A 72,089-nucleotide genomic window follows, 5' to 3' on the forward strand; every position below is an offset into this window, starting at 1 on the left:
TATGTATCTTATAAATACATTGTTTTTCTGGTGAGTAACTATACTCTGTTCCACGAGAGACTGACTCGTTTCGCGCAGCTGACGCCGCCGACAGCGCTGAACCCTAATTACTCCCACTCTTTACCGTCCGGCGGCGCGCAACATCGGTTATACTGTTGTGCCCGTCCGGGTTGTTCCGTTCGAACGTTGTTTTTCGGTAGTATGAGGTTCAGGTTTTTTAGAGAAAGTACAACAAACAGTTATAAGAATTTTTATACTAATATAATTTTAAAATGAGTCGAAACATTTAGTTCAATGTACAATAGTTAATGGTCGTCGAGACGACGTACAGTTTTAAGAGTGCTGGATCGACTGACTCTGCGGCTCCCTCGCGGATGTCGCGTAGCTACAATATTCTCAGAGCCGCTTACACATTAAGCGTTATCGACAGACTACAATAATATACTCTTATATTTAATACAAAAGACTTATACTATATACTAATAGCTAATGCGTACATAACACCCCCTGAGTTAGACGGAAGATCATGGTCCTATGTTTAAAGAACTATTTTGGGTGATGATTTTCCTTCATCTAGAGCTAGTTCGAGTTCTATGTTGGGTAGGTACGTCGAACTCGGTCGGTTTACATGTTTTACTTTACATTTGTATACTATTATTATGCTTAAGATAGATATTATGATTAGCAGTGTACAGATGCAAATTATAAAATTAAAATTTACTAGAATTGACTCATTATTTGTGTAATTCTGCGTGACAATTTCATATCCTTCGTAATTTTCGAAAATAGATTCCGAGGTATTAAATTGTTTATATTAAGAGCTTTGTGAGTGTAGTGAATTATATTTATGTTCGGTACAATATCTGAATCTATGTCAGAATATATGGTTCTGAACGGTATCATATGATAACCTCCAGACGCAGCCGAACATTGTTCGCTAAGTGATATAATTCCTGTACCAAAAATTTGTTTTATAATTGGCTTCTGATTTGAACAAGAAATAATTAAATTTTGTTGATTTACTGTATATACAACCATGAATTTGTTGACATTAATTTATGGAAAATACCGTTTTTTATTGACGTGTATTTAATTTTACAAATATTATCAATGTTGGAAAAATTTGTATTAGTGATTAACTTTATTTCACAGTCTTCAGATGTCATTACTCTTTTTTTGTATAAAAGATTTTTACATATTTTAAACTGTTTTGTGTCATAGCAAATATTAAATTTATTTTGATCTAAGTTCACATAATATTCTTGATCAATTGTTAAAGCTATATACTTAATCCTAGGTTTAATTAACATATAAAAGTTGTTTTCACTAACACTGGTTAGGGAAAATATTATATAAATTATATAAACTACTAGAAAACTATTGGAATAGTGTTAATAAAACATAATTACATCATTATTTCTAACAATATTTGTTTGCATAATTTTAAAAATTCCGACATATCCGATAGGTCTAGTTTTACTGGGATGTCGAGATTAGATGGAAGATTTAATTTAATTATTTCATTTTTCTAATAACTGAGATGAGGATATAACTAATGGGTGAAGTTTTCCCTGTATAGCAAAATGCAAAATTGGTTTACCCTCACCAATTCTAAAGAGTATTGGTTATAAATTGTTTCTAATTTAGAATTTGATTTTTTATAATTATTTCCTATTTTCATCGCTAAAGTTGTCCTTATCCGAAGTAATATAATGACGTATTTTCCTAATATTATTTGACACTTCTGTTGTTACTTCTATTGTTTTTTTATCAAGTATTATCGCATCATTTGTATTAGCAGAAGTGATCATCATTTTATTCTCTACTATGCTTTGAAATTTCCTACCATTTTTTATCATATATTTTATGTTTGAATACCATTTGGCAATATCGTTTAAATTAATTGTTCCAAACAATGTATAAATCATATCCTATGTTTTTAGATAATTGTCTTTTATTTCTTAAATGATTTTGTTCTTCAATCACTTGAAGAAGGTTATTAGTTTCTGATTCAAATTTATTTAAAATTTTATCTGATTCTGAGTTAAAACTTAAACACGTGTCCTTTGTGTGGAATTTTTTGCTAAAACACAAAAAGTTACAATCATTTTCAAAACTTTTAGTAGCTTCATTACAAATCGATAATGTTTCTTCTTGTAAGCTTCTAACTTTTATGTAATGTGTATAATAAATTGTTATATTCAAATATACTGTGATTTCCCAATTAGCTGCAACTGTTCGCATATCGGAAATGAAGTCGAAATAAATTCCAGACGATTCTTTTGTGTGAGAAACATTATATAATGAATCTGCTTTTATAAATGGTCCAGTTGCACATAGTGCTCTGAAACAATTGGTACAAGTTTTATTTTAGATTATTTTAATTTTGTATTTTAGTGAAATTTTGATTCTTGATATATTATGTTATTCGATTTTCATTTATATTATGAGTTAAATATTTTTAGTTGATTTTTGTGTATCACTACTTCTTTGCGTCCACGTTGTATGGATACGTTTTCATTATCATGAAGAGCAGTAACTGAATATGGCCTCATCCATTTGGATTGTAATTTTCCCTTTTGTTTATTATCTTTTACTAAAACTTTATCACCAGCATTAATGATAATTTCATGCTGCTTTCTATCATATGTTTTTTTTTGATTTCTGTTTCATCTCCTTAAGCTTATCGCGTGCTATTTTATGTGACTCTTGAAATCGTTTTCTTATTTCAAAATTATAATCTCGTAGTTATAGTTTTGTTGTGGTGTCCTACTAAGTGAGTGTGGAATATCTAACTGTCTACCATAAACGAGTTCATAGGGTTGAAATCCAGTTGTAGAATGAACTGAGATATTATATACAAACATAGAATATGCTAAGTCCCAGTTTTGTTTTTTATCATTGACGAAATGTCTTAAATATTCCGCTAACGTTCGGTGTGATCTCTCCAACGCGCCTTTTGATTGAGGGTGATACGCCGTGGTTTTGATTTTATCTATTTGAAGCAGTTTACAACACGCAGTAAATATTTTGCTTAAAAAATCTTATCCTTGGTCCGTCACTATTGACTCTGGTATTCCATGTAGACAAACACAATTTTCAACAAACGCTTTCGCTATAGAGTTGGCTGTATGATCTACTAATGGAACCGCTGAAGAAAATTTTGTTAAATCGTCCTGTATTGTGAGGATGTATGCGTTTCCTTCAGTTGATGTTTCGAGTGGCCCAACAATGTCAAGAAAAATTTTCTCAAATAGTTTAGTAGCTGTAGATGTTACTACCATGGGTTGCTGAGTTGTGTGATTGCTACTTTTGTTAAACTGGCAAGAGGTACATTTTTTTATGAATTCTATAACATCTTTCTTCAAGCCTTTCCACGTATTGTGTAATTTAATTCGCTTAATTGTTCTAGAAATCCCTTTATGTCCTCCTAATGGTGATAAATGGAATTCCTCGATAATTTTGTGTTTCTCTTCCTCTGAATAAGAGTCACCACTGTAAACCATTATTTTGATTTCAGACTTCTTAAAAATATATCGTAGCATTGTTCGAATTTGTTCCTAGTTAAGCTGATCGTAGCCACTACCGATTTTGGGTAAGCCACTTGATTTAAATTATTGGATTCACAAAATGTTCGTAAATCTTGTATGGCATAAAACATTGTTTCATAAGTTGGCTTTTGGTAATGTGAATCCTTAGTGATTATGTATAAAATATTACTTTTATCACACTGTATAGCTGCTATTCAGTGACTTGTTTATTTTTCAGAAGTAACTGGTCGATTTGCCCAAATTTTCTTATAAATTCTAAAGCTATCCCTTTAGACATTTTGAAATCTTTGGATACACAGTGACCTAATGCATAATCTTCTGTGGCTTGAAATAAATCTCCTTCTACTTCTACAATATTTGAGTTTGTTATTATTTTTGATCGTATATCATCCATATATCCTTCGTTCGTAATTAAACTATGGTTTGTCAGTTGTGCAAGAGAATTAACTTGGGTAATGCGACTTAACGCATCCGCATTTGAGTTCAATATTCCTGGTTTATATAATATCTCATAATCGTGTTCCTCCAGTTGTAGACGCCACCTCACTAACCTAGCCCCCGGATCCTTGACATTAAATAGCCAAGTCAACGGTCTATGGTCTGTGACGATTGTGAACTGACGCCTAAAAATGTAGGACCTAAACTGCTTTACAGCCCAAACTATCGCTAATAATTCTTTCTCTGATGTATTGTAGTTCTTCTCAGCTTTATTCAAAGTACGGGAGACATATGCAATTGGTAAATCAGAACCTACTTTCCCCTGTGACAAAATTGCGCCAACAGCTACTTTACTGGCATCCGTTGTAACAATAAAAGGACGAGAAAAATCAGGATATTGTAATATTGGTTGTTGTGATAATAATTGTTTTAACTCTAAGAACGCATCTTGACATAAATCTGTCCAAATGGAATCTGCATCTTTTTTTAACAAAGTTGTTAGGGGTTTAGAAATTTGGCTAAAATTCGGAATAAAATGTCTGTAATATCCCGCTAAACCTAGAAAAGATTTGACATCTTTTTCAGTTTTTGGAGTTGGAAAATTTGATACGCAATTTGTGATCTTTGGGTCTGGTTTGACACCTTTATCTGTCATTATATGTCCCAAGTAGCAAACCTCTTTTCTTAAGAATTCGCATTTAGACGGTTTTAATTTCAAATTATATTTTTGGAATCTATAAAAAACTTTTTTTAATTGCTTTAAATGATCTTCTAATGATGTTCCAATTACGATGACATTATCTAAGTAAACAAAAGCATTTATACCGTTGAGACCAGTGAGTACTTGGTTCATAAGTCTTTGGAATGTAGCTGGTGCTCCCTTCAAACCAAAACACATTCTTGGGAATTCAAAATGACCTTGATCCGTGCTAAATCCGGTTTTTTCTTGATCATCTGGATGTAATGATATTTGATGGTATCCACTTGCCATATCTAAGCAAGTAAAATATTTTGCTTTACCTAGTTGATCAAGTATTTCTGTGATATTTGGCATGGGAAAAGCATCTCCAACAGTTATACTGTTAAGTTTGCGGAAGTCAACAACTACTCTATATTTCTTTTCACCTAATACATCTGATTTTTTGGGTACAATAAATAATGGAGCATTCCAAGGGCTATCAATTGGTGTTATTATACCATCTTGTTGCATTTCTTTAACCTGTTTAGATATTTCTTCTTTTTGTGCATAAGGAAGGCCATATGGTTTTTGATGTATTGGTTGAGTGACTCCAGGAGTTTTAATTTCATGGTGCACTGCGTCGGTACACGTCATTCGGTCTCCTTCTAAAAAGAATATATTTGAGAATTCACTACATAAATCTAGAATCGCTTCTTCTTCTTCTTTGTTCATATGGTCACATTTTAATGTATCCTTTAATAGTTTTATACGATTTTGAGGATTTTTGGCGATTTCAGAAGTTTTTATAGTGTTTATTGAGATGGTGTCATACATTTCGTGACTAACTTCGGACAGTTTGGTGTTGTGATTGTTTGGATTTCTTCCGTAGGACTTATTACGCTTATAAGGATTTGTCCTCTTTTTACATTATTTATTGTATTACCACATAATATATTTTTACCGAGTTCTTGTGCATAAATCAGTATAATTTGCTTATCCAATAGGTCTTGGCTATCGGCCTGAATTGGGATGATGACCTCACTACGGGCTGGGATAGTGTTATCTTGGTTCTTCGCAGAGGTTAATTCACCTTTATTGACATCGATGATTATATGGTTTTCCTTTAGGAAAGGTATTCCCAATATTCCATCACCGGTGATTGGAAAAGATGTATCCACTACTTGAAATTCAGTTTCATACGTTTTATCGTTTATCTCTACTGTTAATATTGTACTACCCAGTGTATTAACGAGTTGATCATTGATGCCTTGCATTTTGTAGATTTTCTTTTCTGATACAATAATGTCATCTTGTAATGAGTCTAATTTATTAAATTGAGGTCCGCTCCTGTATCAATCAATAAGTTAGCATTGCCGGAGATGCATTGGGTATGTTGTATTTAGCGTAATTGTCTGTTAATTGAGTTTTGAAAGTAAATATTTTTAATTTTGGGCCATTATTTTTAATTCTCGGACCGGACGAATGCCCGACGAGCCCGGTCCTGTTTCATTTCCCGAAGTAGATGGTTGATTTTGTGTATCAGATTTCGTTTTCCTTCCATCTGCATTCTTTTTCTTATAGCATTCTTTTATTGTGTGCCCAGTTTTCTTGCAATACGCACACTTAAGTTGTTTTCCATCTGTAGTTTTATTATTGTTCTCTTTGTTTTGCTTATTTTGTTGGCCTGTGTCCAATGTGCGATTATTATATCTACATTCATTAATGTTGTAATTATTTTTTTTACAGTTTTTACAATATTTGCTGCTATTGGATTTGTTATATAAAAAACGTTGTGTCCCTTTATTCGATTGAAAAATCTTTTCCTCCTCTAGGCTATCCTTTATGGCTTCTTCTAGCGATGAATTATTTTTTGATTTGACTACACTTCGAATAGTAAATGGTAAACCTTCTATACATGTGGTTAAAGTGGTTTCTTTTATATAGTTATGTATAGCTTTAGCGTCACTCGTTGACTTATCTTTTGTGTTTACGTTACAGAGTTCATGCAATAGTCTTTCTACTCTTGTTGAATACTCTCCTATAGTTTCACCCTGTTGAAACTTAGTAGTAGTGATTTCTAACTGAAGGTATCCGGGTGTGCGTGTAGCACAGAATGTGCTTTCCAAATAATCCCTAAGTATTTCCTACGTAGAAATGTCCCTATGTTGGGTTATTGCAAATGCTTTGCCTGCCAATTTAGTTATTATAACTTGTAAGAGCACCGGTTGTATGGATTCCTCAACATTTTTCACGACAAAATTACATGCATTTATGAATGGATAAACCTCCTGTACATTCTCCCCATTGAAATGTGGAATTAATTTAATAGCTGTCTCCAGAGATAATGTAGTCGAAGTAGGTAGTGCCATTGTGTTATAAGTTTCTAAAATTTGAATATTATTTACTAAATCTCCTGATACTACTGAATTAAAATTGTCTGATTCCCTACAATTTTGTATTAAATTCTCTTTTTGGCGATGACTCAGTAATCTAGTAACAGGTCTAGACGGTCCTAATAGATTTATATCAACCGGTCGTGAAGGGACGTAGTCTTTGTCTAAATCAAAACTATCGGAACTATCGTTACTGCTACTAGACCTATCTGACATGCATTAAATTTAAATAATAATAATAAAAATAAACGTAATAATGTATTAATTATTAAAAAAAATTGTATCGTAATATCACCAATCTTAAAATTTAATATCAACACTATTATCAAAATAAAATAATAATGATTACAATTTATACTCGTATCAGTCGACAATATGTAAAATATATATGATAAATATATGTAATAACTTCGTAGTAAACTTACAATATTAACCATGAATGCATCGCATTCATCTGAATTTTGCTCCAACGATTATGACTCCCACGATGCGTCGGCGTTGTGGCTGCAGCAACACGGCGGCGATAACGGCACGACGGCGACCACGACAACGATGACGGCGAGGCGGTTGAGATGGGGTTGTGAAGAGTGGAACACGAAGTCGAATACAATACGTGTCCACTATAGACGATGCGTGCGGTTGTTAACAACTTGAACGCCCATGAAATTTTTACGAGTGTGATATATAATATTATATCCCTCGTATAGTCCTTATGACGATATACCTACGGCGAACGAGGTAGCTTTAATATTTGCAAAGAGAAATATAAAATTACTTCGAATAGATATATATTAGATTAAGATATATCAGTTATCCTTCTGAAGTTGATTGTTTTCCAAAAAAAAAAATTAAGACCGCGACACCGCTGCCACCAGTTGTTGTGCCCGTCCGGGTTGTTCCGTTCGAACGTTGTTTTTCGGTAGTATGAGGTTCAGGTTTTTTAGAGAAAGTACAACAAACAGTTATAAGAATTTTTATACTAATATAATTTTAAAATGAGTCGAAACATTTAGTTCAATGTACAATAGTTAATGGTCGTCGAGACGACGTACAGTTTTAAGAGTGCTGGATCGACTGACTCTGCGGCTCCCTCGCGGATGTCGCGTAGCTACAATATTCTCAGAGCCGCTTACACATTAAGCGTTATCGACAGACTACAATAATATACTCTTATATTTAATACAAAAGACTTATACTATATACTAATAGCTAATGCGTACATAACAATACACACCGATAATATTAATCACATCGTATATACAGCGTACTGTTGTATTTATCATAACGCAAAAAGTTTAATTTTTTTTTTTTTATAGTGATATAGATATTTTTTTTATATAAATTAATAATAAACAAATGCTATCAAAACGAATTTACATGTGTATTTTAAATACTTAAATAAATGCAATACAATATAATATTTAAAGAAACAATTATTAAATATATTGATTTTAATTCTTAAATATTAATTATTTTTAATTTCAATCTGAGGAAACAGTACTTGTTTCTCCTGTGATGGTCAGAACATGTTGAGATGTTGGAGCTAGTTCATCAAGCATTTCATCGGTAATGGACTCAATATCCCACATCTTATCCTCTTTGCTAATTGTGTGTTTTGTAAAATTGGCCCACATTTCCGGAGTAACTCGTTGAACTCCATCGATCAGCAATTGACGTACATCGTTTAATTTGAATGTAGTATTATTCTGCTTCACATGATTTTTTACCACCGACCATGCTAGTTCAATAGGGTTCAACTCACAATGGTACGGTGGCAAATGCAGAACAATTTTATTACTTTCCATTGCTTTTTCGTAAATGACGTACTTTTCAGTGGTTCGTATCTCTTTGACCTTTTGCATTAATTCTAGTTACACCATTTTCCTGTCAACTACTACACTTTTATCCTCCAACCATTGAATAATTTTATGTTTTTGCCAAGCCATTGTTGGTGCGGGATCCAGCTTGACCGAATGGTACGACGCATTATCTATTACAATTATGGAATTATCGTCTAACAGAGGTAAAATTCCACAAAACCATTCATAAAAGGAATCGCTGTTCATTTCGTCGTGGTAGTCTGCTGTATTTTTTTTTGATTCAAAACACAGTAGACCACCCTCGACGAAACCGTTTGATGAACCTATGTGTACCACAATCAATCGTTTCCCTTTACCTGTTGGATTTTTGGGTCCTGTAGTCAGTCCTTTCAAAAAAGCATCTCGACTCGATGTTACGGTTTTGTCGACCCACACTTTGTTTGCACACTCACTTGCATTGACCCACGTCTCATCGAGATAATAAATTGTTCGACCTTCACTTCTATAGAGCATTATATTTCTAATGAAATTCCTGCGCCACTTTATAAGATCTTCTCTTTCTGTTAGTACACTATTACGCTGTCTTTTAGTGAATTCAAAATTTAAATTTCCCAACAGCCGATACAGACCAGTACGAGACAGAGTTGGAAGACTCGAATCTTCGTTAATGGCAACCAACACTTTATTCAACGTAGGTATTTTATGTCTGTACCAGAATCCATGTATTTTTTGACGAATAGCATTCTTATCGAAATCGTCAATTTTCTCGATGATGGTAGATCTTGCTTTTTTTTTGTTTGGTGAACAAACTACTCCTTTTTATCTGTAATCCCGAATCGTATTTTTTATAGTGGTTAAACCAATCCCTGTATCATTTAACAACGACATCATTATATAAATGTATTTCATTTTTGGCTGTTGAAGAAGATACTTTTTGTACAGATTAATAATGATGGTCTTTTGGCAAGTCACGACAAACTAAAAAAGTAATAAAAATACCCTTATGAGTTATATTTAGTTACGTGTTACGCACTCATAACAATTAAATCATATATTTGGAAATAAAAACATTTATTCATTATTCATATTAAATTACAAATATTTCAAACATGTTTCATGTTTTAGGTAAAACAAGGTATACTTATATTTATATATTATGACTCATAATATTCGCGATAGAAAGCGAAGTGGCTGACATCTGGTGGTGGTGGTATGAAACGTTATAACGGGGCCGATCGCTGACATGAAAACTAAATTGGTCTGGTCTATAAATACAATATAATATTGAGAATTGGTCATTATTTATTAACCAAATGTAATTTTTTAATTTTGTCATTTTGATTATACTCTCGCATTTGGTGACGGTAGCTGCTTACGCTGTACTCATAATAATTATGGATCATTCTTATTATGCCACAGTGCCAAAACCTTGCAAAAAACATAAATATTGTCATGTTCCACAATGTAAAACAATGTAAGATGTTAACTTATTTCTACTAAATTTACAAATTATATTGTCTATGTAAAATTTACCAACTGTAAACATGTACAAAATATTTATTTTATTTTTCATTCAACAGCCAATATCAAGATGATGTGACTTTCCACCCTTTTCCTAAAAATGTTATCCTCAAAAAAAAGTGGGAACATGCTTTAAAAATGAATATAACCAAATTTACAAATAATATTAATGTATGCAATAAACATTTTATTAAAGATGATTTCTTACAATTTAAAACAAGTAATTATTAAAATGTAGTACTAATGCTCCTCAAATTATATAGTGCCTGATACTTATTGTTAAATGAATGTGGAATAACATACTTTAATTTATGGTTGTTATGTAATGGGTATGATTTTAATAATTTCATAGACTATAGTCTATAAATCATATTTAAATGTTTTGTACTATAGCTAATTCGCGATTTCGAAGGGTAAAATTAAAACCGTGCGCAATTCCCTCACAAAACTTACCAAAAAGACTTTTTGAACGACCAACTCCAAGTTCGTTAAAAATGAAACGGGTCCAAAGAGCTGAAAGAGCTACTCGTCGAGATCTCATGTTTAAAGGGTACCTAATATATTTATAATTTTAATCTTAAAATAAGTACAATTTTGTGCAACATACATTTTTAGAGGACAAGAAGATAATTTGGAATTAAAAATTTCACTGGATAGTAATAATATACCATTAACAGCTCGACGAAAAATTAATTTCCCCAGGTAAATTCATCATTTTGAGTTTTGAATAATCAGTACTTATAATTTAAGAACCACCTCATAAGTTACCAATAATATATATAGTGTGATTTTTGACCAGGTTCACCCCACTTTCACCATTAATAAATAATAATACATACAAAATTTGTGTATGTATTATTGTAGTTGTTGTATTGTAAAAATTTAAAGTACTATCAACATACATTTTTTTATCTGAAAAATTTAAGCTGTCTATTAAAACTGAAACTAAATATACTTGTTGAGTGTCATGTTTCTTAATTATTTATATTTTAAACTAGTGAACATAAAGAAGTACCTGAAGAAGAGTGCTTATGTGACATTCTGCCTTTTGATGATACAGCTGTGGTACAAAATGTTGAGTCATCTGTAACTGTAGTTGATACCACTTCCAAAGATATTGGCATTCAAATTGACCCAGCAGAATTGTTGGTTAAGAATATTACTCTTATGGATTTAATGAAGTCAGATTCAGATATTAATTCCTTTACGGGCTTTTCAAAAATAGAGTATTTAAAAGATATTGCTAGTATATCAAATATCTTAATGACTAAACTGCAGTAAAGTATACAATTTTCTTTAGACACGGAAATGCGAATATGTTTAACTTTGTGTAAGTTAAAATTAAATATGTCCTATAAAAGTCTTTCGGTGCTATTTGGAATATCTGATACAACTTGCAAAAATTATTTTATAGAAACGATTAATCTTTTATTTCTGATTTTTAAAACAATGATTGTATGGCCTTCTAGAAGTAAAATAGAAAAGAATTTACCATCCTGCTTTACAAATTATAAAGAAACAAGAGTGATACTTGATTGCTTTGAAACAACAATTGAAAAGCCAAAATGTTTAAATTGTAGAATAAGAACTTATTCACACTATAAAGGCAATCATACTATTAAAATTATGGTTGGAATTGCTCCAGATGGTCTGATTACTTTTTTAAGCTCAGTTTATGGCGGAAGAGCGAGTGATAAATTTATTTTTATCGACAGTGGAATTTTGGACAAATGCACTGAAGGAGATGCTATCATGGTTGATAAAGGTTTCTTAATTGAACAAGAATGTGCTGATAGAGGTGTAAGATTATATAGACCACCATTTTTAGGAAAAAACAAACAGTTAAGTACAAAAGATGGTATTGAAAATGCAGAAATAGCCAGAGCTCGAGTTCATATAGAAAGGGCAATCCAAAGGATTAAAATTTTTAAAATCTTACAACAAAAAGTACCTTGGTCGTATTTGCCTATTGTTGATAAAAATACTACAGTTATCTGCGGGGTGGTCAACATTTCTAGACCAATTATTGGTGAAAGTGGTTTTAATATAGAAAGAAATAATGATTAGTTAGGTAACATTGTTTATTTTATTATACATTAACATTTTGATTAATATAAGGTAATACATTCTTAAAGTACACATCAGTCAAGTGAGTAAACATTGTTTAGAGAATTCAGGATCAAAATGTACATCTATAACTATTATTGAATTGTCAACTGAAGCATATATAACTAAATAGGCCATTTTTAAGTTACATAAAAGAAGTCCTAATTGAATTTGGCCGTAGTATGAATGATTCTTATTCAATGTTAACTTGCATTCATTACTGATTTTAATATATTTAAGTTTTATGATTAAGTCTGATCCACTGAATTTCTTACCAGCAATTGGACATTTAATTTCAATAAGAACATATTCATTTAATTTTTCAATAAAACCATCAGGGCTTATTCCTAACCAAGGGCAATTTATGTTTATAAGAAATCCTAGTTTAATGATAGAAATTTCATATTTTTTTTCAAATGCAGCAATAGCTTTATTTTCATTCAAAATACCATAACGGGTGGCAGCATTCCCAGAAAAATTTGAAAATAAAACAGATTTTATTTTAGAGTCCCAATCTTTTTTTGCTGTTTTACTTTTAGACTTGGTGAAAAACCCGTATGCTGAAGTTCCAGTAATTCTAATTTGTCTCATTTTTTTCCAGTATGGACCATTTTGTTCTTTTGTTTCAAAACAAATTTCTATAGCTTGAGCTTTAGTAACATCAACATTTGAATAATAAAAACTAATATCACTTGGATCACAAATAGGTACAAATATGTGAGGAAAAACATGAGTTTTCCATACAAGAATTATATGAAGTTATAAATGTTTCTATTAGTTTAGCTTCACTAGCTGATAATGTTGGTAAACATTTCAACAACGGTTCTATACGTCCAACATGATTCATAGCAAATGCTGAATTCGGAATTCCTGAATATACAAAAAAAAAATATTTTGTTAACTACTATTATGAATTAAATTACACTTATGTATTTTTGGAGTTATTTAACCAAAACAAAACTTAGAAACACTTCAAGGAGCAAAAAAATTTTTTTTTTTATAATATAATAAATTATAATTTGTGAGATACCTATAAATGTTTTTTTTTTTTTTTTGTAATGGAAAATATCTATATCACCCCCCACACAGTAGTCCTAGTTACGCCACTACATATTACTTATTTTATTACTGATATTACTTTGTAAAAAGTATGAACGTATTTCCTGCTGCAAGTCCTCTGAAATGTCATTAGGCAATGATTTGTCATATACTGATGTTATTGGTAATACATGACAAAACTCTCCAACAGGAACTGGTTTATGTAAATATTTACTAGCTGCTTGACCGAGTTTTCCCCATTGCTGAGGAAGGTCTGTACAACTTCGCTCATCGAGTTCCTCTATTGGTGTTCTAGGAATATAAACTAATTTATTTAAAAATTTGAATAAAAGAGATAGATTATAAACTCTGTGTTGACTTATTGATATGATCAACTCATATTTATGTGTGTAAATGTACAATTTAACAATAGCACATATACTTAATTAAACCTTACTTTTGAAGTTTGAGCATCAGGCCAACTTACTATATGTTTGCATTTTCCACTACCTGCTTTACAAGAGAATTTTCCTGACAATTTAACATTTCTATTAACAGTAGTTTTAATGACTTCTAACTAAATAGAAAGGTACAGTTGTATTTGGTAAATTAGTAATGAGTAATGACCATAGAATACCTACTCAAATTAATATTTAAACTTAACTTAATTTAGGTACCTCATGAGGTTTTCCACTAAGATCACTAGTTTTAAGACACATAGCAACGATTCTTAAAGCATTTTTATTATTTTCCACACATCCAAACTCAACAATGTGGTTACATTTCATTACTTCACTTCAATCAATGGTCGCTTAAAGTCACCAATAAAACTTAAAATGTCAGTTAGCTCAACAACCGACGTAAACATTTTTCTTAGGTATTATATTATTATGAAATCTACTATTGAGTAAAATAAACTCAAATTTTCATAAAAAAACCTAAACAAATGATAAATGTGAAATTGATTATTATCAGTTATCTGCCTACACAGTGGCCCCGTTAGTAAAAGTGACTACAGCGCCCCTATATTTACTTTCTATCGCGAATATGAGTTTAACATTTATAAAAAAATTAAAAAATAAATATTAAAAAATCGATCCATGTGTAACATTTTTATTTTTTAAGGTGACTATCACATTTTAATATAAGCTAATTAAATATTAGAAGATGCTTACCTTTCCTGGTTTATTCTTTTTAACGGGCGATGGTGTTGGTAAAGCTGATGTGCTTGGTTCATCTTCATCGGAAAAGTGCATAATTATCAATAATTAAAAAAAATGGTGCACGGCGGAGTAAAATTGCAGGTGTGTATTACGAGTATATACAGCAAGAGCGTAGTGCGTGGTTGCGATATCACGTGGCACTGTGGCAGTCGTGTCAATCGCTGTAAATGCTAAGCGCTACGTATGTGAGGAATCGTTGCCGACCGCCGGGCCGAAAAGTTGACGATCGTAACCGAACGGGAGAAAATGGAGGGGGATGCGCAGCGACGGACGAAAAAACGAGTACAGTCTCTCGTGGAACAGAGTATACTTAAGTTTATAATTTTAATACCTAGTAGGCACTTACTATATAGGTGCAATGGTATGTTTACGGGAGGTGATCCGAAAGATATATCATGTTTTAGATCCATACTTTGATTTTGAATGAAATTTATTTAATATTATTATTTGTATATTGTCCGGACAACCTTCTTCTGTTTTAATAGTATTATAGCCCATAGTAGTGGAGCATGCTTAATTGTAAATATCACTTTGCGTGGTATTTAAAGCTTGATAATACTACACAAAACTCAAATTATAATTATAATTTGGTCTCCATATTATGTTTTTTTTTAAATCATTTTTTTCATCATAAATCTACTCATGTCCCATATTGATAAATTATTTATAATTATAGTTTTTTACAAATTATCATAAGTTTATGCTTCAATAATTTTCAAATGCTAAACTGAATATTATGCTCAGTAAAACAATTTGTGAATCGATGTTTTTAGAAACGTCACGAGTCATATATTTTTTGAAATTGAGATGTCAGTAAAAACGTATAATATACTATTATAGTCATATCATGTGTTTTTGAGTGAAAAAACCCGTCAAAAAAATAGTTGTAGTATTATTAGTAAGTGTATGATATATTTTAATAAATACTTTTTCTTAAATTAATTTATTTTCAAAAATATTTATATTATACAGTTTTTATCAATTATCCAAAAGTTTTAAATAAGACGCTTTTGCAATCATCGATTCGTGTATATATAATATATTATATTAGTACCTATGTCAAGAATTTCTTCATGTATGAGAATAATTTTTTTCTTTTATCAAGTTGTGTAGTATGTATGTACATTGTACATTTTATGAATACAGCAATCAATAACAATTAATCGCTGAAGAAAAGTCCGTTTTAAAAAAAGTTTGACAAAAAGTCTAAGCACATTATTTAGTTTCTAACAAAAAGTCGGAAAATACAAAATATTCTTTATAACTAATATTTATTTTTAAAATTTAAAAATGTCTGTACATATAGGTACGTATTATATTATAGTCCGGCCAGCGATACTAGAAGCTTGACGCCCACGCTCCCGGTGACGGTTTTTTACTACGAAGAATTCTTCATTTCGAAAAAAAAGATCGCGCAGCTCCACAAGCAACCAAAGTATTTAAAACCCCTGGTTTTTACGAAAACGCCCACCGGTAGCGTGATCGTCAAGCTGCTAGTTTCGCTGGTCGCACTATATCATATTTTTTTCTATTTTCTTATTCTTATTATTTCGTATCACTAAAAAAATATAACAGAAATCTACTATAGTTAATTACTTATATATTATATTATATTGAATATCTCTTAGATCGTATATGATCTAAGATATATCTATCGCTATGATATGTGGCTGTATGACTACATGTTATCTACCATAAAATTATATTATGTACAAGGAATAATCAATATTACCACGATTATTATATAAAAGAACAATCATTATATAGATCTAGATTCTAGATAAATACATGTATCTAGTTACCTATTAAAATTGATTAAAATGAATAATAAATTATACAATTATCTCGATAATTATAAATGAAAATTTAATAGAATAATTTGTATTTTGACACTAAAAATGTGTTCGGACTTTTTTTTCCATAGACCTTATGACCGATTACCAATTAAAAAGTACTCGTATATTATGATTTTGATGTTGAACAATAATAAATACCTATAATAGTTTAATATAAATAAAGCTCTTTAGTTTTAGATACTGAACGTTTTTTGTTTCCATAAAATATTTAGCATTTGTTTATTGAATACTATTGTAATAATTATTTATATTAAACATTTAGATCAGTCAATTTTGCTGGGTAATTGAATGGATAATATTATTGTCATATATATGTGTTTAAATTTGTATATCAATAGGTTAGTGTAATCTTGGTTAAGTCACAAATCTGAAATAGAGGGATTGATAGTTGTCTAACAACTTATATTATATCATAATATGTATTTATATCCATGTGTTTTCTATAAAAATAATTAAATTAAAAATATTTATATATTGTTTAATGAAGTAATAAAATAGATTTGACAATACCTAATGAACTTATATTAATTAAGTGAATTTATAACAATTACTCATAATACTAAAATAGTTTAGTTTTTATGTCTTACTAAGTCATGTTTGAAAAAAATATTAACACATTTTTTGTATAATCAAATAACAATAAATTACAAAATTACATTATTGAATTTATTATTCATTAACTAAAATAACTAAATCAATATTCTAATTACTTTTCCTGGTAGTAAAATAACATAAATTTGTTTAAATAACGATTTATTCATAAGAAATGTAAACAAAACATAATTAATTTTAAAGTTTATTTTTCCATGTTCTTTTTACATATTTTACTTATTAGATACTATGAGTAGGAGATATTATTTAATATTTTAATTTTACCTAATTTTTAAAATATTAGATATATCTGTTATTTATTAAAAAACAACTACTTTGTTTAATAAAGGAGAATGAATAAATTAGGAATTTGGTATAAATTTGTATACCAACATGTAGTCAAAATTTCAAGGTTGTGGCCTTACACTACTATAGGGTGTCTCAAAAAGAACGCCGGATTTAAATCTGCTGTACATTAAATTTATTATTTTTAAAAAAACATTACAAATATATCATTCTCTTCATGATAAATTGAGGTTTAACAGTGAAAAACAACATCGGGCATATGACCCCCCCTACTAGCCCTACAGGCGATTATTCTTTCCATAAAATTTACCATCACTCGATCACACATTGCCCCATCAAGTTCGTTGAGGACACGACGAATTTCTTGCTTAAGTTCCAAGACGTTTCGGACTTTGTTCTGGTAAACTCATGACTTAGTGTATCCCCATAAGAAAAAATCACACGGCGTTAAGTCGCAAGATCGAGGTGGGTAGCTTTGGTCTCCACGCAACGAAATTAGTGTGTCCGGGAACTTCTCACGCAGCAGAGCGATTGTTTCTATTGAAGTGTGACAACTTGCGCCGTCTTGCTGCAACCATGCATTTTCGATGTTCATTTGGTCCAAACGAGGCCATAAAAAATTATTGAGCATAGAACGGTAACGAACCCCATTCACTGTAACAGCATTTCCTTCTTCGTCTTCGAAAATGTAAGGACCGATCAAACCTCCACTCCAAATTCCACACCAAACCGTAACTCTTTCAGGATGCATTTCTTTTTTTGGATCGTTCTTGGGTTCTCAGATCCCCATATTCTGCAATTTTGCTTGTTTACGAACCTGTTTAAATGGAAATGAGCTTCATCGGTGAAAATAATGCGCTTTGCGAAACCCTCGCTCTCTCGCTCTCTCGTCAGGAACCATTCAACGAATTGCCGTCGTTTTTCGTGGTCCGCCGGCTTAAGTTCCTGTGTTAATTGCACTTTGTACGAGTGTAAGTGCAAATCTTTTGTTTAAATTCTTTGCATAGTTGCTGGTGACATGTGCATTTCTTGTGCACAACGGCGACACGATTTTCATGGACTCACCGTAACAGAATCATGGACAACAGTAACATTCGCCTCACTTCGGCCACTTCGAGGGCGTCCAGAGATTTTTTTGTCTTGTGTAGAACCACCTTCTTCAAATTTCTTAATCAACCGACGAACAGTTGATTCGTTTGGTGCATTATGATGTCCAAGAATAGTGCGTAGTTTTCGTACAGTCACTACGTAATGTTCACCATTCTGGTAGTGAGTTTTCACTATTAAAACACGCTGTTCTTTACTGTACCTTTCCATTGCGATACAACATAAAAAATGACTAAGAACCACAAAACCCCTTGTCAACACAAAACCTCAATGATAACAAATAACAACACTATCAAAACCAGTTCAACCAACAAAAAAAAAACAAAAATAGCAGCCTTTTAAAATCCGGCGTTCTTTTTGAGACACCCTGTATAAGTGGTGCTACTAACATTCAAATGTTTTTATTATATATTTCTTTTTGGTAACATTCATAATTTTGTTTTAGATCATTTCCGATTCTGTTTTTATTATATGGATTTCTGTGATTGCGACTTGTGTTAAGATAATTTTCAAAGTAATTCTTTTATGATATTATATACTCTAATTATCAGCTTATTTTGTATTTTTTTTGGTTGACAGAGGTAGCAGATGTTGTTTTTGTGTTTTTTTTTTTTTTAAACTTTTAGTATAAAGGTTTTTTTTTAGCTGTAAGTTTATTTTTAATTATTATTTTTGTCTTATATATATATATTTTTTTTTCATAAAATGGGACGTCGGAGTAAACGTACACAAAATAAAAAAGAAGCGATACAAATATCACGCGAAAACATTGTTCTTTATTTGCAAGAACTTGAAAAGGATAAATTGAGAAAACAATTAAGCCGTGCGTCTGATGATATTGTTGCTACAAATCAAAGAAAATTGTTAAATTTAAAAAGTACACTAAAACGATTGAAAGACCCAGTTTTAAAGAAAGTTAATCTGATCGCCAGTCGTAAGAGCATGTTGAAACGATTGCAAGATCCTGATGTAAAAAAAGCTAACCAGATCGCCAGTCGTAAGAACAGGTCGAAGCGACTGCAAGATCCAGATTTTAAAATAGCCAACCAGATCGCCAGTCGTAAGAGCATGTTGAAACGACTGCAAGATCCGGATGTTAAAAAAGCCAATCTGATCGCCAGTCGTAAGAGCATGTTGAAACGAAAGATTTTCAAAAAAACATATCAAATTCAAAATGTTCGAAACATGAGAAAGCGAAGATTACCATCAGATAGTAGCCTATGTCAAAATGTATCTACTAAAAATAAAACACCAAATTCAATATCTTATAAAAAACGAGAACGGCAAAAATTAAATGAAACCAGGCAGAAGGAAGATGTTTTGATATCTGAATATATTTTGAAAAGGTCTCAAGGTTTATCAGAAAAATGTTATTCGTGTCATAGATTACGTTTCCCATCCAGTGTCAATAAATGCAACTCTGATATCTTCAGTCGATTGGGGATGTCAATTCCAAGTGATGCCAAGAATACTGTGACGATATGTTCCAGTTGTCTTCCGCATATAAAAAAATCCAAAGTTCCTCCGTTGTACATAAGAAATGGTTATGAGTTAAACAGTGTTCCGTCTTCAGTTACGCAATTAAATCAAATAGAAAAACAAATGGTTTCCCTTAAATTACCGTTTATGAAAATATTCAAATGTCTTCGCAGTGATGGACAGCTAAAAATTAAAGGTAACGTTATCAATGTTCCAATAGATCTGACTAAGACTACATCTATTTTGCCAAGGCGTGCTGAAAATTTAGCTGCAGTTAAGATGATGAAGGTAAAATTAAAAAGAAAATCGTGCTTTAAACAGCATTATCTTTATCAAAATGTCAGACCATCATTAGTAGTATCAGCATTGAATGATTTGATTAAAAAACCTCTATATAAAGATGCTGTAATAGACAAAGATTGGCTGGCGCATGTGTCAGAAACAACAAAAAGTTTAGAAAACAGCTCGGATCACGAAAGTGAAGAAACAGATGATGAAGACACAAATATTGAACCAATCAATCCGGGATCAATGGACACGATGATTGAAAACTGTGATTTTGTTTCTTTTGCACCAGGCGAAGGCATGAAACCGTTATCAATTCTTATTGATGACCATGCAGAGGAAAAAGCTTTTCCTGATTTATTTGGTGGGCATCCACGTACAAATAAATCACCTTCAAAAAATTACTCAAAAGTAGTAAGGTCTGATCTGCTGAACGTAGATCGAAGGTTTGCATCGGACTCATCTAACTTGTTTTTTAAATGCAAAGTATTAGTTCAAAAACTCATTGCAAGCAATGTGCAAATTGTTTTACGAAAAAACAAAAAAGGTAACACAACTGCGAATGACGTAGCAAATCCAGTTGTTCTAAACAAAATGATAGATAACGATCAAGGATACCGAATGTTACACAACGTACAAAATTCACCTTCATATCTTGCAGCGATGAGAAAAAATGTTTTTGCCATGGTGCGTCAAGAAGGTCAACCGACATTATTCTTAACATTTAGCCCTAGTGAATCAACTTGGACTGATTTGTTAAAGATTTTGTATAAACAGCGTTACTCCAAAACGTTGTCTGATGATACTGTCCTAACTTATGCACAAAAATCAGATTTAATTCGACAAGACCCAGTTGTTTGTGCTACTTATTTTGATCATAGGTTTAGAGCACTTTTTAAATTGATTAAGTCCAAAAATGTTATTTTCAAAGAACACAGTGTGAAACATTTCTTTTATCGTGTCGAATATCAACATAGGGGCAGTCCACATGTACACATGTTATTGGGGTTAGACAATACACCTATTTTTGACCCAGCTAAACCAGAAACTTTTGGTGCATGTGTAACACTTATCAACAAATACATTACGTGTATGGTAGACGATGGCAGTCCGGCCCATGAGTATTTGCATAAAAATACTCATAGTCATACACACACTTGTTACAGAACTGACAAAGACAAACAAATGAAAAAGTGTCGCTTCAACATACCATATCCGCCAATGAATGAAACCTGTATATTGACTCCGCTAACAGAAGACATAAGTAATCCGATCACAAGAAAAATTCGTATACTACAATATGAAAAACTTCTGCAATACCTCAGGGACTTCAAGGACGGTGATTCATCTTCAGATCCATCATTAGAAGACATTTTACAACAATTGTCAATTAAAGGTGTTAATGAATATAAATCCATTATTCGAACTGTTATCAGACGGCCAACAGTTTTTCTAAAACGTACCATAAAACAACGAATGGTTTCTGGATTCAATGAAAAATTATTTCCGTTATGGCAATCTAACATGGATATACAGTTCATATTGGACGTTTATTCTTGTGTTAGATATGTAATCGAGTATATTGGAAAAAGCCAACGTGGAATATCAAAACTAATGAGAGACATTGTCGAAAATCTTAAGTCTTCTACTGATTTATCGGTTAAAGAACAACTGAAAAAGATAGCGTCAACTTTTTTAGGGAGTCAGGAAATCTCTGCACAGGAAGCAGTGTACACTTGCTTAGGTATGAAGCAATGCAATACTTCAACTGGGTATATATTTATAAACACTAGCCATCCTGATAAAAGAACTCGAATGTTGAAACCAATGGCAGTTAGAGGAGAAATGGATCCAAAATCTAATGACATTTTTTTTTACGGTCTCAATGAATACTATTCATGTAGACCACACAGTCTTGAAGATGTAACTTTAGCAGAATTTGGCTCCAATTATGAAGTCCGCGGTAAAAAAAAAACCGGCTAACAACAGTTCTGATTCTGACACTGATAATGAACCTGATACCACTTATCTGATTGACTCCACTCTAATCGGAAAACCAAACAAGTATATACATAAACGTAAAACCAGAAAAATCATACGGTATGTTAGGTTTAATGTGGATAAAAATGAACAAGATATTTACAGAGAAAATATTATGTTATTTTTACCATGGCGCGATGAAAAAACCGATTTGTTAGATATTAACTGTAAACAAGTGTATGAAACAAACATTGATCAAATAAAAAAGTTGTACCAACAGTTTAATAAAGTAGAAGAAACCCAATTAGACAATAATGAAATCCAAATAGAAGGGGAACAAGGCCGTAACAACAATCAGCTTGTAGACGATGAAGATAGGGTACCAGACGATGTACTAATAAACGATGTTGGAGATTATGTTGAAAATACAAACACATCAGATGTAGATTCACCTAAAGATGGTGGTAAGATAATAGTGCACCTCATAGACAATGAACAGTTTAAAGACTTAATCGGATGTCTAAATGACGGTCAACGCCAACTCTTATATCATACAACTAATGTCATAAGAAGTCAATTATGGGGAAAAGGTCATACTGCGATGAAAGTATTTGTCACTGGACCAGAGGGAGCTGGAAAGTCAATGCTTATACGAGCGTTAGTACAATCTGTAATTAGGATAGCAAATCTTAGACCAGATATAGATGATCTGTCACTTCCTCCCGTATTGCTGACAGCACCAACAGGTAAAGCTGCATATGAAATAAAAGGATTAACACTTCATTCCGCGTTCAAACTACCATTAAATCAATTTGCCGGATTATTACCAAAGTTAAGTTCAGATATTTCAAATACACTACGTTGTCAGTTTGCCAATGTAAAACTTTTGATAATTGATGAAATTTCCATGGTTGGCATAAAAACACTGGGATACATTGATCAACGATTGAGGTCTATATTAAGAATAAATAAACCATTTGGTGACATAAATGTAATAGTGTTTAGCGATTTCTTTCAATTAGCACCGTTATTAGCAACACCATTGTACGATAGTTTTGAAGAAATATTGTCTAAATTTCCAAGTGCTGTAGAAATGTTATCGATTAAATCTATTTGGGAAACATTCAAGTTTTATGAGTTGACTGAAATAATGCGCCAAAAAGATGACAAACAATTTGCAGTGATGTTCACAAAGTTGGCCAGAGGACAGTTAGAGAAAGCTGATGTAAATATTTCCAAAATCTTATAACCCACCTAGATATTACTTTTCAACCACAAGTAATGCATCTTTGGGCTACTAATAACGAAGTCGACGAAATGAACAGGAGAGTGCTTAACTCTATGAATCAAGTTGGTTTCATATCCGAAGCCATTGATACATCTGCAAACCGATCAGATATTGAATCTGCCAAGAAACTGCCATGACAAAAGACTATGGGTTTAGCTTTAAGGTTAGTTTTAAAAGAAACAGCTAAATACATGGTGATAGCAAACATTTCAACCGAAGACGGCATAGTGAACGGTGCAATCGGAGAACTCGTGCAAATAAACAAAGGATAGACTGCAGGAGGTAAAGAAGTTGCAAAAAGAGTTTGGATCAAGTTTGATGAGCCAAATGTGGGGTCATTAATCAGACAGAAGATAAAAAACAAACTAAAACCCGAAGGCGATCACATAGATGATATGTCCAAGTGGACACCAATTGAAATTATAAAATTAGAATTTCAACTTGGTAATGCAGAGCACTATAAAGTAACTAGAATGCAATTGCCCTTAGTGGAAGCTTTGGCATTGACAGTACACAAAAGTCAAGGTGCCACATATCAATCTGTAGCATTTAATATACCTCAAAAACTCTTGAAGTGCAATATGTTATATGTAGGATGTAGTCGAGCAACTTCGGCTCAAGGTTTGCGTATAGACTACTTTCCTGCAAAGCCACCAAAACCTTCTGCAAAAGTTGAACATGAAATGTGCAGACTCGGGACACCAAGTTGTGCTCTTATTCCACGATTTTCTAGAATTATAAAACACAACATGCCACTCTCCTGCTTGTCACACAATATAAGGTCTTTAAAAAAATATGAAGCTCACATTAATGCGGATATCGTTCTTTTACAATCTAAAATAATGTTCTTCCAAGAAACTGGTTCAAAATCAACTGACACATATACTATTAAGAACCATTCGGGAATGCTGTAGAATAGACAGTATACATGCAAATGGTAAAAGTGGTTCAATTTGTTTTGTTGGAGAATCCATTAATCACAAAGAAATAACCTGCAGCACAACATTGCTTCAAGATCAAAAGAAAAACACACAATTAGAAGGAATTGAAGTTATCATTGAAAATATTACTTATATTGGGATATATTCATCGCCAAATTTTCCTGTACAGAAGCTTTATGATTTCATTGAAACGGTAGCTTCCGCCAAAAACAATGTTATCTTTATTGATGATTTCAATATAAACTTCAACAAACCGTCAAAACAACTAGTTCAAATGTTAAAACATTTCAATTGCAAAATATTGGTTGACGGTATTACTACAGATCACGGAACAACCATTGACAATGTCATTACAAATGTTGACATTGCAGCTTTGGTGCACGAGTCCCTCATAAGTGATCACAGACCTATTCTGGTTATGGACATAGATACTTCCCACATAACAATTATTAGTGTTTAAACTTATTTAAATATTGGTTTTGAATTAAATTATTAATACTCAAAAGTAAACGTTTAATTTAACTTGGTTTTACATTATTTTATCTATATTTAAAACAGTTACATATTTTAATATTAAATTAACCTTAATTTATGATTGAAACATTAACGTTTATTGTACAACATTTATTTAAGACTATTGTATAGCTAAAATTTTAATATTTAAATTCAGTTAGTATATTAATATAAATAAAATATCGTTTTGTAAGTATTCCATCAATATTATGCTCTTAATATTTATAATACATTAGTTAATAGTTAAAAAAATAGTATTAAAACCTAAATATTTACTAAACATATTATATTAATGTTTAAAAATTATATTATAATATAATAATTATAGATATGTAAGAATACACATACAAAATGTATGTATTATTATATAACAGTTGGATGGTGGCCCGTGGTTAAATATGCTGAGCAGACTAAAAATTTAAACGTATTATAAAAATAAAATTTTACTAATAATAAAGGACGCAGAGTAACACTGAAAAGTGCGGCGTACAATGCGTGACTATATAAATATATAATAATACCTATATAAATAGTGATGATAATAATGATGCCCGGTGCGACAGCCGACGTCATGCAATCGTCAATTATTGAACCCACCATAATATTATAATAAAGTAAATTTACTTAATCCATATTTAACTCAGTTTCAATTGTCAATACCATCCATAAACGCGAAGTGACATTATATGTAATAATGTTATGACTGAAACAGCCGGCCCGCGGCCGCGGCCGCGGCCGCGGCGTCGTTATCTTTATAAAAACTTCAAAAACCCGTCGAATGACCTATTTATAAATTATCTAGCTTGCTATAATCTTATGAAAAACACAATATTTCAATTCAGTCATTCAGATACATAATATAATATTATCATTATTGTTAAATATTTCTCATTCTAATTATTTAAAACAATATTACTATAGATTTTTTGAATATATGGAAAACTTGATTTTAAAGTCTCCCCAGACAAGCCTCCACTGCATGTATATTAGATAAATATATCTGTAACATAAAATATATAATATATAGCCTAAAATTATTCATTACATTTATAAATTATTTAAATTATATTGTTATTGGCATTTCCCCCCTTCGATATGTAGGTATTATAATATATAACAGTCTATGTTATATTATATAATATATAGTTGCCAGACAAGGACAATTAATAATTATGTTTTATAAATGTATTATAAATTATAATATATACATTAATACGGCTGTAATAACTTGCTTGATTTGAAGCATACTTTGATTAAAGCTTATTTTATATAGATACCTGAAGTTATTGGGTTTCGTTATAGACTCGAAGACTGATGATGCTCTTGTGATTCTAACGGCGTGTAACATATTTTAATTTTGTTTACGGTTATTTATCGAAAACTGTTATGTTTTATTTTCTCCAAAAGATGGTGAAACGTCGACGTTACCGATAGTATTAAAATTTACAAAATATGTCTAGGTACAATGATTTATAACAGATGGCTGGATACGTATTTGTTACGTTAAGTTAAATGTATTTTTATTATATTATTGATCTAGTATAATAATCAGTAATCACATACATAATGGTGATATGCCGATATCTGAAAAGGTAAGTTAATTCAATTATTTATTTTATGTTATTATTTACGTATAGGTATAGAAATATATCCATAGGGTACAATATTAATTATTATCAAAAACTGTTTTAATTAATTTAAAAGAGGTATACCTAATACAAAATACAAATTGCATATTATGGTACATAATAAGGTTGGTATAATATAATATTATAATAATACATAGTCAATATAGTCATACATTATAAAAATTAAAATACGCTATTTAATATTATACAGTTAAAATTGAAAAATATACAATGCATTTACAGTAAGAACAAATTCCAGTTGTTTGGTTATGAATTTATGATATAAGATAAGTAAGTAATCATATTTAATAATACCTACATAATGTAATAATTAATAAATTACAAATAGATATAAATATTAAATAGCCAATAGCTGGTACTACCTAAAATACTACCAAGTAAATTTAAAAGAATAATATTAATAATGCCTTACAATTTTATTGTGTGAATTAGTGAAAATGCTATAGTTTTATTATTTAAATTTAAAACCATACATTTATTTTTAATATTTTCAATTGGCCATTTATTTAAGACACTTGTCAAATCATCAACTAATGAGATACCTAGTTTTATACTGTCTATAGGTTTTTTATAAAAAGGTAATCTATTTAGAAAACTATACCCCAAGATAAATACTTCGTTCTTTGTTTTACATATATTTATTATTTTAACAATATCACCTTCAATTGTCTGTACAAATGAATCACTTTCATGATTTATTTTAATTTCAAAATTATTAAAAATCATTGTTTTGTATTGAATACATGAGCATGGGATGAGTTCTTTATTTATTGGTCCATTGGTATGATTATTTTTTAATATGAACGAATTATTAGAATTAGTGACATCAGGTTTTAATCTATAAGTTGTGGATTCATTGTACCGTTTAACTGCTTGTTGTAACGGTTGGTGGCTTTTCCTTACATATTTTTTGAGAACTTTCATATGGTTCTCGAAAGGGAATGCGCTACAATTATCTAAAGGGCCGAAACGAATATAGTCATCACTAATATGTTGTAATGCGTGAACGTTATGAGAGATCCATTCGTTTCCATAAATAGTTGCAAAATCTTTAACGAAAAAATCCAAAAGCTGTTTACTGAAATCTATAAGACGAGATTTGCAGTTAGGTCTAAGAAGGATGGACATACTAGCATGTAAACACAAAAAATGTAAATAACATTTTTCATTAATTATATTTTTTAGTACTACAGGACCCAAATATAGCAAAAAAGTTCGGAACTCGGTTGCCTTCCACCTACAAACATAATCAATACCTCGTGGTTTTCGTTGAAAGTCACTAGTTACGCAATCTTTAAGTGACACTAAGTAATCAGTGAGTATTTTACTTTTGGCGCTATTTAACCTATTATTTAATGGTCCTTTAAGCCATAAATTGATCATTTTTTTAACAACACCTAAACACACCAAGTGCATATAATCGAGGGAAAAATCGTTTACAATGTTTATACCGGGAATATTAGTGAGTATAGACAAAGTAGTACCCATGTGATATTCTTCTTGTTCTTTGTTTATAAAACTATTGTGTGTCCTATTACGACAATTCATTTCTGGAAAACACACACGTCTATTTAAAAATTCACCTTCTGTAAAACATCGGGAACATGAAAAAAATCCACTGTGCCCCTTTGTTTTCAAAATAAACGATTTGGCCGGCACGTCACAGCAGAATTCATCAAGTGTAACTTTTTTTTTAATTAATACTCCCGATTGTTTTTTTATCTCAATTCCGGTATTTATCAATTCTACAATTTCATCATAAAAATCATTTAAAAAATCGTTACTATCACCCGGCTTTTCATTTCCCCAATAAATCCCAATAGGAAATACAACATTATGATGTGGTCTAATATAACATAATATCGGCCAAAATGTACTTTTAGAGCTCTTCGTTAAAGGTAACCCGTCTATGCCTATAACTAATTTTAACTCACTTTGATCGTCATCTACGTAATGATTTTTAATCCCGTTAGTTATACCGAAATGATAGTATTTACCTGGTGATATATCTTTTAATGAAATAGCAGTTGAATTTGAAATATTAGTTTTTAGTAATGTTCGACCATCAGTAGGAATTGTATGATCGTAACAAGAATGTATAATTTTTAATAAAGCAGAAGTCGCAGTTTGTGTAATGTTATGTTCTATTGCCCACTGCGCCAATTTAGTATGAGGTGAATTATCTATATCATTAGTAAAAATGTCTTCATCTGAACATTCTGAATTGGTCGTAGTTGTACTATTTACATCAAGCTCATAATCTGAATAAGTAATTTTAATATTACTATTATATTGTGATGTAGAAGCACTCAATACTTCTTTAATTTTACATGAAACAAAATAAATAAAAAATAATGAATTTTATAAGTTAGATACTATATAATTTATAAATTTTATTAAATTTTACTTGACTTAAATTTCTTAAAATACATCGGTTATACATACACTATTAATACTTATAAATTTATAACTGTAATAATGTAAATAAAACTAAATTTGTTCATATACGGTATCTACAATATAATTAATAATTATATAACAGATATGTAGGTAATATATTATATTATCTAAGTTAGAAAGAAAAAAAACAATTCTGATTATGTTTTTTTTTGTTTTTTAAATTTCCAATTTAATGTGAACGTGAAGATGGGACCATACGGGAGTTACTAAAATGTATCATTACAAAGTCAATTAAAGGTAAAAAGCAAAAAAGTCCAAAAAGCACTAAAAATTGAAAAATCACAAAATATGCAAAAAAAGCAAAATAAAATTTTTAATTTGAGTTCTCTGTATCATCAAACACATTTTTAGCTTACTCTGCTATTTTTTAAGCATCTTATAAGAAATATGCAAATTTAATGCTATAAAATCCCAACCCTGCTGATTATAATATATAATATAGCAATATTAGCAACATAATATTATAATACATTTATTCATTTAAACTTGTTTTTAAAAATTTCAAAAATATGTCAGCTCCGTGAACACGCCTTTAGACATGGCATGCAATTGAGTATTATCAATTTTTTATTAAAATATCATAGTACCTTCATGTAATGTATCTGATTCTGGAACTGAGATATCATTAATATTTTGAATTTCATGTGGTGGTTCTAAGTTTTCGGATTCATCATGTTGTATGGAATTAACGGCACTAATCTCTGCTAGTTCATCAAGAATACGCCTTCGTTTCGTAGATGAACTTCGTATTTGTGAGTTACTCATTTTTTTTTAATATAAATTATAAATGACAAATATAACTTAGGTGAATACTTAATGAAGTTAATAGGTATTTAGAATTTAGAATTTTAGAAGTTATAAGTATGGATGTCGTGCTCTACACAATTGGCAAAACAATGAGCATTGATACACTGATACTGTCGCTACAATCATATTATATTATTATCGTGTTGTTTTTAAATAGCTTATAGGTATAATAGCTGGAAAATGGACGATACGCCCCCGCCATTTCAACACCGGCAAAAAAAAAAAAAGATGGAACGTTTCGTCTCGGACAGTTCCCCGTCATATTTTAATAATTCATGCAAATACATTATTTTTTAATGAACAATTTAATATTTAAATGACAATATCTTCTACAAAATATACAAATACATAAACAACATACAACATTATATTAAATTAACACAAAATTTCGTAAAAATGAACAAATTAAAATTAAATACCTACTATAATACTAAGTTAAGTTAGGTAGCTATACTTTTATTAGTAGGTCAACTGATTAACTTTTTTTTAAAAGTATAAAATATTATTATCGCCATCACTTATGTCTCATTGTATTTAAGCCGTGTACAATATAATTGTAAATTCTTTTCCTTAAAACTAACCAGACATATTATTTTCCGAGACGAAACGCACTGTCTTAATAATTGCCGGGGACAAACATCCGTGGACTGTTTTTTTGACGGAGTCGAAACGTCCCCGTGATTCAGATTAGCTAATAGCTATTGAAAATTGAAAAATATTTAGATCACGGGCCACTATTTTTAAAATATTTTGCTCTACAACTAGTCCAAATACAAATAGTACGATATAGTAAAACATCTTAGAAATTCATTAGCTAATCTGATTTAAAATTATCTCACATCATCTCTAAATTAATATTGTGCATAATTTATTATACTATACATATTGTTAAATATTAACATAAAAATAATGTTATTATATTAATATTCTTATATATTTTAAAAACTTTCTGTATATCATTTTACAACATTTTATGCAACTTGTAAAATGTTATATAAGTACCAGCAATTATTTTATTTTTTTACATATATTATAAAATAAATGTTTGTTTTGGCCGAAAAGGGAATCTTTTTTAAATTTGGTCGTCAACGATCGCTATCGCGTGACGGGTATTCAGTGGTATTATTACTATTATTATGATCGGACATATTTATATATCTATTATATAATCACAATATAATATACCTATAGACTATAGTATATAATATCTGGCGACCCGCTTAAAATTTGTCGGTTTTCCCCGAGATGGACGGAAGATTGTAGCGACTTATTGTTAAATAGCGATAAGCCGATAACATAATAAGTATTTTCGTATTTATAATAGTTCTTGATATTCACTTCGTCAACGACCACAACCGTTTTTTCTGTACTCACTGTCTGAGTGTCTCATTGCACTAGTCTGCTGTCTCTTGTCTACGTTTACGTTGTGCGTCATTTATATGTACTAGCAAATAACTATAGAATCTATAGTATTTGGTACTAGGTACTTTTTTTTTAGTATCTACCCGCTGTTGTACCTTACATCAGTTACATCTATAATTATAAAATGGTGTGGTGTGTGGTACATTTTACCGCAGACGATACTGTTGAAGTCGTTCCTGAGTTATGGTATCGGAAAGAGGGAAGTTGTGCTTGGCCGAAAACATCCAATATCAAAGATATAAAAAAAGCTGTTATTTTAAAAACACGTCCAAATAAGCACGATTTTTCTTATTATGAAGCACGATGTTTGGCTAGTAATATCGGTAAGCATTATTCTAAAATATTTATATTTTGTACCTATAATAAAATAGTTAGTTCTACCTATACCTACATAATATATGAATATACCTAGGTATTTTAAGTTTTTAGATGTATATTATAATATCATCTCTATCGGTATATTTCAAATTATATAATAAAATAACCTTTTCATTGGGTAATTAAAATTTGTATTTATAGTATTGTGTATATGATCTGAGTGCAGTACAGTAAAAATAAATGATAGGTACCTACATTGTATATTTAATATTTTGGTAGATATTTAGGAGGGCTTATTCACAACCAGAGATAAACTATATAATATATTATATACCTAGGTACTTTTGTGTGATGTATTACCTATATATTTTTGATTTTAAATATTTTTAGACAATTTTCAAAAAGCCCAAAAAAAATGTAATATTGCTAAATGCAAATCTGACCTTTCTTCAATGGAAGATGATAAATTAAAAAAGAAAAGAACCATCATAAGAAAATATAAAACTTATTCAAGCTCGGAATCTGGTATGTTTTAATGATATAATATTTATACTCATATTTATATAACATATAGATTACAGTATAATTTTTCAGATATAAATATTTTAAAAATTTTATTGAATTAGTTTATATACTGATATCTTTATAATACAATGTTTTATTTATGTATTTCATTTTTTTTTTATTATTGATATTAATTTATTTCTTTATGATAGTTTATCAAATATCTATTTTGTTTAGACGGTGAAAAATCTGATACACACATGAACAAAAATGCCATTCCATGTTATCATTCAGGTAAATGATTTATTTGTTTTTATAAATATTTGTATGAATAATTATGATAAATACAAATTTATTTGTTAGACTCGGAACCCCAACATAAAAAGAAAAACCAAATCCAAAACAAAACAATAAGTCAAACTGTTGGAATTGAACGTCGACCTAATGGATGGTCTCCATTAAAGACCTCTATTACTGATATAACAGGTGAAAATTTAATATGAAATACACCTAGGTACCTACTTGATAAAATATTTATTTTTGACTATACCTAGGTACCTTAGGACTAATTAGTTAGATTTTTAAAACTGTTATTTCTTAAATCAGTAAAGATTCCTTTGTCTAATTTTTATTTAGAAAAAGAAGAAACTATTCACATGGGCAATACAAAAACAATTTCTGATTTGAAACTCTCAGCAGATGAAACAACATTATTTTCTGGTAATTTTAGTTTTTTATGAATTAGTTGTGATGTTTTTTATTTAGAAATAATTTAAATACCTATTTTGTTTCATTATAGAAAAAAAATCTCCATATAACCAAAGTTTATCTGATATAAATTTGCCAAGATCCTCTCCATCAAATAGTATGTATATTGTATATCATTAATGTATTTTTACTATTTCATCATATAATATTTAAATTCAATTTTTAAGGAGTAAAAAGATGTTTATTTTCTGATACTGATAAAAATAATTATTTGAATTTTAACTCTGCTGGCGTCAATAATAACTCTCCAAAAGTATCATCTGGTTAGTAAATTGTGTTAACAATTAATCAATAACTATTTTAACAGCTCTATATTTTGTTAACAGTAAAAGGTTCAGGAAAAAGAAGTTTATTTTCTGATTTTTATGAACATCTTCATCCAAATTCCAAGTCTCCTGATTTAATTAATGACTCTACAACAAACATATTATCTGGTTAGTTAATTGTAGTATAAATAATAATTAGTAGTTATTTTAATAACTAGATAAACATATTTTGTTTTAACAGTTAAAAGTTTGGAAAAAATAAGTTTGCATACTGATGTACATAATGGTTCAAATTCTATTACTCCAAATTTTAATGACACTTCAAAAGCATCTGGTTAGTTAATATTATTTATAAATATATAATCTTGATTTTAATATTTATCAGTATTCTATTAACAGTGAAAAAAAATGCAGATAGAAAGTCTTCAACTAATTCAAATTCCACAATTTTAAAAAAAGGTAATTATGATTTAATTGTTTTTTAAATATTTTTATTATACTTGTTATTTCAATTTTGTTTTTATGTCTTAAAACTAAGACACATTATTATTTGAGAGCATTTCAAATGTTTAAGCTTTAAGCTATGATATATATTTTAATAAATATACAGAAAGTTATATATGAATTTAATTAATCAAATAATTTGTTAAACCTTACATACAATAGAATCTCTAGTTAACATAACACTATTATACTATATAGCCATATAGGTAGCAATTTATTATCATTCTTCGTAACAGTATTTCTATGTAACAATTTTTTTTCAAGTAATTGTCAAGTTAACTTATTGAGGTTTCACACTTCCACCGTAGATTCTGTAAATACTGGATAAATAAAGATTTTAGAAATTCATAATTATCATTTTACAAATCAAAAAGTAAAAGTTTAAAAATAAAACTTCTTATACATTTGTAATAAAACTGTTATACCTGCATAATATACAAGAAAATAACTATGCGTACAAAAAATAATAAATATATATATAACTCAGTTTTTAACAGCCATGGGGTTTTTATTGATATCTGGATCAAAAGATAATAGTTATACATTATTATTTATGGTTATATAACCATTGTATATTATATAATTAAAATAATTAATTCTTAACTGGGAAACTAAATACTTTTGAGATATCCTCATAATAAATACATAAAATGTAGTCAAGAAAGGGTAAATAAAAATGCATGTTATTTTATCATATTTATACTTGCTAACCTATTACATTACATATTATTTTCATTAAACTTTTATTGTTTGTTTAGATCTTTTATTAACTACCTTTAATATAGGAACATAATATAATTAATTCACCTTTTACTTTTTTAATATTTTATTTTAATCAAATCACTGTTCATAATCAATAAATAATGTATTTATAATGCATTAGTTATAAATTGTACTTAATCCATGATTAATATAATTAATATTGTGATTATTTCAGATGATCGGTTCAAAGACATGGTTTTACATAGTTTAATTATTTTAAAACACAGTATCAGAAATTTGGATGAAAAAATGGATTTGTTGATTGAAAAAACTTCAAGAAGTTCAGAAAATACAAATATAAATGATGATGATATTATAGACTACACCAACCTAAATTGTCTTTTCCCAATTGGAGACATGAGTACTCTTAATGATATTGAGGAGCAATTGGTGTCAGATAAAAAATATCATAAATCATTGGTGAGTTTTTTTTATACAATTCTTCTTATAGTCGTGTTTTAAATATATTTTTGTTATAGACAAATAAACTTATTAGACTTGGTGGAAAAACAGTACAAATATATATAAAAAGAGTAATGCAGCTTTTGTTCTCTGATGAACTTTTAAAATTATATTCATTTAATGGCCGAGGGAATAAAAAAAATGTTTTTCTAGCCTAGTAATTTCAAAACTAATATTTGGTAAGTTACACTATAATTGTATTTATTGATTATATTTAAATAATTTAATTTGAGCTTTTAAATTTCTGAACTAAACTTGAATATTTTGATATGATTTCTACATCATAAAGTCATTAAATATGTATCTAGTATAATTATTTAGTATAATGTCTTTGAATACATATATACAGTTTCACCAGTCCAATATTCAATTTTTATTTTAAACCTCATGTGTAATCAGATAATAATTTTCCTGTAGTACATTAAGTGAATGAATTTATAATAAACGTTCACAACATTTTATTTTATATTATATTTTTAGACTTACTTTATAATAACCTTCAGCCTTTTTACTTTATATTGACCATTGCTTTTAGTGTACATTTTTTCAAATTATTTCTTCTCTTACAAGTAATTACAAATATTGATAAGAAAATTATTTTGTATAAACTTATTGAAAATGATTTTTTTTTTGAAGTGGCCCATTGAAAATTGTCTAGTATCATTATAGGCTAGTACCTGCTGTAGTTGCTTTAGTTGCTCAAATAATTACATATTTTAGTATTTAAGACCTTAAATAAAATAAATGAAAATACCTAATTAAAAATGAATCAATACTTATTATTTTTATATATTATTATTAAAAAAAATATTAAATAATATCTTGTTTATTCTATTTTGTTCTTAGGTTCTATAAAGCTATTGAACAAGTTCAAGTACGATAACGCCATTGATGACGCAGAAAAGTATATAAAAATGCTCTTATTCAGGCTCCATTCAATATTAAAAAAAAATATCCAATACTACAACTGTGGATTAATTTTTTATTATATTTTTTGAAATGTTCGCAAAAATGTATTTTTTTTTTCATTGCTTAATTGAAAGTTAATAATTAAAACATAAAGTACACAATATACAAATTACATACCTAATAATAATAAAAAAAAACTTGAAGATACCAATGAGTTTATTTATTTGTTATTTATACACACTCGTCTCTTAGTTTTAAGATGTCTGGGAATATATCAAATTTGATGTAACTCAAACTGCAGGTAATTTATTAGATATTGCAAATCTTTTTTTTTTTTTTGTTATGAAATGAATAAGACCAATATTTATGAAGAAAAAAAATGTAAGGATTTGGGGAATATTCTAAAATTTAAAGTAAAACCAATTTCTAGAGGGTACTATAATATATATATATCCTATATTATTCACATCATCCTATTAAATGTACCAAAGTATATATTGGGTTTGTTTAAGATTATATAAAGGTTTGATTTGTGTAGATTAAGATTTATGCAATAATTAAAAATATTAATTATTGTTTAATTAAAGATTTAATAAACATTATATTTTTAACGCTAAATCAGCATTTATGTTTTAACACTTCTTGAATATACGATTCGATTTCATTTCACATTTATAGAGCATTCAGTAAAGACTTATATGCTTCTAATTTCATCTAAAATCAACATTAAATAATGTTCAATATTAAAAAAGGTATCTTTATTAAACTTTTATTCAATGTTGACATGTTATGTGGGTTTCAAGGAAATAGAAAAATATTCTGAGACTGTTGATGACAAAATTGTACAAGAAGAAGTCAAAAACAATTTTATTAAGCCAAACGTTCCTGCAATCGATGGATTTCCTGTGGAAAAATCTAAAAAATCGATTAAATCAACCAATGTCCTGAATAATAATAACTTGGACGATATTGAGTTCATACAGGTCGATAGTGACACTATTTTGGTTCCAGAAACTAAAACTAAATCAACCAAAATAGTTGATTATAATATCATAATTAATGATATTCAATTTATTCAAGTCAATAGTAATACTCTCAAAGTTCCAGAAAATTTCAACATAAGGTCAGATTCATTATTAGAAACAATAAGTGATAATGCAACTGTGTTAAAAAATTCAAAAACAATAAAAATATCAAGTATTAAGAATAAAGTTGAAATAACATCAAGTAGTACATTTTGTGGCTTTACTAACACTGACGGTGTATCATGTTATGCTAATTCTATCATACAGGTTCTTTTTAATTGTCAATCTCTTGTAAATGAAATTCGCAATAATCAACTCGGACCAACACTTCAACATAGCCTACACGAATATACAAGTAATAGTGGATCATGTGATACTCGAACAATCAGAGAATATTTGGACAACGAGACAATATTATATACTCTGCAACAGCAACAAGATTGTATAGAATTTTTAGAAGCACTTATGGACCGTAGTAGATCTACATTTGAATCTTTATTTGGATTTCAAGAATTGTATATTATTCGTTGCAATACTTGTAAACATACAACGGCCAACAATGCACCTACAAGTTTGATTCTACATTTTTAGATTCCACAGCACAGATCACAAACTTTGCAAACATTATTTTCAACAAATCAAAATGTTTGGAATACATTAGATGATTACAAATGCAATAATTGTAATAACATCGGAAGTTCTGAAGATAAACATCAGATAATAGTGGCAAATGAGTATACAGTAATTCAACTAAAACTATTCCAACGTTTGTAAATGGTCAATTTGTTCCCAAAAAGATAACAGATCTAAAACTAAGTGGCGTACCCACCTCTATTTTGAAAATTGCTGGAGCACAATACAAAACTCAAGCTGCAATATTACATATGGGAGAAAACACGAGTTCTGGCATTACATTGCATACCTGAGACAAGGAACTTCCAATTGGGTTTGCGCCAATGACACAATAGTTACAGAAAAAAGATGCCCAAACAACAGCAAAGATGTATATGTTATCATTCTAAAAAGAATGAAAAAATATTACCAATTGGAAAAAAACAAAACATAACACAGCTAAAAATAAATTGTAAACTTAACCTGTAAGTATACAATCTGACTGTTATTGGATTCAAAAAGGAACGTGTAAATCGCCAACTATTCACTTACATAATATTATGTATGAGTTGCCAGTCCCAAGCCTGGATAAAAAGTGTGAGGGTGCTAACCTTATAATAATTGTTATTTTTTAACATAAGCAGAAACCTAGATTTTATTTTTATTTAAATAAATATTGAACTATATATTATTATCCACACTTCTGACCTTAATACCTTATACTATGTATGTTTGTATTCAATCCTCCAAATACAAACTACAATTTTAATTGTGCGGTCTTAAGATTATCAACATTCATTATGTATTCGCCTAGAATCATAACATATTTTAATAACTTATATAATATCAGTTATACAGCAAAGCCTATCTACCAGTGTTAAGTATTTAGATGACTTTAGCCTGTATAATAGATGTTATTTTCCATACATAATTTAAATTGTTTAGGACATTTTATTTTGTAATTTTGTGCCAAGTATATAATTATAATATACAGTGACTAAAAATAAATAATCAGAGTTTATTTAAATTATTTATTCATAATACTTCATATTTTACATTGTACATTTAACTATGATACAACTCGAATACTAACAATTTATTGAATATATTATAATACAATAAAGGTAAAAAGTAAATACTTAAAAAGCCACTTATTATATATGTTTATACTAATTTATTACATTAAATTTGTTATTTTTTACAGATTCAAAATATTTAATCAATTTAAGGGTTGAAAGTATATGAATCTTTCAATTGCCTTCATTGGGTTTAACAGTGCTAACATTTTTATTAGTTGATATCGTTGATGTACTGTGAACTATGAATCTTATAAACAATTTGTCATTACTCAATGTGCTGTGTGATACAAAATTCTTACACAATTCTGTATCTATTGAACTTAGAATTTAAGAAATGTATTAATCCACTGTTATTTTTATAAAATATAAAAAAAAATCTTTTATTTAATGGTTTAATTTGAATTATTAATATTGTAAATAGTCCATAGTAATCAGGTCAAATTTATTTGGAATACCACTGTACTAAAGTCTACCAGTTGAGAAACTAATAATAATTTGTATTATAGTACACTGAGTATAACATCAGCTGAGCTTGGTTACACTATAATATGCATATTTGATGATAAAATTCAGCCATTAGTAATATCTAAACAATAAACAAAAAACATAATTATAAGTAAATATTAAGTAATTTAATGTGATAGGTACTTATTAAACTTACATAATGAAATCTTTAAGAAATGGCTCGTCTTGATGTTAATATGTAATTGTTACACAAGGAATCAACACGACGTAGAATCATATTAATTTAAAACGATTACAATTAATACATGGTTAATTTATAATAGAAATAAAATTTTAAAAACCGTAATCAACCAACAATGTCAACATACGGAATGTAAACAAAACATAAAATATCACAGGTATAGATAAAGTTTATTATCTATATTAGCCTAACCTAGCACCAGACAGTAAAAAAAAACGGTTTATATCACTTGAAACAAAAACGCTTTATATCACTATCATGGAAGAAAAATATCATATCTGTTCGGCTTGGAATAAAATATAACATAAAATATAATAAAATATATACATAATTACTTGCCGCCAAATTTAAATATTTAAAACTTTTTTATTACTTAATACTCATTAATTGATTAATTTATTCAAATTTATAATGTTTAATTATGCATAGTTAATACATAAAATTAAAACTAAAAGCTAGGAGTTTTGTATTCAAGCATATACAGGGTCATCCAAATTTGTAAGACAAAATGGTGGGATTACACTGGTTCTTACGGGACAGATCTGTCTTTTGTCACACAAAATTTGAAAGACCCTGTATAGTACTATAGTAGTATGACAAACTTGACATTTTCCAAAGGAAAGGTCAATCTAATTAATTGTTTGTGGTTTAATGTTACACCTTACACCCCCTTGCAGAACCAATAATTGATATTTTTAATTACCTGTTGTAGTTAATAATAATTAATAAATATCACCTATTACCCACCAGTGCATAAAAAACTCTCAGGTCACCTTTCGATTAATCTCTTTGAAATACACATACAATTACACAGTTGAGTTTAATAGAAAGATATTTAATTGCAATGATATTTGGTACTTTATCATAAATATTACTTAGTTTTATTTATAACATATTAAGTAATACATGGCGGTGGTATTTATATTATGATTATCTTTCATTGAATTAATAGCAGTATAAATCTATATCAGATATATACTAGTAGGTAGTTCAATGTATCTATTGTATACTTTTCATTTTTACTATTATGGCCCTCTTAAGGTATTTTTAATACTAAGAAACTATTCATTTGAATTTTGAATTAGGTAAATGAAATTTTCAAAAAAATTATTCAGTAAATAATTTGCAGTTGAAAAGTGGGATCCTGATTTGGAATGGAAACCAGGAATTTGTATAACCACAGTAAACTCCTTAAGTAGGTAGTACAAAAAAATTCAAAAATTCTAAAATATGGTATTTGAGTAATTTAAAAATGTCTAAAATCAGAATTTGAATAAATTCATTATTAAAGAAAAATTGAGTGTGAGCATGAGCATGCTCACCGTGTATATTTAAACATAATAATTACATTAATAATATGCAGTATTTCAAAAATACACTTCACAGTGTATACTATAAATATTAAATTATATTATCTTGTCCTTCAAAATGATTTAATTATCATCATAATATTCAAATTTAGGTTTATTTAGCTAAAAGAAATCATTTTATGTAAAACGTTAAAAATAAAATACTTAATACTTTTTTGTATTAGATTTAGTTTTATATGTCTGAAGTCTGAACTAGTTATATGTAGGCATGTAGCCACTTTCCAATTCACATTTATAACTAGTTTAAGGAGCATCTTCTGGCTACTCTTCAGCATGGGCTAATTGTATATCTACAATTCTATAGATAATATATTAAGGTTGAAAACATTAAAGAACAATACATTACTTAAGACCAAGAGAGCATCTAATTTTGAATACTAATTGTGTCTTTAAACGCCCTTATACGGACTGAGGACCGTCAATTGGGTTACACTAATAATTTAAATTGCATATGAATAATAATATAGATTATCTGGTTTGAAAGAAACAATTTAACAGACTTACTTAAGACAAGAGAAGATCATAATAATTTTAAATTATACTTTAATATTAAAAAGAAGAAATGTCTTTAGCGTTCTTTTCTTATTTTGAGTCAATGGTGTGGTTAAGATATATTAGAGTTGCAATGTGGAAAGCATGAATTAAATAACTCAAGATGATTTAAGTTAAGACTAAAGATATTAATTAATAATTGTAAAATTATAAAAGATAATTAACTCAAGTGACTTTCGATATAATTAATAATTGATAAATTTAATTTAAGGTACTAATTTAAGTTAATTACAATTAATTTTTTTTTTTTTTTATCAGAAATATTTTTTGCATTTGTTTTTATTTAAACATTTCAACTACTTAGTAATGCCCACTTTTAAGGTATGGCTTAAGTTACTTAGGTACCTAATTTTATTTTAGGTAATAGATTCCATTTTACTGTACCTATGTGTAATTTATAAGTGATCCCTAACTTATATAACCAATCATTCATTACTTACAATATTGTATTAGTTTGTTAATCGTTATTTCATATTACCTAGTTTTTATTTTCTATATACGGTACTTAATTTATATACTCTTTGCATAAGATACATCTGAAGTTTTCATTTTTCAATTCTTTAGTCATAAATTTGTAACCTACACACACATTATGAACTCTTCGCTGACATTTATTGCACTTAATCCAATTAAAATTTATTTTTTCTATTTTGTGCCCACATAATGCATCTTTCACTGATATTATCAGAGTACATTAACATCGATGCTGCAATGTATTTCTTAAATCACTCACATTATTTCCTTTGAAAAGCTCTGAGTAAACATTAGAGATGTATGTACTACAATAATATAACACAAACACTCCACAACTGTTACGATCATTCTGTAAAGGATACTCAATTTTTTTAAGAACAATTTATGCAACAAATCTGTTGCTTTTTCATTATCACACATTGAAAACAACATTTTTTTTAAATGAGGTAAGTACAAGTCACCTGATTCTCGACGCAGAGGATCCAAGTAAAACACACAACCCAAGATGAAGTCCATAATAAATAAAGTCCAATGATTACCCTCAGGATTGATCGGTAGAAATAACACACCGTATTTAGTCCAATCAAATTTGGCTATTTCAACTTTGGTACTTGACCAAATTGTATTGCTTATTTTCACAGGAATATAACCAATTTCATTATTCACATAAGTCAATAGCAGTGCGTCAATCACAGTTCCGTTTAACCAAGAGTTGTTTTGCAATGTACGAAAATCTTCACCATACAGAGTCACACACTTATAGCCTTCTCTCGAATACACACCAACTACATACTATTCAATTAAACTTGGAGAGTAATATTTAATATCAGTGAACAAATAGTTGGAATATCGAGGTAAGTTTAATATTTTATCCTGTCCATTTTGGTCATTATCTCATTGAACAACTTTTTCAGTACTTTTATACTGCCAATCATAACTCAACCGTTGAATATTAATATGACTAAAATGACTTTGAACTCTTTTTGATCGTTTTTGCCATTGTTCTTCAACCAAGATATTCCCTGGGTCACCAGGGCAAAAAGTTTTACTATCATCCCATTCTGAATACTCTTTACATTTTTTATTAGTCTGTGAACTCAATGCAAATATGATCATGAAAAAGACATGTCTAAATGGAATTTGTATTTGGTTTTTTTACGCTTGTACAATACCCTTGGTATTTTATCTTTTATTTCTTTACACACAGCTTCAGTGTAAATTTGAATTTTACTAACAAAACGACCAAGATTCATATTTGTTTCACCTCTCATCAAAGAATTTTTTACGTTATCAAAATGCTTTTCCACATTACCATTTGTAACAGTTTTAACAGAATATTTTGACATAAGTTCTTGTGGCATCATCAATCTTGTCCACATACAAGTGAATGGTAAATACAAATCAAGACATCTTTTGCAAACAATTCACAGTAATATTCATTATTGGGTAATAACTCACAATTGTCGGTTATCTTACATGTATCATAGACAGTTCTATAAATTTTTTCAAAATCAAGATAAAACATACTTTTCTCTTTAAAATTGCTGCTGCTATAGGTAAACATTGCTTCGTCATCAGAAACGCCATCACTGATTGTTGGTTCTTTTGCTCTAACCGAATAACACTGATCACTTAACGCATTCATACTGTGAGCACAGCATAAAGTTTTTTTCTGATTTAGGAGAATATTAAACATTAATCGGATAGTAGTCCTTATTGAATTCAGATTTGTACTTATGATCAATAATGCAGTACAGTCCAAAATAAAGTCATGAATTTTTTTACTCTTTGTGATGGATTTAACACATCTAGATATCATGTGTGTGAAAATGTGAACCACACAGAAGTAAAACAATAAATTGTTGATTTGGTTTTTCAGATTTGCAGTATTTATAACAATTATTAATATAATCAATTAAACTCAATTTGTTCCATGATTCACAAACTGCATTTAACAACGCCATGATAAAATCTAAAACAACCGTCCTGAATATTGGCCACTTTTGTCCAAAACAATGTTTTGAAACGCATCAAATAACAGCTAATAGCTGCAATGTGATGTTCGGATGATACAAATTCAATAAAGGTATTATTTTACCATCTATATTCACAACACCGGCATAATAATATACCCTTTTCCCCTTGCATTTATTTTCTTACAACAGATCCAGTAGCATCTAAATGTAAGACTAATGAGGACTTGTCGATAACACTTTGAATAGAAGTAAAATGCTTTACTGAAAAAAATAGACAACCAATTGGGTCACTGGCTTGGTGCACATATATATCATCAAGAGAACATAGTTCCCGTTCTTTTCTGAATCTTAAAATTAAATCAGCTACATCGTCCCAGCGTAAATCGTTTTCAGCAAGCTTTTCATTTCGTGCCATCTGCAAAGCATTTTTAGAATAAATGTTGCTCAAATTACCTGCAGCTAACATTTCAGGATCAGCCTTCAAAATAGCATTTCTTCTGACCATGGCAGCAGTTTTATGAGATAACTCTTCTTTGATAGCTTGCCTTCGTAACCCCGTTAATGAAAGTGCATGAAATACTCCCGGTTCATGATTACTACCAATTTTTGTAGACAATAACTGTAAAGTGTATACTGTGTTGTCTGGATCCACCAAAGATCTAAATACATAATTATTGCAATCTTCATGCTTACACCGAGCATAGAACACCGATGCGAGGCGTTTTCCTTCATTTGTAATTTTAACCTTTTTATTTTTCCTTGAAGAATAATATTTTAACACACAATAATTTTTAATCTCAATCGTTTGTTGTGAAAACAATTGTTTTACATAGTCATGGTTTTCAAGATAATTTGTCTGCACCACTTCAGATTCTGTCAAAGTCCAAGATCCACACAAATTTGAGAAATGATTAGTATTATTCTTAGCATTATTAAAAATAATATCATCGCACTGTGCATTAGGTCCATTAGGATATTGGTTATTAAGAATATTTTTAACATCAGTTTGTTCTAATTGTTTGTTGATCTTACCAATAGTAGATATCAATGAACTATTGTAGGTTATAAGCTTGCAATGTAAACACCTTAATACATTTCCAACAACTGGATAATACTTGTCGGTTTTAATTAATGAAAAACAAAGAGCAAAATCCTCTTCGCTTAAAGTATTAGATATTTCCAAGTAGGACTTTAAACGATTCAAATACATACTTAAATTTCTATATTGTTCAGTCAAAGTTTTATGCAATAATTACTTTGTGTTCTCAATCTGTAATCAAAACCTCCAGTTCTTAAGACATGAAAATTGTGCAAGTTGTCGTCTAAAAAAATGTTTGAGTGCAATACCTCATGATCGTTTACACGTGTTATAGGCTTATGTGGGCAAGAGCTACCAAAATATTTTGTAATAACTGTTACTCCCAAATCCATGTTCTTTAAATTACTAAACACCACTATACAGAGGAACATAGCGTTGCAATCATCTTCTGAACATTTTGATCCTACAGCATAAACTATTGAAGGATTATTTATTTTTAATGACTTTTTTACCTCAAAATCACATGAAATGTCATGTCTTATATAAAATGAATCATAATTATAGTCAAAGAGGTAACTACACTCATCATTTTTTACTATAGCCAACCACTCAGTATCTAAGAGCGCACTGAAGTAAAACAGGAAATTATTATTAAAATCTATACCATAAATATCCAAAGGTTTAGTAAAAACTGCCGTTTCAGAATCTCCAAAATGTTCACCAACAGAAATATCATTGGAGAAAACTAGCTCTAGGGATTCCCTCACCAATTTTCTCACATTGTCAGGGGAAAATTCCATTTTAGATAGTCCACAAACTGTTTGCATTATATAGTGTACCACATATATACCACAGTTGTAATCATCTTTTTGCACATCTTGCATATTAGAAAATACAATTGTAGATCTCTTGGCTCTATAAATTCTTGACAATACATATTTCTAACTTTTAAAAATGTAGTCCAATTTTTTTATAATGCTCCTGATAAGTTTTTACGTAAAGGATCACAAAAAGTAATTCTTTTATTTGAAAAATCACATATAAAGAATACCCAATGTGTTATCAACATTAAATGGGAAAAATATTATGTTTTCATTAAAACTGTATTCCATCAATGAACAGTCGGCTGTCACATCATTTGGTTTATTCAATAAAGCTGAACTTAAAGAAGCATTGATGTATAAAAACTTTTGTTTCATTCCTTCATCAACCGTCAACATTTTTTGACAATAATACTTTACACAAGCATCAATTGCACCTGCAGTTAACCATTGGCCATCTTCGAGAGATCTCCAGTCAATAACATCAACCAAAGCTACCGAATCAACGATTTCTATTGGTTTTGAAAATAACAACCTTTACTAGTAAACTGTAAAGCTGACACACAGCTTTAATTAATTAAATATGCAAAAAAGTAACTATAACTATAAGCAATAAAGTCTTGAACCTAAATCATCTCGACTTAATGAAGTCTTGAACCTAAATCTCAACTTATAAGCTTATTTACTATATTATAGTTACACCTGTAAAAAAAAAAAAAATACTTACCTTGAAACTAAACTACTACACTTTAAAAAATATGTATATACTTAAATATTTAACTAAAAAATAATAAAATAGTACAACACTGGACAAACAATAACATACACACTGATCAGCGGAAAAACCCATGATCTTATGAATTATGATTAGTCGGTTTCAATCATAGACCTATTATCTAAATAGTTAAATAGTTAATAGGTCTATGGTTTCAATAAAACACCATAAACTTTTCCTCAATAATATAATCGGTATGTTAAGGTTAACGTTAACTGTTTAGTGTTTATTGTTAGATTATTGTTATACTGATGATGGTATGTATTTTTATTGTAAAACAATTAATTTAACAAACTTTAATTTTTTTATGGTTTTAATATTTCTATCAACAGCTAGTGCTGAAAATACAACAGATTCCATATTCGACATTTACTAAGAAATGTGAAAATAAGGAACTATCTAGTGATAATGGTATGTATTTTTAGTAGCTTGTTAGTTAAATTACCTATATATAATTATTAATTATATATTTTTCGGTTTAAAGTTAATATGGTGATTGGTGAATGTATATGATCCAGTTAATACATTTTCAGAAAATCGCTTAGAGTTCCAAAATCGAATTTTGAAAGGACGTCACACAGCATTTTGTTTCCCTTGTCGCTGCTTTTAAGGTAAGGGTACAATACCAGAAGTAATTAATAAAAAAGTGTCTACTCTTATAGGCAAAACGTCAAATTCTCAATTTTTAGTTAAACAAAAAAAATGAACTTGAAATAGGTAACTGTATACAACCAATTGTTAGAAGAACTCATTTCTGGCATTAACTCGAGGTTTAACCAAGAAATTGTGCAATTAGTTCAAGCTTTAGCAAGCATGATTTTCTAGATTACGCCTGTAATCAATATTACACCAATTTCAATATTATCAAAATTTGTAAATGTCCGGTAGATATATTGGAATCTAAGATGAAATTATCAAAATATTTATCAGATACTAATACTAATAATGAATCTATTCATGCATGGCTTGATTATAATATAATATTATTATTCAGTGTAATAACAGTTACAAGTTGTTCCTGTGAAAGGGTATTTTCAAAACTAACAATGGTACAAAATAAATTAAGGAGTTCTATGCAACAAGACCAACTTAACAACTTAATCGTTTATTATTAATGTTTACTGAATCAGAACTAACATCTAGTATTAACATTGCTACTGTGATTGACAAATTCAAAATGATGGGAAATAGTAAAATTCATTTATAATTGTTTTTAAATTTTAGTTAATATATAATTACACATTTATACATTATAACATTATTTGCTTTATGTATAATTTAACAACTAAATAGAATTTTTGTTTATTGAATCAAGCTTTTTTTTAAATGTTGGGCAATGTGTTTTGTTATTAAACATTGTCAATATTCAGTGTTTTATTGTTACAGATTGTTTGATGGAAGGAATGTTAGGTGATAATAACCACTTATATCACAGAAGTAATGAATATTAGAGTTTTTAGAAATCAATGTTGTTGCTATCAAGTTCCTTAACCCTTACTAAATGAAAATGAACACTACCTGGGTAAGTTATTCTAGTTAATTATTTACAATAATTGTTTACATTAGTCATGTAGTTACAGGTAACAAAATATTTAACAATAAATCTGTTACTATGACATTTTTAACACTAGTGGATTTAACCCATTGAGTAATACTCAATAATACTATATTACTTAATGATTTAACCATGCTCTACGTTACCTTTTTTTTTTGTTATATTTCAATTTGTATGTAAACTTAAGCATGGAATATTTAAAAGTATATCCTTAGCCTACTTGAATCTACTTAACCTAATATAATTATAAAAATTATATTCAGCTTATGCAATTTGAGATTGGATACTAAAACGACTAGTTGTTGATGAAAGATGAATAGTGATTCAAAGAAGTCTCTGGAATATTTTACATGTTTCTTTGGTCCAATACATCAAGTCTCATCCATGCATCACACATATCCTTTTTATCGTTGTTTTAAATAATTTACCATCATAACTTAAATTTGCACTTTGCAGAGGCACTAAAGAATATATTTTTTTGAACTGGACAGGTGTAATTTTTTCAATGATAAGCTTATATAATGATGTATACATGTTTTGATTTTGTGATTTATTGAATGTTGAATTATATAATTTTATTGTGGTGTCCAATTCAAACTTGTAATGTTGAAAACATAATATTGTACATATGAATACAATTATACAAAAAAAGTCCCTAGTGATAAGTTTGAAAACAGATTTTTAACAGAACTGGAAGTATGTTACTGATAAATACTTTTTTAAAAAATTGTCCATAGAATTTTTCTATTGCTAGTTTCTACAGAAGTTGTTTTTAATATCCAATATGATGTTAACAGTTTTTTCTTTTTTTTTAAATTAGATACTATTCCTATTATATATAATATAAATATAATATACTCTGGTAATTTCACGGAAGATGAAAAACAATATTTTAGTTATATTATTATTTATCACTTTCATTTCTATTATGTCAAAAACTATTAATATCAAACAAACATATGTCAATAAACACAGTGGTAGATCATGCAATAATTTTAGTCGTTAATTAATATTAGTTTTGGTAATTATAATTATAATCTATAATCTCAATAAGTTAAGGGAAATATTTACTTAATAATATTTATATAATAATATATATATTAATATATATTATTAGTTTTAAATACTTAAGACAAAACGACAAAATCCAAGACAGTGGAGATTCTATCGGTGTTAAAAATGGCTCTTGCAAAAAAAAAATTCCACTATTTGTATTAAAATTAGGTATATTATGGAACAAATCACAATTTCGTGTATACCTACCAAGGTTCTAAATCCATTTTTTTTTTTTAAATAGCTGGGCAGTTAATATTATTATTTAAAATATCATAGACGAACATAATATTATATCTATTAAATCATGCCTGATGAGAGTCAATACCTATAGAGTCTTGAACTAAAAAAGTTATGAATGGTTATATAAGTTATAAATTAAAGGTATTGTAAAATTATATTATTTGACTTAAATTAAAATGTTTAAAAAAAGAAAAAGTTATTTTTTTTTAAAACTATTTAAATTTTTTAATTAACTTCAGAATATAATTATAGTTGAATTTATCATTTATTAGCTATTAACTATAGTGCGTTTCACAACAACTGCGACTCGACGCTAACGCTCCTCGTGGTGTTTTTTCATCAAGGTTTCTAAAGCTAGCGCGTAATAATCCGTGGCAAATTTAAAATTGATAACGAATATTTTACACTTTTTTAAATTATACATTTATTAAATAAGATAATCAACGAATCATATTTTATGTTACACTTAATTATTTTTAAATAACTTAAAACTATAAATATATGTAAAAAAAATTACATGTATCTATATTACATAATATTTACATATGGTTAATTTGGTATAAATATGTATATATATATTTTTATTAATAGTCATCTTCTTCGCTTTCACTGCTATCTTCTGGATTTATTGTCATGATAATTGGTTTCAAAATGTCGTCACGTACCTAAGCCCTCTTTGACGTAATCATCGTCTTGCAGTTTATTGCAATGTGTCACACACCTCTTCCAGTCGTCAACTGTTACGGAATCCAATGCATCATTAGCCAATTTTTCGACGTCCGCGATTTTAAAGCTTGTATTTTCTTCGGCGATTTTTCCTTTTACTTGCGCCCAAATTAGCTCTATAGGATTATATTGGCAGTGATACGGAGGTAGCCGTATCACCTCATGACCCCTTGACAACGCAATCTGATCCAGCTCATATTTTTTTTCTTGTGGTATTAACTTCTTTGACTCGCTCTCGTAACTCCGGTAACGTTTCCAGGGGTGAAAACTGAACTCCCTTTTCTTGTAGCCATTTTTGGACATTGATTTTTTTTTCATTACTCTTTGGATAATTATCAACAAGACCAGAGTGGTATGGTGCATTGTCCATAACTATGACACATGGCTCTTCCAAATTGTTGAGCATTTGTATGAACCAGTCTTTAAATATAACAGAGTTCATATGGGAGTGATAGTCTTCAGTTGGACCCGATTTACAACGAAATACTAATTTTGAATTATTCACAAACCCAAATGAACTCGAACCAGCGTGGCAAATAATAATCCGACCTCCCTTGCCTGTCGGTACTTTAAATCCTTCTTTACCCTCCGAATTTTGCCAAATGTAATTCCGTGTATGATTTTGGTTCACCCATGTCTCGTCTAAATAGACAACTGGTCGAACATCATTGTTTTTACGAAGGTTAACCATTTGTCTCAAAAACCGTACACGCATAGCGACAATATCGTTTCTCTCCATCAGAAATCGACGGCCGTCATTGCATTTTTTGTACCTAAATTTTAATGACTTCAAAATTCTCCACATTGACGTTTTAGAACCTTTGTAGTCAGTTTTTTCTTGAAATTTAGATAAAAATTTTAAGGATGTAGGAAACTCACCTTTATCATAATACTCGTGGACCGTCCGTTGTACAACCTCTTGGTCAAAGTCATCAATATCTGTAGCAAATTTAATTCGTTTGAATGTTTTACGAGGAGAGGTAAATTTCGGTCCTTCAGTTTCTGGATCTAAAGGGGCTTTAGAACCTTCCGATGTTATTATTTTAACACTGCCGATGCTGATACCACATGCTTCAGAAGTCTTTTGTTGCGCTTTTAGAAAAAAATTTGCTACTTCAGGATTCGACGAGTCATTAGATAATTTTTTAAAATACGAATATACACTAAAAACCATTTTTTTAGTTTGAGAGTGAATATCTACTGAATGGTTAGACATTTTTAAATAAATAATTAACTATATAAAAAAATATATATAAATCGCAAAGACGTAATACGTAAGTAATGCGTAAGGAATAGTCAACAACAAACAACAGTACGCACTACACACTGGAGTCTAGATGGCACAATAACTATAGCTGCAACAGGGGTTGTTGTTTGACCACATTCCTACGCATGGGGTGGGTAGGGAGTATCAAACCTACTCATATACAATAGCGGTAAATAAAATAAACATACCCATAACCCAGCTGCTCTTACCATTTGTTTCGAAAAAACGCACGCTATTTCCTACCCTAGATTGAGAACCCCTGGTTTGAGACAAATCCGCCACGAGGCGCGTTAGCGTTGAGTCGCAGTTGTTGTGAAACACACTGTATATTGACTTAGAACAATCTTGTGTTCACCAAACTTATCTTGACTTAAATGTATTCATTGATATGCCCACTTTTGCATATCTTGGCGTTAACTCTACCATTGGCGGTCCTCAGTCCGTATGAAAAAGAAGGAAGGGTGCTTTAACGACATTATTATTTTTTTGTAATTTTCAAGTATTGAAAATTAATCATGCTTCTTTTGGTTTATTATAATTGAAAGTCATGTATTTTTCTTTTAAATTGATTTTTAATCGTAATACTATCTTTAATGTGTTTTTTTATTTTTTATTTTCTAGGTTATATTATCATTGCTGAAGTTGTAGCCAGTGTTTATAATGCACAGGACTAGGACATGTAGTGTGAATTGGAAAGTGGAAACAAATACCTAATTCAGACATTTAAAGTAATTATGGAAATTGGATTGATTAATCTTTTGACATTGAAATACGTTTTATGATAAATATTACCTAGTAAACATTTCAGATTTATAAGATGTCAAGTTTAGGTCTATATATCTACAGAATTCTATGTGGAAGTCTTATGTGTCTATAGATTCTATAGAATCTATTTTAAGGTTTATTAGACTTATTATTTTATAAAAATACTATTTATGCGTTGTTTTTCTATATTTTAAAATGTATTTTATTTTTTACAAAATAGGGTGACAAAGCAAGACAAATTTGCCGAAGTATAAAAGAATAAAAGACCTATGAATGATAGAACCACAGTAAAAGACCAAAAACGTGATAAAAGAAGGAAATGTATTAGTCAATGTTTTAGAGTTTCCTTTATTTGATGATATGTGTAAAATCCTTATTTGTGAGTAAATATCTAACACATATTAATTAAAGTTTAATTAATATGTGTTAGAATCTGTGTTTTAATTATTAAAGTATACCTAATTTATTATTATTATTGGTATTTTTAGCTGATTTATGGCGCTATTTTCATTAAGATGTTCATAAGACTATAAGAATAAAATCAAACCAAATATTGAAGAGCCTGAAAATATCAATCCATTTATGCAATATTCACAATCAGGAAACCATTGGAGTGTTAAAGGAAGGAAATCTACTAGCCACTATTTAAGGGATTCTGAGTTACCTAGTTTTGATGTTCCAAAATCTCACTCTTTCTTAAAATTTTTACCATCTACAGATATTTTTAATTTCTAATTGTTAATAAAAGGTACATTGTATAAAAAACCAGTTAATCAATAAAAATACATATTTAACAATTATCAATTCAAATTGTTTTAAAGCAATTTTTTTTATAGATGATCAGTTTTCACCTCTAATATTTGCCTCATCATCAAATTCCCCATCATATCCAATTCTATCAAACCACCGTGATGAATCAAACAATTTAGAAAGGTAATTAACAAAAATATTTACTATTTATTTTTAAGTATTGATTTACTAAAGATAAATGTATTCATACCATAAAAATCTGAAATAAAATAACTGATGACATTACAGTTTCAAGAACATAGGAAAACCAATGATTTACTCAATAAATTGTTGATAACCAGATCAGAAGATGATGTTTCGATACCACAAAATTTCAACAGAGAACATTTACTATTACTTTTGCTTACTTGCTTACTGTTCCTTTAAATGACATTCAACATTTAGCAAAATCATTAAAACTAGCTGCATCAAGACATTAATTAATTGTATGCAATATTCAAATAATTAATTGTTTTATAAGTTTAAAATTTGATGAATTAACAAAGCATTTATATTTGTTCCACACTTTTATTAGATTGAACTGCTTAAGCATGCGGTGTTCTACAATTGAAGATACTTCTGATTTAATGCTTCAATTATTGTTTACTGACTTATGTGGCTCCTTGTATAATTGTGAGGGAAAAATTAAAATAAATTTATTTTTATGGATCCAACAATTCATGGCATTATTATTGGTAATTATTATCATAATAATAATTATACATAAATATTTGAATAATGTTTTATATTTTATAGATACAGCCTTGTTTACGCATCTAGAAGATACAGAACAAAAAGTAGTAAGAAAAATAAAAAAAATTGTTTGAGGTTAGCACCAATAAGAATTAATAGTAAAATAGGGCAAAAATATCACAAAACAAAACATAATTATATATTATTAGCTATTATTTACTTAAATTAAAGTAAAAAGACAAAATATCAATTAGATTTATATTTTATACTAATATAAATGTGATAGATACTATTTTATAACATTAATTTTGAATACCATAAGTATTAATTTTGTATTTGTGATTTTTCATTGCATATAAATGGTTTTTAAATGCATACTATGCAATATTGTTATGTTAAATTTTATAGTAAAATAGTATTTATAGTTGTGAACCTGTTATAGTATTAATCGCTTAAATTGCTGTGTATTTATTTTTGTTTATATGCATATTTTATTTCTTAAAAAATTGTATGTATTGATTTTAAGATTAAAAACTATGGTTGAAATCAATCTTGTATACTTTATAAATTATGTTAAAAATAATGAAAATAAAATACATTTTTTTTTACATATTTATTATTTTATAGGGTATATTCTACAGAATAAGAACATAATGCATACTTCTAAGGTTTTTTGAACACAAATCCAGTCTCTAGCTATAACTGACAAAAATGGTTTTAAATTAACGTACTTAACTAAAACCTTACTACCACATACTACTATTTTTTCCCTAATAACTTATTTTTTAAAATTACTAAATATTGTAATATAATAACAGTAATATTTTATATCATTTTTATACCAATTATATTTTAATTTCAATGATAATATTTTCTGTTACTGTTTTATTTATTTATCTCCATTAATGTACTTAATTATTAAGTATAATGTATGACTTGAATAGTCTTAAAATATCTAATAATTAACTGTTATTATACTATTATACTAAAATATGCATCTAGATATATAATAATTAGGTATTATAGTAATCTATTAAGTTCAAACTACTATAATTTCTGTTAAAACTATGAACCCAACATGATTAAATTTGATGTTTGATGTCATTATGTTATACTCTATAACACTACTATGTATGTACACATAAATTTTGCTTAATTAAACATTGTTCATTTGTAATTAATCAATGTAATTAATCAATTAATCAACTAATGCAAGAGTAATAAAATATTAAACAAAATAAAAATTTAAATATTATTTAATTTAGCGGCAAGTGATAGTGTAATTTGTTGTTTATTCCAAGCCAAGTGTGTAGGTATCTGGGTTCGGAATATGAAATAAACGACACGTTAGTAACGGCGAAAACACACTTTATTATCACCATGGCTAAATAACTTATTTAGCCATGGTTTTTACTGATATAAACCGTTTTTTTTTTACTGTCTGGTTAACCTAGCAGCTGCTGTGTACAATATATGTGAATATATCTAATTCCGTGTACTATACACATAGATAATAACACAGATATATATATATGATATATAATAATTATGACTAATCGATGACTATACAAACTATATATTATGGTATTTCTTTTTGTCGCGGACCAAGATACTATCATGAAGACTACAGTCTGTATGGATACTATCTTAGTCCGTGTTTTTTGTGTATACCACGATTGTAGATGATATATACGGGATATCTACAATCATGCTTTGGTATATTGTGGTGATACGGTTATCACCACTACACCGCAGACGCAGTGTCGCGGTGTTTATCGTCGCCGCGTTAGCGCACAATTATTATTGTATTATCGTATTATTGTATTATTTTATTATTGTATTATTGTGTATTATATCTATGTATGTGCATTTTAGCGACGCGCGATCTCGCGTTACCCCCCGCTAGCCCGTACGAGCGACCGTCCGCGATTCTCGATTCGTTACGGCCGTTACGCGGAATTCGCGGTTCCCGTTTTGACTCCTTTTTCGACGTCCGAACCGTCAAGTTCGACAAGCTCCGGGCTGTTTCTTTTTGCGGGTTATCGACCGACTCTCCGGTATAACCTCGCGCGCCGACGATCTACGCTAGTTTTTTTGTAACTCGCACGTACGCGTCTCTAATATCTTTTGTTACTTATTGATATTGTGTATTTTTATTAATTGCGTGTTGTTAATAAATCGTTTTTCGTACACTCGAAATTTCTCGGGTACCTTTATTTCACGCTCCCGTCCTTCTTTCAGACAACGCTTTTTTGCTTGACCTACGCGCGGCCAACAGGCGCGTAAGTTGCTGGCTGATAGTGCGTCAATAGTGACCACTATCACCACAATATCTATGATAATGTGGTGATACGGTATTATCACCACTACACCGCGGACGCAGTGTCGCCATAGATATTAAAGAATGGATAGGCCATTTGTGCTTATCATACGGGCATGAATTAGAAATAATTTTGAGGTTATAGAGGTCTTAACAGAATTAGGATTAATTATTTAAAAATTATTTATATTATTATACAATAAACATATTACATTTTATAATAATAATATTTTAATAATTTATAAATTCCAATATCTATTAATTATCTATACATCCATCAATGATAATAATCACAAAATATAATTTATGATAAGACCTCTGCTGGAGTGAGAGGCATTAATAAAATCTGTCTTTCTCTCTTCCCCATTCCGGCACACTTCCCTCTATACGATTAATATAGCGATGGCCTATCCATTCTTTAATATCTATGAGTGTCGCGGTATTTGTCGTCGCCGCGTTAGCGTACAATTATTGTATTATGTGTCTTGTGTGTTATATCTATGTATGTGTATTGTAACGACGTCTCAATCTCGCGCTACCCCCCGCCAGCCTGCGCGAGCGACCGATCCGCTTTTCTCGGTTCGTTACGTCCGTTACGCTCGATTCGCGGTTCCCTTTTTCGCACTTTTTTCTCGACGTCCGAACCGTCAAGTTCACTAAGCTCCGAGCTGTACCTTTTTTGCTGGTTATCGACCGACTCCCCGGTATAACCTCGCGCGCCGACGATCTACGTTAGTTTTTTTGTAACTCTCACGTAAGCGTCTCTTATATCTTTTTTTCTTATTGATATTGTGTATTTTTATTATTTGCGTGTTGTCAATAACTCTTATTTCGTTCACTCGAAATTCTTTCGAGTACTTTATTTCACGCTCCCGTCCTTCTTTCAGGCAACGATGTTTCGACCTACACGCGGCCAGTGATGGTCTGCAATATTCCCGCAAGGAAACACAAAATATCCCGGTTTTACTCGAAATTTCCCTGCAGTGCTGACATCTGGTGGATTATAAATATAATATAAAAATCATAGTATATTACATTATTATACTTACCTATTATTATGTTTAAAATTGTAAAATAAAGTATTGTACCATGAACTATACCTTATTTTTTTATCACAAATTCACAAATATAGGTAACATTTATAATTTTTGTTATGGACTATGGACCATAGTCTATGGTGTTATTGTTAAGGTAGTTATAGACATGAACATAATAATATAATACTGGACTATATTTATAAGGTTTTTGCAGTTACTTTATATTTATTAAAATTCAAAACTGTACTATTTTACTTATAAAATGTCAGCACGGATTACATAGGATGAAATAATAAACAAATAGATTAGGTATTTAACATCTCATTTATTTATGAAAGAAAAAGATCACTATTCACTAATATTAAAAGAAACTTATAAACTTTTAAAAGCACTGCTGAGTGTAAATAAAATATTTATCAAATTAAAAAAAAACTAAGTAATAACAATATAGGTACCTAATGATAATATAAACATAAATAAAAAACATTTTAAGTATTAACATAATTCATAAAATAACAATTAAAATAATAAAACAAGTTAGTATCAGTCGTCAAGTTTTTAGTTAAGGAATAATACATTTTATTCAGTCTATCGTTTACTTTTTAGTTTCTGTTTTGTACATATTATAATTATGTAATTTTAAATGTTCATCAGTTACAACAAATTCGTTAGCTGTTAGGTTTTTATCCTGAAAAGATGAACGAATTATTGCCACTGAATTTAAAGTGTTATCACCTATCCTATTTCTTTTTTTGGTCTTAACATCGGTGACAATAGAAAAAATTCGTTCAGCAGATGCATTACTATGAGGTAATGTTAAAATCATTTTGGCTAAAATGAAGATATTGTTAAATTTGTAATTGTCACTAGTAAAATCTTTGACAGTGCTAATTTCGTGCCACATTTCTGCAATACTCATTTTTTTTAAGTTTTCTATCTGTTCATTATTAAAGAAATAGGGTATTTCACGCAATTCTTCAACTACTTTATATTTATCAATATAACTTCCAAATATTTTTTTTGAATAATCCAACTGATTGGATTTGTTATAGTTTTTGGGATTTAGGCAAATGTTTGGATCTAAAAATTCTAATTCCTGAAAGAGCTGATTATTTATGGGTAATCTTACTGCAATTTCTTGGGCAGCTTTGACATAAAATTTTAGACATGTATTTTTAAAATCAGTAAAAATTGGTTTCGGAAGAGTTTTAATGAATTCTTCACATTCAGATCCCACAAATATTTCTGATTCTGGTAAATAGTTTTTAGGATCTGTAAATGAAAGTTGATCCAATTTATCAGTCATTAAATATTCAGGTTTTATGAAATTTTGTAAAATCATTTTTAAAGCCTAATTGAATTTGAATACATTTTATGAATTATTATATTTTTGGTTTGAAACATGGCGTTAAAAGAATTAAACAAATTTAAAGAGTATTTGAGAAAGTAGAAATAGGCCTTGACAACATTGTTATTTAAAGATTCTAATATAATTTCAGCACTTTTTAAATGGTCCTCTAATACAGCCAAAAGGAAATAGTGTGAAAGACTATTCCAACAGTCTAGCATCCGTACAACACATTGATGTAATGCCAGTCACCTAGTATCTGCCAACTTCAATATTTTTTTTTTCTGTTCTCCAAAATAATCTTGGATTTCTTGTAAAATTGCCGTTCTTTTTGCACTGCCTGATATATAAGTGGCCACCTGATAATAATTATAAAAATAATCATTAATATATTGTTAAATATAGAATAAATTATTATTATAGTTATAAATAACGAATAATTACAGATCTAATTAAATCTTCAGGAGACCTGGGCAACTTTTCCGCAGCCTTGCTTGCAACTAAAGCCGCTGAATGACATATGCATTGCATCAGAACTACATTTTGGCAGTCTTTCTTTAAATGTGAAAAGAAAGAATTGTTTTTTCCCACCATCACGTTCGCACCATCACTAGCTATTCCAATAATATTTTTGATTGGTATATGTTTGGATTGTAAGCAGTTTTTAAATTCCTCGTATATTTTTCTTGCACTGCAATCAGCGGCGTCAATAGCAACCAACTCAAGCAATCGAGTATGTACAGTTCCTGCTTTTGGATGGACAAAATGAACAAGAACGCAAAGAAACTTATGCGAGCTAATGTCGGTGCTTTCATCGACCAAAATAGAAAAGGGACATGTTCTAATAATCTCAATAGTCTCATTAATTTCTACAGGTGCAATAATATTCATAATTATGCTTGTACATTTTTTCCTATGAAGTGTAAGTGATTGAGCAACTTTTGAATCTTTAAAAATATCTTGTAAAACAGGAGTTAGCGTATCTGCAGCCTGAAATGCAATGTTGTGATTTGCAAAATAGGCTGATAGTTTTATTTCTGCTCTCTTAACATCAATTTCTTCATTGTTATCTTTATGCTTTAAATTGTTAGTTAAGACTTTAATATTTTTAGATCCTTTCAAGCCTTTTACGTTTGATAAATGCTTTTTTCCTTCACTGTGTTTAGCCAACTCACTTTTACCACATACAAGAGTTACATTGCACGCTACACATTTACATTTTGTTTTATCATCGTCTATTTCTTGTAACCAAAATTTGTAATCATTTATTTCTAGCCATTCTCGTCTAAATAATTTGACTTGTACTCTTTTTTTCTCTTCTTTTGTAAGTTCATTGCGCCTAGCTCTTTTTTTTTTCGGAGTAGACGATCCGGATAGCAATTCATTTTCAGAGTCCATGGTAACTTTATAGTAAAATATTACTTAACAAAATATAAATAAAATAACAAACTTAACAAATTACAAATTAAAATTTTAAACATTTAAACTATCATTTTTAAATTTTTTGATCTGTTATCATTGAAACAAATATCGTTATTATCAAATATAAAACCTAGAATCACGGTAGATTATATAATTATAATAGATAATTATTATAGATTATATAATCTACCGTGCCTAGAATTACTGCAGTTATTAACTACACTTATAATCGGTGGCAATATTTGAATATTCGATACGACTGATACGAGGCTAGACGGTTGTACAGTTCGGCACCGAGATAACAGGCAGAATATAAATTATTTTCAACGCTATATTACTATGATACATCTAAGTCCATGATAGAATGGTGGTAATCGGGATATTCTGTGATATGAAGAATCGAAGTGACCAAAATCTAATTTTTTAAAATTATAAAAAACATTACAAATTTACAATCACAAAATTTCCCATTGTAACAGTAATTTTTGGTTTAGTTTCCCTGCATTCCCGTTTGGTAAAATTTCAACAAAATTTCCCTGCATTCCGGGAAATTCCCTTCAACTTACCATCACTGCACGCGGCCAACAGGCGCGTAAGTTGCTGGCTGATAGTGCGTCAACCCAACCACTATCACCACAATAATATAAGGTATTATCATTTATTCTGTGGTATTATAGATTATCATAGATAATAGATATTATCTATGTGAATTATGATAACTACATGCAATGTTTTTTTAAAAATTGATTAACCATTCCTTATGCAAACACAGAATAAATTATTATTCTGTGATGCAAATGCGTCCTAATTGAAAAATAAAGTATTTGTTTCAAATTAGAAAATATGGCAATATTTAAATATAATATATCCTAGACTGACAAATCATTTCCGTTCAAAATCGTTTTTCGTATACTATGATACCTATCATTGCATTCAAATGTAACCGATAGTCCGAGGTCCATCCCACCTCCTAATATACAGCAGAGCGGTACCCACTTGCCCGCTTTTTGTTTGTTTTTTTTTTTTTGTGTCTGTGTACAGCATAACTAGTCGAAATAATGCTCCGATTTCAAACTATGGGGGTGGTTTCCAATGTAAAAGTGAATATCCTTGGTGCATTATAGAAGTAAAAATTTAACATTTTCCAACAGTTTTCAAAAATATTGAGAAAAACAAAAAAAAAATGACGGAAAAACGGGAATTTTTACGCAAAACCAGTTTTCGACCGAATCGATTTTTTTATATGGTTGTAATTCAAAAACTAATCACTGTAAATACTTGAAATTTTCACCAAATGTTTATGTTAGTGTTATCTATATACAGTTAAATTTTCAAAAATTTTTGACTTTTTTTGAACTATTAATAGACAATTGAAATTTTCAATTTTTCTAAGTATTTTTTATTTTAAATAACGATAAAACATTTTTGGCTGACCAGAAAATTTTGAAAATGTAATAAAAGTCTTCTTATAAGTTGTTCTTAAAGTGATAAGAAAAAATCCGAAATCGTTGGTCACAATTTTTTTTTATAAGTACTTAAAGTTCGAATTTATACGAAATATATCAAAATTGCGAAAATTTGCAAGTAATATTGTGGTTGGAAAATCGTAAAAATTTTTTCTTTTATAACTAAGTTTTGAAAATTTGGTGCAAGGTTCTCCATAAATTTTTCTTCAAATATCTGTAAAAAAAACTCTATCGGATTCAGACAAAAAATTTTTATGAGTGTTTGAAATTTAAATTGTTCAAAACCGCGTTAAATAACGGTTTAGCCTCAAACGATTTTTAATATTTGTTGTTATTCAAATAGTATAAGTCGTAAATACTTCAAAAATTTTACCAGTAATTTAGATTGGCATTTTCCTTACATGATTTAATTTTCAAAATATTTTGAGTTTTTTTGAGCTATTTATAGACAACTGACATTTTCAATTTTTCTGAAAATTTTTTTTTGAAGTGTCGATAAAATTGTTTTGGCACCATCAAAACCTATCAAAATACTTATACAGAGTTCCTCATATGTTATTCTTATAGTGATTAAAAAATTATAAGAATACATAGGCACAATTTTTTTTTATTAGCATTTGAAGTTCAAATTTTGACGAAAATTCGTCAAAATTATGATTACTTGCAAATTATTTTGTAGGTATAATTCATAAAAATATTTGTATAGGTAGCTAAGAGTTGAAAATTTAATACAAGATTTTTCATAGGTTTAGCTTACAATAATTATAAAAGAACTTAAATTTTGGTGTATCAGGCCATTAAAACATAAACCACCTTTTTCACCAATCACTGGAAATTATATCCTAGGCTGACAAATCATCTTCGTTCAGAATCGTTTTTCGTATACAATGATACCTATCATTGCATTCCAATTTAACCTATCCTAGTCCAAGGTCAACCCCACCCCCTAATGTACAGCAGAACGGTACCCACTTGCCCACTTTTTTTATCTCAAAACTATTCATTTTTTCGATTTTTTTTTTGATTTTTCTTCAATCCAGAACCTTTCTTTTTTCCATTTCTTTATTGTGTCTAATTGTTTCTTCTTCGATTTTTTGCTTATGTTTACTATCTTTATAACTATCGTACAATGCAACTATTGCTGGAGTAGCCACTGCTGCAGCTTCTAGAAAGGATAAAATTAAAGGTAAAAATCCCCCCCTCTTTTTTTTTTAATCTGCTTCGGAGTAGTCTCTAACCGTACTCCAGATTTTTTTTCCTTACTGTTCTTTAATTTATCTATTTATTTTGATCTAAATAAAAAAATATTTTCTCCTTTATATATTTTACCACTAGCAATTTGAATTATTGCATTTGTATTATTTTTACAAGCTTCAGCCAACTTTTTTTTCTGGTTTTCAGTTAATTTAAAATACATTTTATTATACAAAATATTAAAAAAATTTATTCAAATACCAAGTTCATTCCTAAATGTCTTTTTGTTTTCATTGCATATGCAGTTAAAAGAGCTGGAATTTTTTCGTTCATATTCGTATTAGGAGCATTAAATCTTTCCATTGCTTTTTGTTCTAAAATTTTATCGGCTTCATGTCTTGTTTTAGTATCTTTATGATCTTTATAAAAATAATCACGATCTCTTGCAGCTTCGTCTAATTTGTTTATAGGTTTTTTATTTTTTTCTAATTTTGTTCCTGGTTCTAAATAATTATAACCAGGCCAATGTAATTCAGGTAAAAATGAGTAATTCAAAAAATCATTGATAAATCCTGAACCTTTTATAATTTTCTTTGGTAAACATGAAACATATGAATATGAATAATATGCACCATTATTAGGAATATCAATTAAGTTTTCCATTTCTCTAATACAAATATTAAGTATATTAAATTTTTCATCATGATAAATGTTATTTCCTTTTCTTTCATCATTTGATATAAAATATATTTTTTTTATTATGGAATCTTTTGATAATTTTACAACTTCTTTTGGTAAGTTTGTTACATATAGTAATAAATATTCAATACCTTTAAGAGTATCAATAATTTTTTCCATGCTTGTTTTAAATAAATGTAGAATACCAAATTTTTCGTTATGATAATTATTTATTCCTGCTCTTTCTTCTGCAGCAATAAGTTGTAATCTATCTGTTAATTGTTTCATATTATCAATATAACGATATTCAATACGATCATCTGTGTATTGTCTTAAACCCTCTCCTATTGGTTTTGTTGTTGATTTAGTTATTGGTCTTTTCTTTTCATTTATTTCTTTCCAAATATTGCTAATCATTGATACATATTTTGCACCACCACTTGATTTAGCTCTTCCTGTCGATTTATCATTGTTTTGATATATAGAATCAGTTTCAATTAATATTTCTTTATAAATTTTAAAGTCATCTTCTGTATAATATTCAGGTCTGGTAACATCTGAATGAGGTAATAAACTCCACAAACCTACAGTTCCTTTATATTTTTTTCCATTTAAAAGTATGGCATCATTTTCAAATGTTATCATACATTTCCCGATCATATGATCTTCAAAATCTTTAATATAATATATTCCAAAAGAATTGTTGGGTTCTATTATTGGTAGATATTTTGTTGCATTAGGACCTAATTTTATCGTATCTGCAGGCATTGGAGAATTAGCTATTGATTTTTGACGAGATTTTTTTGGAGTTTCAAAAGTCTTCTATACTCATTAATCGTTGTAATTCTGGATTATTTTTAGGTTTATAAGGTGGTATTATCATCTTTTGAATATCATTATCGGTTTTAATAGCAACATCTTTAACATCATTAATAGATGATTCAACATTTGATAAGGCTTTTAATATTGGTTCATAATGTTTTACTTTTTCTTCTGCTGTATATTTATCGTTTAAAACTGTTTTTCTATAGTTATTTTGTAAATTTGTTTTAAGATTAGTTATTTTTTGAATTTTTTTTGGTGTATATTCAACGTGTCCCTGAATAGGGGATGCGTTATTATTGTCACCTTCATCTTCATCTTTTTTTATAACATTTAACTTTTTTTCAGAATGTACTAAATCTGATTTTTTGTAAATTTTGTTGAAGATGAATTAATTGTTTCATTTTTTCTGTTTCGTTTTTTAAATTAGTTCCTTTCTTTAAATTGTTTTGTGTTTCTGCTGTTTCTGATGGCTCTTCAATAAATTTATTTGTTTTTATTTTTTTTTAATTTGTTTAAATATACATTTATAACACAAAAAATAAAAATAAAAAAAAACATTTTTATTATTCATCAATATTTAAAATATCATTATTTTTATTGTCATAGATCAAATTTTTTATTATATCTTTTGTTATGAAACCATATATTTTTATTTTATTTTTTTATCGTATGTTTTACAATAAGTTCTAAAAATTTCTTTAAATTTGTCTAATGGTATAATTTTGCTAATAAAATCGGACCATATTTTTTTAAAATAATGATTTGACTGATTAAAAACAATTAAAATAGTTAAATTATTTCTTATTGTTTTTATATCTACTGAAGTATAACTTAGTGTTAAATAAATAACACTAATATTCTTTGATCTCGATCTTATAACTATTCCATTATCAACTTTTGATTTTCTTAAAGAAAATCATCAATAACCACTACACTATTAGGTTCACAATCATCAACAGATATTATATCATCATCAGAAATATGAATGTTTATAGAAGATATTCCATTAAATATTTTTTTTAATTTTTTATAAACTGGTTGATCAATTTTTTTTGTAAAAATATATAGGTTTTTATATGGAATCAAATAACTTATAATCATATTATACAACAAAGTTGTTTTACCAAAAAATTGCTGCTTTTTTCCACACCACCACAGAGGTATAGCACAAGGCTCGTTTTTTTTTTAAGTGGTATCCCCAAGAGGCCTAATCCATTCGACAGGCGTCCTTGCCAAACGCCAGTAGTCTTTTTTTAAGTGGTGTCCCTGTAGGCCTAGTCCACTATACCAGCTACCAGTTAGAATCAGTGAGATCTACAAACAAAATAATTATAAATTACATTTTAAAAATAACAGTCACAAAAATATAAAATATAAATTTAATGCTAAATGATATTTTATAACCTAACCTATTTTAAATTAACAAATAAATGCTAATTAACAAATGTATACTATAATATTTCACTCACAATCTAATGTCGATCTTTCTTATGCCTATAGAGGGCGTTTGTCGCATGAAATGTCGAATTGCAATTTGCACATGCAAAGAGTTTGAGACCCGAGTGTCTCCTATTGTGGTGATACATCATGTCTTGCTTGGCCTTGAATGTTGACTCACAGTCCGGACACTTATGAAGCGACGTCGACTTGCGGTGACTGTATTTTGGTGTCTTAGGGCATCTTCATTTCTTATTAACTTTTTAGGACAAAATGCGCACTGCACTTTACTTTGCACGGCACCGTGCACTTGCAGGCTATGCCTCTTCAGTGAAGATTTCCTGGAGAAGCATGCACCGCATTTCCCACATGAAAACTTGTCCATGTACAAATGTATAGACAAGTGACCTAGCAACCACGACTTAAACCTGTAATGATAATATATACATTATGATATATCATTATTTAAATTTAAAAATATTAAATAAATATATCATCCGGAATAGTTGCACAAACAATAATTAACGTATGATAATTATTATTAATTAGGTTATTTATAATTTAAGAAAATTCTTAATCTTATTATAACAATAGTACATATTATAATGATATCAAGGTACGACGAATGATTAATGCCGCTATCTGTAAATTCATGTACAAAGGCGGCATATTAACATCTATAAATAGGGCTACAAACGGCAGTCAATACGACGCTCAGTCACTTAACACGTAACACGTTCTCAATAAATATTCAAAATTTCTGTTAATTTTTATAAATGTGATAAATGTAATTTTCTGTAACTTCTCTATCTTTCGATTTATTTATTATAATACTTCAATATACCTTTTTCTTTTCTGACTATTTAATATAATATACTACACCAAGTCGCATAAGATACCCACACAGCAAAGTTATGTTTTTGAAATATTTTTAAAACATTTTCAAATGTATGTAAATATTTGATTAAATGTTCACAAAATATTGTGATATATATTCAAATATTTTCAAAATATTGTCACATCACTTTTTGGCAGATAAAAAAATGTTTTTAAAACGTTTGTTTTCAAATATTGTTAAAAGCGTTTTATTCAAATCTTGTCAAAACGAATTACCAATAATATTACTAGAATAAATTAACACAAATATTTGGATTAGATTCTTATGAGAATATTGTCAAAACAAAATAGAAGCAATATTACTAATAATATAAAATGTGAATTAGGCATTAATATAAATGACAAAAGTGTATGGATAATAAATTATTTGCACACAAATAAAATATACATATTGTAGGCAATAATCAAAATATCATATTATCAAATAACAAAAACAAATATTTGTAATGCTAGTTTATTACATTCATAATAATGAACCCATCAAAGAAAATGAATAATTAATTGAATATAATATAATAATAGTTTGGGTAAAAATATATAATATTACATAACAATGTATGATAATTAAATGATATTATATAACAATATAATACAAATTACAAAATACATTTACTAGAAACAAAATATAAAATACAAACAAAAATTTTTAAAAAAAAGGAATACATAAAATACTGTTTTATATTATTCAAGTCATTATTATATGAATAATAAAAATGTTTAGTTATATAATAACAATTATGTACACATAAAATAAAATTAATACATGTTGAATATAATATTACTTTGTGTAAATGATAATACTAAATAACAATATATGATAGTTAATTCAACTATTTTTTTATCAATATTATACACTGTATAAAATTTTGGAAGGATGTGGGTCAAATAAAATATCCACATATTAAATGCCTTGCTCTTCAACACCTAGCAATACCAGCCACTCAAGTTACCAGTGAGAGATTATTTTCAACGGCTGGCCAAATTGTCTCAGATAGAAGGACATTGCTCTTACCTGAACATGTAGAACAATTGTTATTTTTAAAAGATTACTATAAATTTATATTGGAAATGGAAGAAATAGAAGACAACTCAAAACCAGACGATTAATAATTAATATAATAATATTTAAATATTAAAAATATTTTACTCTAATCATTTTTATATGTATTTACTATTTAATAATTAATATTTTATTATTTTAATATTTTATTATAATATGTAATATATAATATATGTATAACTATTTAGGTTTTTTGTTCATGATAATAAATAATAAATATTAAATAATAATTAATAATAAATAAAGCCAAATCTTATTTAATTAAAAAAATATTGAATTTGTTTCTATATTTATTGGCTACATTACATACTAAATACCAAAATATAAACTATATTATAGTAACTATAGTAACCTAAATATCAATTGCTGCATGTATGAAAGATCGCTGAGAACGGATATACCGACTTGGGTGATTTTTTTTTTAATATTCTGGAATTATCTAATACTCGACTCTTTTTTCGAGTACTCGACTTTTTGTAATACTCGGGTATTGTCTAGTACTCGACTTTTTTTCGAGTACTCGACATTTTTCGAGTACTCGAATTTTGAACTCGACTCGACTCGATGTAATTGAAACTCGATTCGACTCGACTTGACTTCAAAAAACCAATACTCGCTCAACACTATTATACAAATAACAAACATTTAGTGAATACAAAATATAAATTTTAAAAAGGAAATACTAAAGCTAGTATACCATAGAGTATATAGAGGCGCCCTAATTGAAATAATAAGAAGCCCAAATGGAAACAAAACAGTGTAGCCAAACTGCAAAAAATATTTTATTGTATTTAAAGTATAGTACAATATTTATTGTATTTTAATCATTGTAATACATCAACTCTTTAGGTTTGTATTAAAAATAGTTTCAATGTTGAAAGTATTATTATTTATTAAATATTCAAAATATTTAATTAAATATTTAAATTGCTCATAGAGCTATATGGGATTTACGAAAACATGGAAATTAGCACCATCTATCAGTTGCGTTGTTGGTTATTGGAAACAAAATCTAATATGGTTTGCTTCACATCATTCATAATAATTATTATAATAGGGTGTCTCTATATACTCTATGTAGTATATTATGAGACATTTTTTTAAATTATTGAAGTAATTATATGAATACAAATTGTAAATGATATAATAGTTACTTAAATAAAACTACATCTAACACACAGTAGATACACAATACAATAAAATATATCATATATTATTAATGAACACATTGAAAATAATGAACAAATATTGAATATAATATTGGTTTGTTTGAAAATACATAATAAATAGAAAAAATTCAGTAGATACTAAATATAAAATACAAGAAATAAATGATTTAATACTACATGCATAATAAAAAAATTAAGTTATCATATATTAAATAATTAATTGTGTAATACTACATATTATAACACTTATAATTACAGGCCTTCAATATAATAATTTATAATATTTAATATAATAAACACAATATTATATAAATTATACATGGTTAAATAAATAAAAAGAAGAATACAATATTCTTTGTACACACGAAAAAAATATTTAAAATAATGAAAATGTGCCTCTTAATGATAGTAATACACATTAATTATTCCAAGAAAAAATTTTTGATCACATATTAGTCATTTTATTTTGTTTTAAGCGTCATCATTAATAGAACATTTCTCCATAGTCTTTTTTATACGAGCTGATGATTGAGCCGTCCAATTTTTCAATGGTTTTTCTATTTCAATATAACTGATATCTGCTTTATATTGTCTCATTTTTCTTATGGATTCTAGTACAATAAATAAATAATAACACTTATTAGTACATTATTATACTTATTGTAAATTTAAATTACATAATTATGGTAAATATGGTAAATAATTAATACTAAATAATGGAGCAATTAGTAACGTAATAATTCAATATATTTTAATATTTTGAAGTAGAAATTTAAAAATTAAGTAAATAACATAACAGTTTATAATAAAAATAAAATAAAAGTTCGTTTTTCGGTCGGACCGATGTGGGTCTCAGGCACACGGTTGATGTAACCCCCGACGATGTAGGGGTGGCAGGGCGAGGCGACTGCGGTGGATCGTCCACTATATATTTTCGGAAGGAATTTGGAATCTCCAGTGCCTCCGGAAGATCCCAAGATCCCCCGTACACTTTCATCTGTTCCATGATGCAAAGTCTGTAAATTCGAATAATCGATGGTTAATCCATATACTCTCAAACAATAAAGAATGATAATTACCTAAACACGATTCTTCTGTAACTCACGTCGTCCCAATAAGCGCCGACCTGCTGCCGGACGACACTCATCGGTACGAGCGTGATAGATCGTCGGGATTCACTTTCAAAAATTTTCCCGATTGCCGCAAGGGAGGCATTCAGTGGTTTTTGTATTTTGTCTGGGTGTATAATGCCAATGTGGCGCACCATTTTGTTATTGTCAGTATTAAATTGGCAAAACGTGCAGTATTTAGTGAGCTGAAAAATAAAAGATTTATCTTAACGCTATTCGCTTTAGTGTGTAAATATAACAATTACCTGCTGACTAATACTATATACGTCCCGGTCGGAGATATCTCGGCGTTGTCTCCGGGAACGCCCCATAACTGTATTGTCCTCGTCACTGTCGTCATCGGATAACCGCAAAGGACTCCCATCGCTCAAGATGGAATCGTCGATTTCTGCGACAGCAAAACGAATACGTACGAACGTTAAAAACAATGAAAAAAAATAATAAAACGAAAGTAAAAAATACAATACCATAACCGGAACCGTTCCGCATTGGCATTCCCGATGGCCCAGCCACTGGTGACGGGTCTCTACTGCAGGGTTTGACGCACGATTCTGAAACAAAAGCGTCCGAACGTGAAAACGACGAAACAATATCGTTACGAAACCAAAAAGTATATTACCATCATCAGAACCGTGTTGTTTTGGTCTGAATTTAGGGGTTTCTGTGACTGGAATAGAAAAATATTATTTCGTAAACGAATATCTTTTTTAGATGTACCTATTAAAGATGGGCCTTACTTTCATCGACGAAATCGTATTGATCTAACTCCTTGGGTGGTTAGGGAGTATAAATTGTGTTTCTGTCTATGGGACGCGGTGGAGAGAACCGTTTGTACACCTTTGGGAAGTACGCCGACCGACTGTGTACTTCCACGGTTTTCTTCATGTCCTTAAGTTTTGTACCCCGGAAATTGATAATTGCTTTAAAAAAAATTTTTTTTATTAAAATTGTTAAAATTAATTTCTGAAATTTACTTTTGACCACCGTCGGTTTAACGGTATCAAGTTCCATGACATCCAGAGACGTATTTAAGGAGGGAGGGGAGGCTTGGGCCCCGGGCGCCAAATTTTGAGAGGGCGCCAGCCACCAGGCGTCAGAATAGTAGAATCTTAGAAAATCGTAATATAGTTATTTTATATCATTGTCATGAAAATGTTTATATTATTATCATGTCAAAATCATAGACCTACTTCATCATGTACCAACTACACAAAATTGATTACTGATAGCCTGTCATGTATAATACTCAAGTTGGTAGTAGTGACTTATGATTTTTAGACTTTGGTAGTTTGGTACCAATCATGTTATTGTTATTATCATTTTTGTTATTGTTGCCTGTTGGCCGTTGGCCTATGCATTTTAATATTTTTACTCTTTAGTATGTATACTTATGCCCAGTGCTTTGTATTGCAGTATCCAGTCTTGAATAAGGTAAATATTTGTATTTTGATTATTATTTTTAGTTCTAATATTAACGTTACTATTATTTATTATCAAATGTAATTTGTATTCTGCGTACTGGGCTTAGTTGTAAAAGAAATAGAAACAGAAAATATTGATGAACCTTTGTTGAATTTTTTCACTGCTGGTTCAAGTTTAGTTACTGGACAAGAGCTAAAAGATTCTCAATCATCAACAGACAAAAAAAAAACAACTGTTGTTAGAAAGTTTAATGAAAAATGGCTAACTATGACAGAGTACAAAAATTGGCTTACTACCAAAATTAACATAAAACAAAAAGAAGTAGCTTACTGTAAGGTCTGCAGTTCTTTTTTGAGTCCTCACCTTACTGAAATTAAGAGACATCGAAAATCTGCCAAACATATTGTAAATTCTAATCAAGTGGTCCAACAAAATTCTGTCAATGAAGTTTTTAAAATGTCATCATTGACCGAAAAAACTAGAATTGCTGAATTGAAACTTACTGCTCTTTTTGCTACAAATAATTTGCCATTTTCTTTGTCTGACACACTTACCCCTCTACTGAGTACCTACAATATTTCCTGATTCTAAAATTGCCAAAAATTTGACTTTGAAAAGAACTAAAGCAACGGCAGTTATGAAAAATGTATTAGGAAATAACTTTTTAAATGAACTGTGTAATACACTTAAACAGCTTGGTACTTTTTACTCACTAATAATGGATGAAACTACAGATATTTCTAAAATCAAACAGTGTGCCGTTGTCATAATATATTTTGATACAAAAACAATGACTGTAAAAACTCAGTTTTTGGATATGGTTGAAACAGTTTCAGGTAAATCATATCCTTTTAATTTATAACTTAAATATTACATTATCTAATAAGTTATTATTTTATTTAGGAACAGCTGATGATCTGACGGACACTCTTCTGAAATTTATTTCAGATAAAGGTTTAGAGAAAAATATGATGGTTGGATTTTCTTCAGACACAACAAATGCCATGGCCGGACAATTTCACTCTGTTTTTACAAACTTGAAAACTGCTGTTCCAGGTATTGCTTGTATTAAGTGTTCTTGTCACATGATTCATCTTTCTGCATCCAAGGCTTGTCTAAAACTACCACGTTCAATTGAAGATTTATTGCGCAACTTGGGATCTCATTTTAGTAGGAGTCATGCACGTCAAACAAAATACAAAGCTTTTCAGGAATTTT

General features: G+C 29.1%; 4 protein-coding genes, 2 long non-coding RNA genes and 2 pseudogenes across 15 annotated transcripts; 5 read left to right on the forward strand and 3 right to left on the reverse strand.

The window, feature by feature from the left end:
• Window positions 1-8,932: 8,932 nt before the first annotated feature.
• Window positions 8,933-9,394, reverse strand: LOC126554135 (uncharacterized). Its single transcript, XM_050209235.1, has one exon. The coding sequence runs from the start codon at window positions 9,392-9,394 to the stop codon at window positions 8,933-8,935; it is 462 nt and encodes a 153-aa protein (XP_050065192.1).
• Window positions 9,395-11,423: 2,029 nt separating this feature from the next.
• LOC114121280 (uncharacterized) lies at window positions 11,424-12,469 on the forward strand (annotated as a pseudogene).
• Window positions 12,470-13,598: 1,129 nt separating this feature from the next.
• On the reverse strand, window positions 13,599-14,414 carry LOC126554148 (uncharacterized; annotated as a pseudogene).
• Window positions 14,415-19,334: 4,920 nt separating this feature from the next.
• On the forward strand, window positions 19,335-22,376 carry LOC126554136 (uncharacterized). Its single transcript, XM_050209236.1, has one exon. It carries the CDS (start codon window positions 19,335-19,337, stop codon window positions 22,374-22,376), a length of 3,042 nt encoding a protein of 1,013 aa, XP_050065193.1.
• A 5,602-nt stretch (window positions 22,377-27,978) lies between these two features.
• LOC126554128 (metacaspase-2-like) lies at window positions 27,979-35,952 on the forward strand. The gene is made up of 15 exons (XM_050209229.1): window positions 27,979-28,079; window positions 29,883-29,976; window positions 31,609-31,776; window positions 32,162-32,296; window positions 32,513-32,569; window positions 32,639-32,761; window positions 32,912-32,995; window positions 33,075-33,140; window positions 33,211-33,306; window positions 33,370-33,477; window positions 33,551-33,643; window positions 33,709-33,768; window positions 34,751-34,995; window positions 35,055-35,216; window positions 35,884-35,952. Exons 2-14 carry the CDS (start codon window positions 29,904-29,906, stop codon window positions 35,193-35,195), a joined length of 1,449 nt encoding a protein of 482 aa, XP_050065186.1. The 5' UTR covers window positions 27,979-28,079; window positions 29,883-29,903; the 3' UTR covers window positions 35,196-35,216; window positions 35,884-35,952.
• A 10,737-nt stretch (window positions 35,953-46,689) lies between these two features.
• Window positions 46,690-48,326, forward strand: LOC126554129 (uncharacterized). Its single transcript, XR_007606621.1, has 4 exons — window positions 46,690-46,786; window positions 46,860-46,986; window positions 47,762-47,897; window positions 48,194-48,326. It is a non-coding gene; the product is annotated as an uncharacterized LOC126554129 (long non-coding RNA).
• A 1,819-nt stretch (window positions 48,327-50,145) lies between these two features.
• Window positions 50,146-51,411, reverse strand: LOC126554137 (uncharacterized). The gene is made up of 2 exons (XM_050209237.1): window positions 51,408-51,411; window positions 50,146-51,044 (listed from the first exon to the last, which is right to left on the reverse strand). Exons 1-2 carry the CDS (start codon window positions 51,409-51,411, stop codon window positions 50,146-50,148), a joined length of 903 nt encoding a protein of 300 aa, XP_050065194.1.
• A 141-nt stretch (window positions 51,412-51,552) lies between these two features.
• On the forward strand, window positions 51,553-53,213 carry LOC126554127 (uncharacterized). Of its 10 annotated transcripts, XR_007606618.1 has the most exons (7): window positions 51,553-51,707; window positions 51,841-51,947; window positions 52,028-52,118; window positions 52,215-52,363; window positions 52,473-52,732; window positions 52,821-52,917; window positions 53,023-53,213. It is a non-coding gene; the product is annotated as an uncharacterized LOC126554127 (long non-coding RNA). The 10 variants fall into 10 exon arrangements; XR_007606616.1 differs by having other exon boundaries at window positions 51,553-51,947; window positions 52,016-52,118; XR_007606612.1 differs by having other exon boundaries at window positions 51,553-51,947.
• Window positions 53,214-72,089: the final 18,876 nt, after the last annotated feature.

This window comes from Aphis gossypii, unplaced genomic scaffold, assembly GCF_020184175.1.
Source record: "Aphis gossypii isolate Hap1 unplaced genomic scaffold, ASM2018417v2 Contig00434, whole genome shotgun sequence".
Classification (NCBI taxonomy): domain Eukaryota; kingdom Metazoa; phylum Arthropoda; class Insecta; order Hemiptera; family Aphididae; genus Aphis; species Aphis gossypii.

Excerpts from the sequence above, each read along its gene's own strand:
- LOC126554135 (XM_050209235.1), bottom strand. The coding sequence starts at position 9,394 with ATGCTCTATAGAAGTGAAGGTCGAACAATTTATTATCTCGATGAGACG.
- LOC126554136 (XM_050209236.1), top strand. The coding sequence starts at position 19,335 with ATGGGACGTCGGAGTAAACGTACACAAAATAAAAAAGAAGCGATACAA.
- LOC126554128 (XM_050209229.1), top strand. The coding sequence starts at position 29,904 with ATGGAATTAACGGCACTAATCTCTGCTAGTTCATCAAGAATACGCCTT. Across the intron at positions 29,977-31,608 it reads CGTAGATGAACTTCGTATTT|ACGATACTGTTGAAGTCGTT; the intron begins GTGAGTTACTCA and ends ATTTTACCGCAG. Across the intron at positions 33,769-34,750 it reads TTCCACAATTTTAAAAAAAG|ATGATCGGTTCAAAGACATG; the intron begins GTAATTATGATT and ends TGATTATTTCAG.